Raw genomic sequence first — 72089 nt, 5'->3', positions numbered from 1 at the left:
TTGTTGTGCTCTTTACCTGATGGGGCCACATCATTTTGTGTAGCCTCAACCTCAACATGCTGAACACCACGTTCTTCAGGTTGTGTACCCAGATCATGCTCCACTTGCTCACCACCAACTACATGCTCTAAAATATTAACAAGAAAGGTTACATTAATTACTACTCTAATTACAAATTAAGATGTTTAATTGTATTAATAGCTAAATAAATAAATTTGAATAGCAAATGAATACCTCCAGTACTGGGATGCACATCCAGACCTTCATGTGCATGTGGTGTTTCACAATTAGCAGGCTGCATTCCAATGACATGCACATTATTATCATTGCTTGCTTATTTAAAACAAATATAGTCACTTTATGTTGGAACTCAACATCAATTAGATTATTGGTAAAGTATTCAATTTGAAACAACTTCCATTTACCATATTTACCTATGTGACGGATGCACTCGAATGTTGTGTATGGCCACTCAATTCTCGTAGCCAATCAGCCACGGTTGAATAGCCTTGCTGGTAGGCAATTCTCTTGTCATCTTCTGTGGGCGCTCTATTGAATTCAGAGCCCTGCATTTTTGCTTGGTACCATGAATTTTGCTTGCATTGTTTGATAAAAAAAAAACGTTTGCAATTTATTAATATTTTGAGACAATATGGGAGTTTACATGAGATACTTACAATTCGTGCAGCAAGTTTCATGTAACCACCAGAGCCGAGTTTGTGTTGCCTGTGCTTTTCTTGCCTTGCCTTGGTTGCCTTTGACGTGTCATTCAGTCTATAAAAAGTTTGAAATATGTTAGATTATATAAATATAAAGAGTAATTAATTAGTACATAATTACATTCTTAATAGTATCCCGTACCTTCCTCTGGTGTCTACTGGTGTATATCCTTTTTGCCTTTCAATTCTCTGCTTGGCATCCAAAATTAGGTCCTTCCACTCCCTCTTTGGAATCATGGGGGGACGCTCGTACTTTAGGTTCCTCTCCAAATGGGTCCTGTATTGGTCCCTCACATACTTTAGATATGTGCCAGCTTTTTCAAGGAGCTTGGTTTTGTCAAAGGTGTCATTTCAAAACCACTCAACCATTTGGTTTGTCAATTCATCTTTTAACCTTTTTTCTTGGTCATTCCACCTTTTAAAGCAAAAAAAAACCTGTTAGATTCAGAAATGAACTGAAGCTACATTTATTACACTTCAAGAAATGGATCAAAGGAAAAGTATTCTAGCAATGATATGAAATCAAAAGTGGATAAGGGTTAGTTCACATATAATGTACCACCTTTTATATATGGTGGGCCCAAATATCTACAATGCAATGTCACTAAGATGTTTATAGAAAATATCATTGCCAGCAAAAAATTCATGGGATCAATATTAGTCCAAAACGAGTGATCATAAAGTAAATTACAATTAGAGTATATATAATAATAATTTTAAAGTACCTGGAACCTTTTGTATCTTTAAGGGAAGCATTTCTTCGTCGCTCACCATGAATGTGGCCTGCAATGTTCTCGTACTAGCAATAAGAGAAGATCTAGGAAATGATGCTATGTTATCAGCAGTAGTCGCCTGTGGCACACCCTCATGTGCATCTCCTCCTACAAAAAATGAATCCACTATGAAATGGCATTAGAATTCAAGAAAGAACGCTTGAAGGGAAATAAACACATGACAGAAGATAGAGCAAAAGAGGGATCTACCAACAGTGGGCGGGACAATATGACGTGCACTAGAGGATGTTTGCATGCTACGTGTTACCGACATTGCAGTCAGCAATACAGGTGAGGGTGACCTCTGATGAGGCGGCATCGGCATTTGCACAGTAACATTGACAACACCTAAAGAATAATACATTAAATATATCAAACATTAAATATATGAAAAGTGCAAGAATTGTAAACAAGGATGAACCTTTATTTTGAAAATTGACAATATCAAGTATGATGTGTTTTGGGTACTCAGAGTGATAAGCCAAGCAAGTGTTAATACAAGAAAATCGTCATCACCTGATCCTGCAACACCCTGATCATAGGAACGACTTTCATGAGGGCGGATAAATTGCTATAAAAACAATACATACATATTTTAGTTAATGACATAAAAAGAGAATAAAATATAAACCATTATTGAACTTTTGTTATAATTAAAGCTTTCATTACTGCTTACTTGCAAGTTTTATGTTGTCTTATACAATAATTCCACCCTCTGTCGTATCTCATCAGTGGTAGGATGCACGACTGCTAAAGCAACAATCTCTTTTCTAATTTTTATAAGAGGCATTTTAAAGAATTTCACAAGGTCTGTGGGATCTTCAGGGTCATCATTTCTTAACCCTAATGATGAACCTCTGAGTAAAATACTTGCTCACATTGGCTTGGAAGAACATAGGGCTCATCCCCAACTGGTTCAAATGACCTTGTATTTAGCATTATAAAACCATTATCATGTTCAATAACAGTTCTATCAAGATCATTTTTATTCAATTGTAGCCTGTACCATTTGACGACAAACAAAACTAATTTGAAGGAATTAAAGTCACACTCAAGTATATCATTAAAAATGCCATAGTATCGATTTTGAGACTGTTGAGGATGAATGTCATTTCTCGATGAAATATATGTCACCTCAAAGACTGCAGTGATGCCAGAATCATTAGTTTTCTTTGTGTCATCCAACTTTTTTATGTGAAATTTATGACCATTGCAGCACATAGCGTTGTGGTGTTTGACCTGCGATATGTCAAACATGTAAAATTTATTGCACTGTGAGTTGACAAACATATGGGTGATTAATAAATTTATACGTACCTATTTATCTCTTAAACCATATGCTAAATCAATTTCCCTTTGCGTAACATTGGAATCTCCATTACAATGTGCTTCTTCAACCAATGAAGCCACACCTTCCCATGTTAACGTGCGTCCAAAATATTGACAACATTCAATCCATACCATCATCCAATCAAGATTGCTTGCAATATACAAATGTAGTGCATCCCACTCTCGACCAACTGTACAAAAAATAAATAGACGTCTTACAATCGATTTATTTTGAAGATTAAGAATTAATTAACTACAATAACATCTTATAATTACCTCTCACTTTCCTCAATCTACCTTTCCCCGTCAAGTACTCCCCTTCGAATTTGTTAATGGTGTTGGGATCCCAAATGTGATCCATGTGGATCTTTGCTGCAAACTTAGGAAGATACTCAGAAATGTACACCATAGTCTGGTAAACCATATATCCCTCCACCATAGAACCCTCAGGATGTGCTCTTTGTCGAACCAAAGCCTTCAAAAATTTCAAGTGCCTCTCAACCATCCACATTGACCTAGTGTGTACAGGTCCACACAATTCAATCTCCTCAACTTGGTGTATGAGGTAGTGTTCTTGTGCATTGAAAAAAGCTGGAGGTAGACACTTTTGCATTTCACACATTAAATGAGGAATTTTTCTCTTCCAATATTTTATATCGTCTTTATGGATTTCTTTACATGACAACCACCTACAAGGTATTCAAGACGCAAAAAAATATATTAAATAAGAAGTAAAACAAATCGCAAATATAATATCTATACAACGAACTAAACAAATATCACTACTCACCTTATGTATTTTCCAAGATCATATATGACTTGCTTGACTTATTGTCGAAATCATCTGGGAGAGATAGAGGTAGAACGTACTGCAACAATTATAAACTTATCTTTTCATTTTTTTGTAACATAATGAAAAGTACACGTACACTCAGTACTTAAATACATACTTAAAATACAAGAATATGAATTACCTTAATGAAGGTATGCCAATCATGCGTTTTCATCCCTGGCCCAAATTCACTTTTCTTTGATATGAGATTGTTTATGTTCACAGCAAATCCTGTGGGAAATCGAATTTTTCGTATGACTTCTTTTATAGCATTGCTTTGCTGGTCCATTAATAACCAAGGAAGCTCACTTATATTAATCTGGTCTCCATGGCTATTTGATTGAATGGCATTTATCATTGCATGATTGGAATCCTGAATGTCACTACATATGTTGACATTTTTTTCTTTGTCACGCCTTCCATCCAATATTTTCCATAATGTCTCTGTTATATTCTTTCCAATATGCATACTATCAAACAAATGAACAATTTGTAACCGCTCGTAGTAGGGCAACCTACTAAATTGTCAGGGATAACTTTTTATTCCCTTAGGAAGGTGGTCATTTATGTCGTCACGACCTTCATGATCATCAATCACATCATCAGTAAACAAAACAAAATAGAAAAGATGTTTTATGACAAACCAATAGATGGAATGGCATTACCTTGACGATTAATTCTATTATATTCCAACTTCCACAGGTGAGGTTTCATTCTTCGTGGCTTTGATGTATTCTCTTCTTTCCCATTGAAAAGATGTTTTTCAGTATTTTGATACTTATGATTTTTGTGGAGAAAGTGCCTATACTCATCAAACACCTGCTTTCCTAAACTTTTTGAATGACGAGATTTCATCTTTGGACCACAAACAGGACATGCAAATTTTCCCTTTTTTTGAAGACTTTACAAGATAATGTATAATTGGATTAAATATGATAATTTTTTGAATTATAATGTTCATGCACAACTTAAACACTATAACATACCACAAAAATGTGTTAGCCCCGAGGCATCATGTATTGTCCATAGAAGCATTGCACGGAATTGAAATTGTCTTTGTCCTATTGGTCTAGAGACATCATACATAGTGACACCATTCCATAACTCCAGCAACTCGTCGATAAGAGGCTCGATATATACATTCATATCTTTAACTTGGTACTTACCTAATTGAATGAACAAAAACATTACATAATTATTATGACCATTTTACTGCAATATTTATAATTAAATTTAAACGACTATATTTAAATGATAAAATACCTGGAACAATCATTGTCAACATTATGTGCTACCTCTTTATTGACATCCATGGAGGAATGTTATTGTTGATAACAAAAACAGGCCACACTAAGTAAACAGATCTCATCTCTCCAAATGGATTGACACCGTCCGCTGCCAATGAAAGCCTGAGATTACGAGGTTCTTCTTTAAAGTGTGGCCACTTTTCCTCTATGTCCATAAATGTTGAACCATCCATAGGCATTCGAATAATGTCATCTCGACTTCTATTGTGTGCATGGTAATCCATAAATTATGCCAAGCTAGTGCACTTTAATAATTGTTGCATATGTCGAATAATGGGAATATAGCGAAGAACCTTGCGAGGAACCCTTTTTGTTATTTGATCTGTTTGATATCTACTGATATGACATTCAGGGCATTCAGTTTGAAATTCATGTTGTTTGTGATATATAATATGATCATTGGGACAAGCATCTATAGCTTGATACTCCATTCCAATATCTTTCATAACGGAAGATAATTCTCGGTATGAGCGAGGTAGAATATTTGATGGTGGTAACAAAAACTCACCTATCAATCTACAGCAACAAAATATAATTTGTTATAATAAATAATATTAATGGTACAGCATGATTCATAGTTTATTATGACATATATGACATGCCTTAACATACGTGACATTGTTATGTTGGATAAACCATTCATAACCTTCAAGTTCACCAACAACAATATAGCAGAGAGAAGAGTTGCCTGCGAGCCTTCATAAAGGGCCTCAGATGCCTTCTCAAGTAGAGGGACATCATGAACAACATCATGGTCATCTTCATCATCATGATCAACTGTGCGAGTACTAAATGAGTCATGGATCAATGTATTTGTACCATCATCTTCAATTGTGTTTTCTAGCTCATGATCGTCATCTTCCATGGGATCATTATCTTCAGCTTCGATATTCACACCTCCATGCTCGTCCACTTCGAAAACCATATGCTCAAGGTTGTGTTGATCCATACCATGTGCTCTGGGATGCTCGACCTATATAAAATTGATATACATAAATAAACCATGATCATGATCTCATCATCACGTGATTTATTATGTATATAAATTGTCAAAATGATATAATGAAAAACTTACCAATGGATGATAATCATATCCACCTTCAATGTGACCATGCAGCCTACAATGTTTCTTCATTGTTTTGATTAGAAGTCTTCTAGTCTTTAACCCCTTACAAATTTTGCACAGACAATAACATTTTCCATCACCTTTTCTTGTCAAGTTAGACCACAATCTAGCAATTGTCTCCTTATTTTGTTGTTCGTTGATATTGTCTGACATGGCCTTTCTTCACAGGCAAGAAAATAGAAATTATTGTCTGACATGGTCTTTCCCTCAGGAGCTGGCAGATCCTGCTTCCATACTTTAATTCTATTTTCTCAAAGGACAATCCTAAAAATCCATGCATTGCAAACAACTTTTTGCACCTTTGTTGGTTGTGGTGGCGTCACAGAGAGTTTACATCAATAAATGAAGAACATGCCAATGCTTTTAATGCAGCAGTAGAAGTCTATCTCTTATTCAATATCTCTAGTGAAACCCCCTTGATCTTTTGTTGGATTAGAATTTGTTATATTCTAGAAAGGGTCTTGTCCTTTGTTGATGGGATATTCATCTACCTCAAGAAATAACTGTTCTTTTCTCCAACAAGAAGTGGAACTAAATGAAGATCTAGCACCATGAAATTAATCCTCAAAAGGATTACTATAGTTAGTTTTGGTAGATAATGATCTGGGTAAAATACTAATGTGGCTTTACAAAACATTATGTACTAGCTTAGCATACTCTAACAACTTTGGTGCGACATGCTACATCCAATTAAGTCTCCATCGGTATCTCTATTATGTTTATGGATTGGGATTCAATGTACTATTTTTATACATAGATTTTACTTTCAACTGAGGGGGTTTGTATGTACTTACTTGTCTTTCGATTGTATCCCTATTTCAAGAATTTCTTCTATCAACAAATCATTTGTTGTAAGTTGTACGAGTGGAAGCTTGAACATGCCTTCCATGCTAGCCTTGTTGATATGTTCAACACCATCTTGTGCAACAAATCTTTAGAACTCCATTTTTCCAAATTGAAGAGTGAGTAGTAGGGACAATCTAGGACACTTACAGAGGTTTTGCAAGAGAGATAAATAGACCTAAATATTATGGCTTAATAATGATCAATAGGTAAATAGATAAGAAACTCTCAATATCAAAATGACTTTCTCAATTGTCTTTACTAGAAATGGATGGCTTTATGACTGTATGTCAACTTTAGACTCAATCCAAGAAGAGCTATAACTAATATGCGATATCTAGATTTATGATCTCTATAATAAGACAATCCCATAATTATGTTTCCACGCATCTATACCACAACACAAACATCATGCTAGTGTTCAGCCATAGCAATTGATATCCTAATTATAGAATGTGAAATATGCACATAACTATGAATAAAGATTAACAAAAACAAAGAAAGATGCTTATTGCAAACATAAATGACTAATGGACAAGAATTGCATTCATTGTAGATAGTTTTGAATATCAAATTCACTTATTTGTGTGCATTTAGTAACTCATGTACTTGTGGCCAACCATTTATCTCTTTCATAAATTAAACACTTATTAATAACATTAAATAGCTGAGTAATTATGTTTTAGTTGAAATTGAAAATAAAATATTTTATTTCAGGACAACTCACACTATTCCCTATCATATTTTAGACTGTCGGTTTTGTTAGTAGTGGTTTGATGTCTTTGGAGCTGATCATTGCATTTCTTTAGTTACGTTTGCCAGCCTACTCCCAGCCTGTGCCAAAATGGGAGCTTTGGAATAGGGTATGGACATCCATCAAAGCATAAAAGATAGAGGAATTTTGTCAGATGTATTTGCAACTACACAAAATGGATTTTGTTGAGAAGGCTTTAGAAACTTTCAAGCAAATGCAATCGACAGGTGTAAAGACAAATTCCATGACCATTGCTACTATCCTCCCTACCTATGCCAAAATGGGAGATTTGGAACAGGGTATGGACATTCATCGAAGCATAAAGGATAGAGAAATTTTGTCAGATGTTGTAGTTGTAACTGCCTTGGTAGACATGTATGCAAAATGTGGAAGCATAGACAAGGCACGTGAACTATTTGATAGAATGCCTAAAAGAAATGTTGTCTTGTGGACTGCAACGATTGCTGGATATGCACAAAATGGATTTGTCGAAAAGGCTTTAGATCCACTTTCAAGCAAATGAAATTGGAAGGCATAAAGCCAAATTCCACAACCTTTGCCAGCATCCTCCCTGCCTGTGCAAAAATGGGAGCTTTGGAATAGGGTATGGACATCCATCAAAGCATAACGGATAGAGGAATTTTGTTAGGTGTTGTACTTGCAAATGCCCTGCTTGACATGAATGCAAAATGTGGAAACATGGACAAGGCTCGTGAATTGTTTGATACGATGTCGCAAAGAGATGTGATCTCATGTGAACAATCAACACGCGTGTATATGGGAGGAAAGGATTGCTGATACAAAATTGAACGCTCACTCCTCAATCACAATTCTATGGTTTTACGAGATTAAACTAGGACAATTAACCACCACATGTATATTTTTTGCAACATGAAATTAAAAACTAGGGCAATTTGAATCTACCTCTTACGAGGGATTGCCTTCGACGCGGGTTTGATGTTCTTGGGGGTTGAAGTCGCCACGGACGGCTACGTGGGATTGCAATTCACAAATGCATTCCCCACCTCTTTTTTATTTTGTAATGGTCGCTATCATCGGAATTACGACGAACTCGAGCACTTTTTTGAAAAAAAGAAAATTCTCATTGCTAATGCCTTCTTCGTCGAAACCAAATGGGTAATTTCCATCGGAATTACGACGAATGCGGGCATTTTTTCAAAAAAAATCAAATTTGGCCACAATATACCTTCTCTGTCGGAAACCTCAGTCGAAAATCTAGTCCAAATGTATTAGTGTGGGTTGCATTTTTAAGAGAAAAATCAAAGGCATTAGAAAAATTTAAGATATTCAAAGCTAGATTTGAGAATGAAGTTGATAGAAGGATTAAATGTTTGAGATCTAGCAAAGGAGGTAAGTATATTTCTGATGATTTTGATATTTTCTATGAGAAATATGGAATTAGAAGACATTTATCTGCTCCTATGACACCTCAACAAAATGGTGTAGTGGAAAGAATGAACAGGACTATTCAAGAGGCGGCAAGAACTATGATCAAAGAAGCAAATCTATTTGAGGTTTACTAGAGAGAAGCAATACACATTGCAGTGTATGCCCTCAACAAAGTTCTATTCAGGATGAAACATGGGAAGACATCATATGAGTTATGGCATGGAAGGATTCCATCTGTGAAGTATTTCAAAGTTTTTGGAAGTAAATGCTATATTTGGAGAGATGAAGGGAATCTTGGAAAGTTTGATAGAAGATCTGATGAAGGTATATTTATGGGTTATTCTACAAAGAGAAAGGCTTACAAATATTATAACTATAGGTTGAATAAATTTGTTGAAAGTGCAAATGTGAAGATTGATGAAAACATTTTAAAAGAATATAGTGCACAAGTAGGATATTAATCTGATGAGTCGACAAGTAAAGAAGAAGAGAAGAATGGAGATGAAGACAAGCAAAAAGAAACTCAGGTTGTTCTGGCAACTGCATCAAAAACCCATAGGTACATGCAGAAAAATCATTCTAAGAATTAAATTATAGGAGACAAGAACAAAGGTGTTATAACAAGAAGAAAATTTGTTGAAGAACAAGTTCTTTTATGTTTACTTTCTAAAACTGAACTTGAGATATTTGAAGAATCTTGTAGAGATCACAATTGGATGAAGGCTATGAAGGAAGAGCTGGATTAGATTGAGAAAAACCAAACTTGGGAACTAGTCCCTAGACCGGCAAATAAAAATGTTATTGGAACAAAATGGGTGCTCCATAATAAGTTGGATGAAGATGGTCATGTAGTAAGAAATAAAGCAAGATTGGTATGCAAAGGGTACACACAAGTTGAAGGAATAGATTTTGAAGAGACATATGCTCGTGTTGCCCGAATGGAAGCTTTTACAGTATATAAGGATTTCAAAGTCTATCAAATGGATGTGAAGTCAGCATTTCTGAATGGAGAGATAAAAGAAGAAGTTTACATTGACCAACCGGAAAGATTCAAGTTGTCAGATGATCTGGATATTGTTTGTAGATTGGAGAAGGAATTGTATGGGTTGAAGCAAGCTCCTAGAGATTGGTATGGAAGGTTAGACAAGTATCTACTGAATCAAGGTTTTTAAAAAGGGTCTCCTAATATTAATCTTTACTTCAAAGTTGAATCAAGTAAGATCCTAATTGTTGTTGTATATATGGATGACATAATTTTTGGAGGAGAAGATGGCATGTGCAATAATTTTGCTAATGAGATGAAAAAATAATTTGAAATGTCTAGGATTGGTGAGTTAAATTTCTTTCTTGCATTCCAAGTAAATCAAAACAATAAAGGTATTTCCATTTATGAGTTAAAATATGTTAGACTATTGTTGAAGAAGTTTGGATTGGAGAATTCCAAACCAGTATGTACTCATATGACTACTAAATGCAAGTTGACTAATGATGATAAATCTCCCCAGGCTGATGCAAGCAAGTGCAAATCAATGATTGGAGGATTGTTATACTTGACTGCTACCAGACCAAATATCATGTATGTTGTTTGTCTTGTAGCCAAATTTCAACAAGAACCAAAAGAATCACATGTTGTTGTAGTGAAGAGGATATTCAAATATTTGAAAGGAATGGAAGATTTTAGACTGTGGTATCATAAAGTATCATACTTTATTCTAAAAGCTTATACTGATGCAGATTGGGTAGGAAGTGTTGATGACAGAAAGAGTACTAGTGGAGGAGAATTTTTCCTTCACTCCTAGTTAGTTGCATGGTTAAGCAAGAAGAAAGATTGTGTATCTTTATCAACCGCAGAAGCTGAGTACATTTCAACTGCATCATGTTGCACTCAAGTACTTTGGATGAAACAGATATTGAAGGATATTGGTGTGATGTTTGATGAACTTATTTCAATCATGTGTGATAATACAAGTGCAAAAAAATCTCTAAGAACCCAATACTGCATTCCAAAACAAAACGCATTTCTATTTGGTATCATTTCTTAAGGGAGAAAGTGTTGGACAGTTAAGTAAAACTTGAATATGTATCTACAAAAGAGTAAGTTATAGATATCTTTACAAAGGCTTTGTGCAAAGATAATTTTGAGTATCTCCGACAGATGTTGGGGGTCATACCCCTTTCTAGTTTGAACTAAGTGCATTTGGCAGTGCATTAGTCCAAGGAACTTCATGCATATTTTAGTCTAGGCTAATGTTTTGGGGCTCCCTCTTAGGGGGAGTTGTGTGGATTATGAGATGAGTTGTTGCTTACCTTTTTCTTTGATGTCAAAGGGGGAGAAGTTTGGAAAATTTTGGAGTTGATTGGAGAGTTTGTGTTTGTCGTTGATGAATATTACCAGCAATGACAAAAGGGGAGATTGTTGCAAATGTGAAGATGTTTGATGTGTCAGTATGGTTTTCATTGATTGTCATTGATGTCAACGTAGTGATTTTGTGTTTCAGTGTTTGGTTTTAATCTGTATTTTTGATATGTTGAAGATGTGTTCATAATGTATTGTTATGTTATTAGATATTTCCTTGAGATGTTATTCTTGTGTTTTGGTGGTCTGAAAGTTGTGCTCTAGAAGTATATGCAGTGATGATGTTTTTTGGCATAGTTTGCAGAAGCTTCGCATTTCTAGTTCTATTGATAAGATTTTGAATTTTTGTTATTCATGTATTTATCTTTGTTATTCTAATTTGGCACATGATGGTGTTCTCTGGAGTTGTGGTTGTTCAAATACGTCCATTATGGGTTTGGTTGATCCTGAATGCTCCAAATTTTGCTCCAGCGATTGTGTCATTTTGATAACGTGTTGATTTGATCAATAATGTGTTGTGGTGTGGTGTAGTGCCCCTCTTCGATCAGACTCTTTTTGTATTTATGTTTGACTTCAGTTGACTATTCAGTGGAACATTATTGTATATTGATTCAGACTTTATGTGATGTTATTTCATGCTTTATCTGGATTTGTGGTGTATGATTTTATGCAGTATCTCAGTGCTTATGATTAATGTTATTTTTATGGATCATTATCATGGACTGACACTTTTACCTTATATGTGCGATGTGTTATTTATATGTTACGTGTTTGCATGTGTATAGGATGCGAGGGGATGATTTTCCTTCACTCGCTCCAGTGAGACAGGGAACGTCACGATTCTTCTTCATTGGTGTCTATGTCGTGTCTATTTATATATTTGTCTATATGCACGTGTGGTTCTTTGGTGCAGGACATTGTAGGTACTAGTATCGGGTAGGTATGGGGTATCGACTCCATCTAGTTTCACAGGTCTGAGTGTGCCCTATATTTCCAATGGGAGTGGAGGAGATAGTTGTTGGACCCTAACTTGACCTGCAATCACACTCATGTGAGTGTTGTCATTCAGTCATCTTTTCCATTTGACCGGTATGTGATTCAGAGTGCTTTAGTATTTCGTCTTGTGAGTCGTCATTTGAGCATTCCTCATTTTGTGTGTTTCCATTTATTTAAATTGTTATTTAATTGAGTGAATGATGCTATATTTATGTTGGAATAATTAGTTAATTATTATGCTCTTGAGATTATTGATTTAAAAATTAATGATTTGCTAGAATTAAATGGTTCAATGGCTTATTTTATTGTGTAAATTGTATTAATATATTGTGAAAAGAAATTAATATTTTCCTTGCCATTTAAAAGGAATGATTATGTTGAAAGAAATTATCATGTGGAAATAGAGATGAAATAAAAATAAAAGCTTTTTCCTTTTACCTATCCATTTGACTTTTGTATTTTATTTTATTGGAAAAGAAATTGTTTTTGGAAAAAGGGTAAATCTGATTACTTATTACTTTTTTAAATAATTTAATCTGATTGGTTGGAAAAAACTTTTAACCTAGAAAGTTTAGGTTGAAATATATTTTTTTCCCATATATTCTTGAGAGTTCATGGGAAGAGGGAGGGAATTTTGAAGGAGAAATTTGGAAAACCATTCTGGAAGAGGAGCTGGAATTGGATTTGGTTTGCAAGAATTGGGATTCTTCCATCATTTTGCTTCCTAGTTTTCTTGAAGGTTGGATAATCTCTTCTTGTTTTTCTATTTAATTTTTGAATGTTTTAGTTGCTTCCTGTATGTTGAAAAATGTAAATCTCTTTTTAAATTCTTGTTGAAAGATTGGAATGGAAGAAAGAGTGTCTGTTATTGATGATTTTGTTGAATTCATATCAAATGGTCGCATATGGGAAAGAAATGGTTCATCTTTCTATTTGTTGTTTGTTATTTGTTCTTGAAAATCAAGTTCTTGAATTATCTCTTCTATTTGGGATAGAAAGAATTAGATTTAGTTTGTTGTGTGCTTTCTAGTATCTATTTACCCAAGAATTGGGGCTTATGTTCGCAAAAATTGGTTATTGGTCTCTTGCAAGATAAAAGGAATTCTTCCTGTGTAATGGAAGTGACAAAATTTATCATAATTCTTCTCTTATCTTTTAAATTCTTCTATTGTTGCCTAAATTTTAATTAATTGAGGCTTTTGTGTGATTTTATTCACCATTTACCTTATTGGTAAAAATCCTTTCTTAGTTTTGGATTTTTGCACTGTGTGAGTGTGCCCGTGAAATGAACAGGGGAGGTTTTAATTTTACGATTTAATTGTCTTAGAGAAGAAATTTTATTATTAAATTAAATCTAACCTAACCCACGTGGCGGGCTAGTCCCACCACGTGGGACAGTAGTGTTTGGCTACCGGCAAGTAGAAGCACTACCGACAAGTAGTGCCTACTACTCCGGCAGCAGCACTATCGCGGGTAGTGCCTGCTGCTCCGGCAGCAGCACTACTGCGGGTAGGCTTTGGCCCCCGCATGCCTTTGTACCCTTCGTGGTACAATTTATTATGCGACGTTTATTTATTTTATAAACGCAATGAATTTTAAGTTGGTTTTATAGTTAAATTTTAAATGGTAATTTATAAAGTGATTTTTTTATCTTGAATTAATAAATTTATTATTGAAATCAAGGCTTGAATATTAACTCCAAATTGGTAATTTTGGATGTATTTTGGAAATAGATTATATGTTTATATAATTCATATTGTTATTTGGTTGAAAAATTAATATGGATTTTATTCTATATTGGTGTATTGCATTTGGAAATTAAATAGATGTGAATGTCGTATAAGGGTGTTTTATTTAATTTTCAATCAATGAAGTTGCAAGTGCTTGTGATGCTGATCTTCTCAAAGATTTTCTGAGTGCGGACTTAGTGAGATTAGCTTTTCTTGCAGAGAGTATTATTTGTGTTTATTTCTTGTTTGCAGTTCAGTTGTCCTGTTGTGGTGTAGTTGGTACCTATTGATCAAGTGATGTATGATTACCTTGTTGCCTTAACCATGTAGTCTCTTTTCCTTCTGGTTAACCAAGAGTCAGTATGTCCTTGTTTTGACCACTTGTATTTGGATAGTGGTGTTATAGTTGTTTGTTTCACCATAGGGTCCTCGTGGAGTGACCATGTTTGCTTAGTGTCCTTTGAGAGAGTGGATTTCGAGTGGGGGTCACGCCCAAAGTGGATGGCAGGATAATCCATCGAAAGTCAACTAATAAGTGATAATCTAATAGTTTGATTAGGAGATGGGTAGTGTATAACATTATAAAGATATTGTAGCTCGTGCATGGTTGAGTGCTCGTATAGGCTCAAGGTGTAGTGAGAAGGCCTGGAATGGAAAACTGACCACCTTGTCATCATGACAAGTTGGTAGGGTCCGCATGAGACTTGGTTGGAGTCAGAGGTTCAGGAAAGGTTACCAGGATAACCCAGGATGGGGGTCGGGACCTATGGAGGCATACCATGGTAACCATCATAAGCTATGCGATGACACTCTTTCTTTAGGGTCACTTGTGTATTGTGATGTTGAATAACTTGAGTATTGTGATGTTGAGTCACTTGGATTATTGTGGAGTCATATTGTGTTGTCATGGAGTCATATTGTTCTGTCGACCATGTCACGCTTTTGCTTGCTTGAGGGTCCTCTTCTATCTCCTAGCACGGTGGGGTGATTCCATTTTGGGAATTACATGGTCGGGTGGTAGTGCCACTTCCCATTAGATGTTCTTGTTCATACCTTCAGGCGAGGATTGGCTTCGCAGGTGTTCCTGTGGTTCGTGACTCATGCTTTATCTCATGTTGGAGATCATTATTCTTTGGAGACCTATGTGGTCATTTGTATCATGAATTTATGTAACCTTGTATTTGGTTAAGTTATAAACTCTAAATGTATTGAGAGCCATGTATTGGAAGATCAATGTAATCCTAAGTTTTGGATGTTATTTATCAGCTTTCTATATGATTAGTGTAAATACTTTATTGAAGAGATTTTATATTGTATCCTTTCAATCTTTCAATGGTGTAACTACTATTGCATGTGGCTTAATATGTTCTTTGAGTAATTGATGGTTAATTGGATTAATCTTAATTGTGGAATTTAACTTTTGGCTTTACTCTTCATTGGTAACCCTTTAAGAAATTCTTGTGTAAGTCTTCCGCTTGTGTTATTATAGTGCTATTGTAGTAACTAATGCACTTAATGTGGTTTATACTTTTAAAAAATATATATATTCCACCCTTTTGATGTGGTATTCCTTTGGGATTCCTGGCGGGGCATTACATGTGGTCTACTTCTCATTTCTCTCCACTGTGGGAATGTTTAGTGAAGACCTATTTTGAATTATGTGTCATTATCTCTTTGGTCAACTTGGAAAATTCTATTTCAGAGATCAATATAAATAAAGGATGCTTATTATGAATAATATATAGAAGGAAGTTGATTGAAAAGGAAGATCTATCCTTGTTGATGTGAAGTGGTTGATCGATATGGTTGTGAGTTGATGTTGTTTGGTACAGGTGGAAGTTAGCCTAAGGTTTCTTCCGGCATTAGAGTTGTGTGGTAATTGTGCCTCAGTGATGGATTATTTCTTCTTATGGGTAGTGAGCCCTCCTTTTCTGTCGGTTTTAGTTGGGGAGTGAGCCCACCTACGGTGAAATTTTGGCAGTGAGCCACCTTTGTAAAAATCACCTTAACCGGTGTCACCCTAACAAGTTAAAGTAAATATGAGAGATCTATTTTTGTGGGAAAAGTAAAATATTTTTAATTAGCAATTGATTCACCCCTCCCTCTCAGTTGTTTGGGATATTCAAGAGCTCATGGGGAGAAGAAAGGGGAAACATGGATATCACAGGCTAGAAAATTGTGTTATGCTAGGTGATCCATCAAAGGAAGAGAAAGAGAGGACATGGATACCATAGGCTAGTTGTGTTTTGCTAGGCGATCCATGTTGGGGAGGAGAGTCAATATAGTTTAGTTGTGTTTTTCTAGTTCCACTCATCTTGTTGCATATGTTGTTGTCTGGTTTCAATAGTTAATCATTTCATATAAGACTTTGTTTTATCTGGTTTCAAGCATGAAATAACCTTTATAAGTCATGAAATGAAAATGAAAATGTGTGTCTAGTTTTGAGAACATCTCGCGTAAGACTTTGTTTTGTTTGGTTTTGAGAATGTGTAACCCTGTATAAGACATATAAATTTGTTGCATCTGGTTTCAGGCATGAAGCATCTTGTGTAAGACTTTGTTTTGTCTGGTTTAAAAAATGAACACCTTGTATAAGACATGCAAAAATATAGTACAATATAATACAAAGAGGGTGATATACTGTGTACTTGACATCAAAGTTCGATAATGAGGCCTGAATTGACCTAGAGAGGAGATAAGGATAGGACATGCTAAAGTGGGAGCACAAAAATGAGGTGTAAATTGAACCGATAACAATTTATGAGGCTACAGGGAAAAGGCCAAAGATTTATGTTTCTACAATTTTCAGAAATCTTAATCCAGAAGAATTGATCGATTGGATCAATAATGTGGAGGATTACTTTGAGTGTGAAGAAATGAAAAATTTAGAGAGATTGAATTTTGCAAAGCCTAAGCTAAAAGTTCATGCTAATATCTGGTGGAAGGGAGTACAATTAAAAAGAAATAAAAGAAAAATAACATGGGATCAAATGGTAGAAAGGTTGAAGAGGTATTTCATTCCTAACAGTTATGAGTTGGATTTGTTGAAGAAGATACAAATTTCAAAGCAAGTAGGTATGTTTGTCAAGGAGTGCACCAAAATTTTATATAGGTTCTTATTCAGAATAGGCCATTCAGAGGCTAATAAGGAAAAGGTAGCTTGTTACATAAATAGTTTGAAACCTAGTATTCAAGAGGAGCTAAGTTTAGTTAGTGTGGCCATTATTAAGGATTCTTATCAATTTTCCTTGAAGGTAGAGGAGAAGTTAAATCGAAGATTTGAAAGAAAGCTGAGAGGAAGAGGTCATGGGAGAAATATTGGTGAATGATGATATGGAGGATGAAGTGAACACCAAAAGAAGAATAAAGAATCAAACAACAATCAAAACTAGGAAGGAGATAATACCTACCATCACTATGACCAAAATAATGGCATCAAAAAAGAAGAGGAGGTTCTAGAGGAGGACCTGGAAGAGGAGGTTTTCATGGAACCTATTCCTAGTGCGGAGAAGGACATTAAGCATATGAGTGTGTCCAACATCGAGGGAGGAAAAATAGAATGTCTAAGGGTAATGCACAAGTTGCACATGTAGATGAAGATGTTGAATCTGAGCATTCTAAATATGCAGAAAGAGTTATTGTCACAAGAAGAGCCTTGTTGAATATGATACCTAGAGCCAATTTTCCAAATAAGGCATCCCATACAATGACTCCAACAGAGAATGGGAATCTAAATAGACAAGCTCAAGAGATATTGAAGAAATGATTGATTCGAGAGTGTTTGAGCCCATGTGTCGTACCTATAGTACTAGCACAAAAGAAAGATGGAGAATAGAGGAAGTGTACATAATCTCGAGTCATCAACAAGATTGTGGTCAAGTATAGATTTTAATTGCCAAGGATGGATGACATAATGGATTTCTTGAGGGGAGACAAGTACTTCCCAAAGATAGATTTAAAGAGTGGATATCATCATATTTGGATTATAGAAGGAGATGAGTGGAAGAAAGCCTTCAAAATGAAGGAGGCATTGTACAAGTGGCTATTTATGCCATTTGAGCAAACCATTGCACCGAGCACATTCATGTGGTTGATCAACAAGGTATTCAAAGAATTTATGGGTAAATTTGTCATTATTTATTTGGATAACATTTTATTTTTAGTAAAAATTTGGAGGAGTACCTGATGCATATTCATAATTTTTTGGAGAAAAATAAGGGAGGAGAAGTTGATTAATCTGAAGAAATGTAGATTTGTGAAGTAGTTAGTATACCTAAGATTTGTCGTCTCATCTAAATGTCTTAGAATGGACCTAGAAAAGGTTAAGGTTGTCATTGAATGGCCTACATCAAGGAGTGCTATAGAGGTAAGATCTTTTCATGGTTTGGTAAGTTTTTATGGGAAGTTTTTTTAATAATTTTAGTGGTATTTGTGCACCCCTAACTAAAACAATAAGAGGGGATAGAAAGGAGTTTAAGTGGACAATAGGAGCAACCAAGATCTTTGATGTGTTGAAGAGAAAGTCATACAGCAACCTGTTTTGGCACTTCCATATTTTAACAAGGTATTTCAAGTAGATTGTGGTGCTAGTGGTAATTGTTACAACATTTTTTGCTATTAGTTTCTTTTTTACAACTGGTTATGCCTTTTTATTAAGTTCACTTACGAGTGCTTGCTTCTAGTTTAACTTTTTTGGATCTAGTTTAGCTAGAGTTGATCTTTTTTAGCTCCTCATACTTGCACTTTAGTTCTCCTAATTTTAGCTCATGACATCTATTTACTTTCTTTATAGGCACTTCATTGTACAATTGTAATTCATTCTACATTCTTTGCTTCTAAGTACTATAGCATTCATTTGTGTAGCTCTCGTTTGTGGAAGGTGTTTTTGTTTGTCATTTCATCTTGTAGGTGCTTGTGTTGTGAAATTCAATAGTGATGATATAGGAGCTATATCGAGTCAGGAAGGTAAACCCCTTGCATATTTCAATTAAGATTTAAATGACGCCAGCAAAAAGTATTCACTTTATTATTAGGATTTTTATGCTACAATTCAAGCTTTGAAGAAATGGGGACATTATTTGTTGCTAAAAGAGTCGTGTTTTATATATTGATCATGTTAGGCCTTGTAGTATCTTAATAGTAAAGGGAAATTATATCTAAGAAATTAAAATGGGTTGAGATTTTACAAAGTTACACTTTTGTTTTGAATCATAGGAGTGGAAGGTCAAATAGAGTTGCAAATGCCTTAAGGAGAAGGCAAAGCTTGTTGATAGAAATGAAGATAGAAGTTGTTGGGTTTGATGACCTCAAAATTTTGCATCCCGAAGATTCAAATTTTGAAGAGGCTTAGAGAGATTGATTGAAACCTATTAATTTGGATAGGACAAAATAGATAGATTTCTTAATCCAAGATGGGATGTTGTTTAGAAGAAGTCAATTGTGCATTTCAAGGAGTTATGTGAGGGAGAACTTGATCAAGGAGAAGCATAGTGGGGGATTGGTTGGACACTTTGGTTGAGAAAAGACCATTTCTCTTGTTAGTGAGAATTAACTAGTTGATTGCCTTCATAGCTCCCTCTTATCCTCACAAACTCAACTACCAATTTTCAAAGAGATCATTTAACCTAGAAGTAATCTCATAATTCATATTTTATGTCATATCTAATATGAGTATTAGATTTCACACTCCATGAGTTTAATTATTATATAAGTTTGTAGCAAAATAATTATATAAATTACTTTCAACTATAAATTATTGTCATAATTTGTAACTTTATGCTATATTTGTTATAAATATTAAATTTTGCATTTCAAACATAACAAAACCCACATTTGTAGTCTAATGATAATATGATAATGTAATGCATTGTCACCTATTAAATGTAATGTTGGTATGTGATGACTGATCATGCTACTAGGCTTAAATTTTGGTGACTTTGTCAGTCGTGTTTTCTCCCTATCAATCAACTAGGGAATACAAGGTGGGTATCATTGTCAAATGTCCATGGGGGATCATTATGGATAAACTTAAGAACATATTATGGTATACAAATACTAGACAACATATACACACACTCTACCATTGTCAAATGTCTTCAAATAGCCTCACTTTTACATGGTTTTCTATCTCTAATGTTACTCCTACACTTAAGTATTGTTGTGTCATTTCCTCATCTTTGTTTGGTTTTGCAACTACTTTATTATTTGTCTAAACAATTTAGCCATTTTCAAGTGTCTGACAAATGGCTTTCTTTCGGTAACTCCCTTTTTGTTTGTTCTACTTTTATTATTCACAACACTTAATGGCAATCTCCATGGAGCATTTTTTTCTACTAGTCATCTTGTTCTTTGACTTGGCTCATACCTTTTCTTTTCCTTGCAAAAACAAAAGAGGAAAAACTTCTTCCAACTATAGGAAGAGCACTAGTTACCACCCATGTTCCAATTATCGTTCACTCCTTGCTCACCCAACCTCCCAATTACTAACTTTAAAGAAATCAAATAAATGATAACTAAAAGCCCATTAATAAATTTCACATGTACCAATAGCCGCCCACTTTACCTCCAATAATTAGAAGTTTTGGACTTTTATGGGGGGAGTTGTGCAACTTTATTGGTACCCATAATGCATGACCACTAGAGGCATTTGTGCATAAGTATTGGCCATTTTTGAGGTGGTTGTAGTGCACGGTTATTGGGGCATCTTTAAGTAGGTATCGGGCGACACTTTAAAATGACCACTTTTTGACCCTTGCATGCATAACGGATCCCACAACATGCGTCATTACTACCCAAAATCTATAACAATAACTATAAGCAATTAAGTCACATACGGAGACAACAAAAAAATTATTGAGATCTATTGCACTGTTTAGGATCTGCGGGTGACCAAAGTTAGCTATAATGGCTATTGGTATGTTCCCCCTATGCTCTCCCTAAACGGTAATCCCTACCTTCTCTAGAATGAAATTACTCCCTTGTGACATGATTGTTTTTTCTCAAAAACATGTCAAAACTAAGACCATTTTCCCCATCGTGTTTTAGCAGTATTTGTAAATATTCCTTGTACCAATTGCAAACTAAAAAACACCTTCTTAACATGTAAAAGATTTTGTTTTTCTTTTAACTTCAAATTCTACAATTCTATCCCAAATTGCAAGGGAACTAGACTACAATTGTTTTTTTCTTAGAAAGCTAACAAACAAAAATAACAATAAGTCGCTTACACAACAAGAGCAACACCATATAGAAAAGAAAGAGGTTCCCTATCATCCAATTTTTCCCATACATTAGCAAGATCTAGGGGAACGCCAGGCATGGACCACCCCTCATCAGCAACAACTTCACCATGCTATTTATCCTTATTGTTAGCATGAACTAGGGAAATAACTAGAGCCAATTTGAGAAGCCATTTTGAATAGTTTGGCCAACCACCACCAACACCGGAAGCCAATTAATCACTACCACCACCAAAAGATGGCACTACACCCCCAGAAGTCCACCCAAAGGCAAAACCTCACATGAAGGGGAAGTAAAGCACTGCCTAGCCAAGCCACTCCCACAACCAAATTGGCAGTGAGGACCGTGGGACCTTAGGGTTCGAGAACACCAAGCTAAAGAACTTTGGCCACGTCGGCAGACACAAAGTGGGGACCAACCTCAGGTTGCAAAACTATCCAAAGGGACCCTTGTCACGGTACAAGGAGCATTGCCCTAGTATTCAAGAAGCTCTTGGAGATGAGCCACCTCCAATGCCACCTTGTTGGTCTGCACCTATATCTGAAGCATCACATTGTTACATATACATGCTTTAGTAAAAAATGAAACACCAATGTTAATAGAGTTGTGAGAAAATAAAGCATTCCTATCTTTTCATAAAGGAAAAAGAATCTCCACTCTAGAAGCATCCCAAATTTGGGTATTTTTTAGAGGGATGTGAGGCCAATCTCCCAAAGGAACCATATACCAAGAAAATGGTTCTAGTCAGGAGGGACGGAAAAAGTCATCAATTCAACTCCACAAATTTTGAGCATAGAGACAACCAAAAAATGTGTTTGAAAGACTTTAGTTGGCCACTGAATGGACGTTGAGGGCCCATGATGCCCATATGCCAAAGATGAGAACCCACAAACAAGCCTAGGAAAAGAATACAACACAAGGTGCAAAAATAGTCATGAATTCAACTCCACAAATTTTGAGCACAATGATAGAACGAAAAAATGTGTTTGAAAGACTCTAATTGGCCACATAATGGACAATGAGGACCCATGATGCCCATATGCCAAATGTGAGAGCCTTGGAAAGGAATACACTAGGTGAAATGGGCAAGTTAGGCTCAATGACAACAGAGAAGATGTTGTGAAACTATTATTGCCAAACAAACAAAGGCGAATACAAGTGCCACCAAAGATTCAAAGCAGGCACCATAGGAAGGTGCAAAGAAAGCCAACGGTGGCTCAAACGCAGCTTGTAATTGCAAAAAGCGATATTGGGATACTAGTGTCAGTCTTTCCACCAAGACTTTGTTGGAAATCTGAGGTATGTTGTCATTGATATCACTTGTTGGTTTCGATGTCTTGTTGGTCCGGATGTGGTCTAGTTTGGATATAGTCTTATATGTTGTCATTGATGTCAAACCTATTGGTCTAGATGTGGTTTGGTACAAATACAGTATTGGGTTGTGCAAACTACTGTTGTTTATAGATGGTGATAGGTGAATTGTTATTATGTTGTCATGCAAGTATATGAAGGTTTCTCTATTTTGTAATGTTGGTTGAGCGTTAGAAATTGGTGTTGTTGTTGTGTTTGATTGGTGCCTCAATTGAATTTTATTGTGGAATATGATCAGAGATGTATGATATCAATATGTGTTGCTTGGTGTTAAGTTTGATCGGTATCTTAGTTGAGGTTGTGCTATCATTGATGATACAGTAAGTTATATAAAGTTGGTAATAGATGTTTACACGTATATTTGGTCTAGTATTAAGCGTTCAAATGATGTCATATTGTCTAGTGAAGATGTTGTGCTTACATGAGGAGTTTATGGAAGATCAGTGTAACAAAAGCTTCAATATGAAAGAAAGAGTATTTAATGTCCCGATGAAAGAATGTTCTATTTCAGATTGTGAAGAGTATGGTGTGTAAACTTGGATATAATGTTGATGTTTTGTGAATGGTGTACTATCAATGATAAGATTAGTTGTTGTTGTTCTCTGACAGTGAGAGTGTCTATTAGATTGGTCTGGAATTTTCTTAGTGGCTTTCAGATATGTGAATTCAAGTGTTGCAATTTGGAGGACATGCTTATTTGGCTTGTATACTGTTATGATTTGAATATCCAATGTTGTTTTTGTTTAGTATGAGTTATGCTACTTTGTGCTTGGTATGGTCAGTTGTGTTGGGTCTCAATGTGCCTGGATGGATTATCTTGTTTGGATCATGGTTTTTCGTTCAAATATGCATTGAAAATTGAGTTGGAATATTGTTTTGGGTCTCACCATGGTGTGTGAAGATCTGCATTAGGTAATTTGCATTGGAAGATGCTTTTGGGCCGACTGGTTGTTGAGTTTTATTGTTTATCTACACATTTCATTTGGAACCGGATTTGGAAGATGTGAGGGTATGCGACTTGTTGGAATCAACTTAGAGGGATGTGTGGTGTTGCTTTTGGGTCCCCTCTTTCTCCTGGAGTGGACCGCATTGGATATTATTGGTCTGGATGATCTAGTTTATGTAATTTTATATACTATGCTTTGGGCCAACCTAGTTGATAGTTTTAATGAATATCATTGCATATAAGGATGAGTAATTGTGTGTGTTGAGAAGTATAGAAGTATGGGATGTGTCTAAAATGATGGGCTACAGATATGATTAATATGCAGACAGATTTGGTTGAAAAGGTGTGCGACGGTTAGTTGAGAAGAGCTTTGATAGTATTCGGTAATAGAATTTGAGGTCAAATGTATTTGCCATGATATTGGACACATGACACATTGATTCAAAGTCAATTTCATGATCAAAAGATCCTATTCATTTCCAATTCAGCTCTTCCTATCGAAAGACGGTATGTCTCTTGGCAACTCTTTGTATCTTGCCCTAAAGCAATGAGTTTCAATTGAACAAGTCCTTTGTATCTTGCCCTAAAGTTGTGCACCTTAGCTTGCAAGTCCAAAGCAGTGAGCTCCCTAACATGTGGCCTACTTATTGTAATCATTTATGTCTATATTGTGAGAGTGATTCTCACCGTGGTATTTCCCATCTTGGGTTTTCCAATCTAGAGGTGTTCATGAGTTGATTGTGTTTTGTGCTTTCATGATTTCATTAAAGTAATATGTTAGCAATGGTTTGAAATTTAATAGATCATAAATAAAGTTGTGTTAGAGATCCAAATTGATTCACCCTTCTCCCCCAACCCCCCCCTCTCAATCCTATTCTATTCAACAGGCTTCACAGTGTGAATGTCAATCTTGTGTAGCATATTCAGAGGCAAGGTTGACATGACAATGTCAAATGTCACTCGATCTAGTCGAGAGCCAAAATTGGGCTTTCATATCTTCTCAAGAGTGAAGACTCGTTGAAGCTCTAGGAAACAAATCATGAGGTGTGCAAATGCATTGTTTGTGAAACCGCAAGGCATGAACTCAAGGTAGACAGGGAAGAGGAAGCCCTTGAATCTAAAGAAGTGGAGACTTGTGCCAATTGAAAGAAATACCATCTTGAAAGCTTGAACCTACCCACCAAAGCCAGGGCTTAACGGCTTCTCAGGAACACCAAATACTTTTGGCCACAAAAGTGTCTTCGATGTGAATAGCGTCTTTCATAACCAAAAGGGTTTGAAAACCAAATTTGTTTTATTTTTGAATAATGCAGAATGTTGAAGAACCAAAGATGCATCAAAATCAGAACCATTTTGAATGCTCCTCCATTAGAATCGAATCATTTCCTTTAATTTAAAGCAACCATTTTGAATGCTCTTGCATCAGAATTGGATCCTTTGCTTTAATTTACAACAACCATTTTGAAGTAACCCTTGCATTCATAAAAATCGATGTACCCAGGATTGCATCCCCTCAACTCAGCCATACACTAGTCATGTGTTTCATGTACCTTAAGGCTGGGACAAAACTTGCCCATGTTGTTCTCACCCAACAAGAAAGCTGCTTTGGACATTCACTACTTTTGCTCAATTAAGAGCAACCACAAATACCCTAGAAACTACAAGTTACTTAGAATTGTTAGGCTAGAACTCTTTAGTAGACGCCCTGTAGAAAAACAAGTCCAAATATAAATGAAGAAACACATATCTAAGCAGGTGCATATTAAGAAGAAACACCAAAAAAAAAACTGAGAAATGCTTATATTAAGCATAACCTTTAACTGACAATATTAAATCATAAAAATAGGGAAAAATCAACAGACCTATATATATATATATACACAATGTATAATATGTATATCCTGCACAACATTTAGCTGTTTACACAGTTTATGACATGTAAGCCAAAGAATAATCAGAGATCTGTTTTATAAATATCGTTGACATATGTTGCACAGCCAGAATTCCACATTGCATTTACTTTTTACCAGTTTTATGTGAAGCAGCAATAAAAATTCCAAAAGTCCACTGCCAATATCAATAGCAACTTTCTAGAATAGGAAAGCAGGGACCTACAAACTGATTATCATTCAGCAATAGATTTTTAGAGATTCAACATTCACCTCATAACCAAGCAATAGAATTAAAAAAGATGCATTAAAAATAATAATTAATAGTTTAGCAATGGCAAATATTTGTAACATGATTAGCTTTAAAAATTAAGATTTGCTAGGTCTGCAATATAATACCAAAATCATTTACCTCATAACCGACAAACTCGTATCATTATCTCAAGGTTAATACAAAATCCATTATTACCTTGATTGTCTTCCAACAGAGAATAATTTTCGCAATTCTGAAATTTCCAGGTACATAAGTACACAAATATCTTTTCAATTAATATGGGACTTCCAAAAAATCATGTTTCCAAAGTATAATACATTTCGCCTGGGACATGATTGAGATAACAATAAAATAAGTAAACCTTCTGAACCAAAATCAGAGGACCAAGCTTTCTGTGGGAAAATGAGAGGTATTCATCACCTCTTAACATATTATAAAAGGCATTGAAATTATGCCAACAAAAGTGAACCTACACAAAGGATAGGTGCAACCACTCTTGCACTACCAACCTTAACTGGGAGGGCTGAAGCTAATTATAGTCATTGAGAGTCAAAACTTAACAGCAGTGCATGCCAACTTCTGCGCTTTCCTTCGCATTTTCCATAAATCATCCTTGTCTGAAGCATGGCAATGACTAGAATCCCGTAGATTGTTCCAGTCGGAACACGGAGCAGGAACATCACATACATAACAGTAGCACTGCAACATTGATGTCAGGTAACACATTTATTGCTATTTCAAAGAGGCCAAAACAGCCAACCACTTTATATTGGAGAACAAAAAACAGCAATTCAACACACCACCTAAATTTGAAACCTATTTAACTTACCAATTCGCAATGCTTGTGATGTGACGTACTTTTGAAATGAAATTTCATACAGAGATGCCTTGCATGAGGATAATCTCTGCATGCAACCTGCATATTTCCAAAAAATTGAATGTCAATAAATATGAACTATTAACTCCAAAAGGACAATTCTACTACTAGACGAGTTATTTAGCTTAATATCACTGGACTTATTGTAAAGTTGGATAGATGGGTAGATCAAATCTTGCTATCACAATTTAATGTGCAGGAAGATTAATCCATCAAAAGACACAAATGTGGGCATATCAAACAAATGATCTTAATGCAGTAAGTGAAAATCAGACTCACATTAACAAGGAATTGTATTTATTAAATAAAGAAGAATAAATTGTAATCTATTTTAAAATTTGCATAATCAAATTCTTTTTTATTTCTTGTTTTCATAATTAAGCATTGGTCTAAAAAAATTGTTACATATATGAGCCTTCAAGCAGTTAAATTGATTATTACAATGAAAAGTTTATTGCAATATATTGCAAAAAATTATAATTTTATGAAGGAAATATGTCGGGACTACTTTTTTTCTGTAGGTTTTGTGTAGGCACCTATTTGCAGTCTAAATTTTCAATTCACCATTCAAATTGATAGAACTCTAAGCTTCTCTATGTATCTATGTATAGGCCTCCACAACAAATGATATTGCATTTTACTAAATGGCAAAAACAAATTTACACAATGTGGAAACATGTGTGTGGTATGTAAATGTGTCCAAAAGGAAGAAAAAAAAACAGTTAACTTTTAATGTTGAATATTCCTTTACATATCTCACAAATATTCTTTTCAAGCTGTAAACATAAAAGTATTTTGTTATATCTCATATTTATTTGACAAACTAAAAGAAGACATTATAGGTACCATCAAGACATTTATTTGGAAAATCAAAAGAATTGTTAACAATTTGACTGCTTAATTGTACCTTATAGAATTAAAGAATCCAAATTCGGCTTCAACAAATACAAAATTCTAGTTTGCATCTATGGAAGGTAAATACTTAGAAATTTTCATCTAAAGATTGTGTGAAATGCAAAGAATGTCCTCTTCGGCAATACTATAGTTTTTCCCAACCTCAATAGCACTATCATTTTGATGAGAGAACCAAAAACTACAGTGTGCTTCACAAGGTTTGAAACTAGAACCCTTATGTAAAAAGGATAAAATCCTAGGTAGCCTCTATGGATAGCAACTTGACACGAACTCCTCTAGAAATTGAGTAAAATGTAAACGGTACACATTTTGTGCACAACAAATTTTAGCAATATCATAGTTTGTCCAAAACCTCAATTAGATTATGGCCTTTTTGTCATGTCTCCGTTGTTGGCAGGTCTTAATTCCACTCCAAGCTCTTTGAAATAAATCTGCACACTCCACGTTGAGAATTTGAGTATAATAAGAACCTTAAGTCAGAGCATGACAAGAGGGCAGCAAATACATTAACGAGAATTAAAATGCTGTGAAAAAGTTTAAGCAAGGACAATACATATGCATTACTAAAATTAATTTGTAATGGTACAAAGGATGGAGAGGGAGAGATTATTAATCCTGGTTGGCTACTGTGAGGGGGCATTACATTTGAGTGCAATGCAATCGGCAAATGGAAGGAAGGACAAAATTAATGGGGGAGTTGTAAAGAGTCATTGTTGCCATTAAGGTGTCTCAGCAGGAGTTGGAAACAAACAGGATACATTTGGGTATTGCTGCATGGAGAGATGGATGATTTATTATCTTATTCTTCTAATGTCCCCTTTTGGGGATTACCATAAATTTTGCCCCAAAATCACGTCCAATAATAACAAGAAATGCAATATAGTTAAGAGATATAACTTTATCCAAAAATGTTTAAGCAAGATAGATATTTGGTTGAGATCCTACAATCATGTTAACAATTATTGAAAAATATAATTCATAGAATTCAATTAATCATTTCTACTAGGGTCAAAGAAATAGATAACATATATTCATAATCATCTTAATTTAAATAAATCAAGCAATATCTATAATTAATTATTGGGGTTCAACCATAACAGGGCTTGCATGAGGAGAAATGATAGAGTGCCCAAAGAAATCCTCACACTAAGCCCAAGAGCGGATATACCATCCCTCTTAGCCTCAGGTAGCATTCCACCATCTATCCCTCATGAGGCGGTGTGCTTAGTGGTAATACTTGTATCTACTCTCCCTATTTGTGCCACCTTATTCACCCTTCTATGATTGAGACTTCTTTGAATCCATTCCAATAATCAACCATTGTCAAAGTTAGAGGGGAAACCACAATAGGGTGTCTGGAGCATCCTTCCCATCTAAGCCCAGGGGCGAGATACACCTTGCCCCCCTTAGCCTCATGTAGCTGGCCGCCATCCATCCACCATGAGGTGCTGTACATAGAAGAGGACCTCATATCAGTTTCTCCCTCATTATATTCTCTAATTAGCCTCATCATGATTAATTGCAGTAATTTGATGAATAGGCTAGGAATCTAGATATTCTGCCTTATTGTTTATATCCAATATATGAGATGTTATGTATCAAATATACTATTTGTTGCATACATGTTATTGCCTATATTATATGTGAGGAATTATGCATTAAAACATTACCATGCTGCATACCTCAAAGACGAATAATATTGCTATTGTCTGCTATATATAGCAAACCTTTGATCTCATCAATTATATGCCTGATTGTTGTCTTTTTGCTTGGATTGATCCCTTGATATGATTGTCTGATTGGTTCGATCTGCTTCTAGATCTGTTCTTGTTCAAGTAATATTCATTTCACTTGCTTCATTTCTCATAAATCATCCCTAAATCTGATCATAAAACATTCATAAATCTGCTCATATTCTATTCTATTCCGTCTCCTTAAAATCTTCCTATGTTTGGATGATAGAGCTGCTTGTTCAACATACTCACTTCCTTCCACATTGTTTCTCTTTATTCATGCTTCTGCATCAAGTCAGTTTATAAATTATTACTGATCTGCTTGCAAAACTTCCTTACATCTGCTTTCTCAGCAAATGATATTCCATTTTCTTTTTTTCTTTATTCAACCTCCTTGCATCGCCCTTTTATATCACTACAGTATGCCTCTTCACCAAAAGAGGTGACACTCCAAGAAGGGTCGGCCTAAATTAAAACACAAATAATATATTCTTTAACTCTCTCAAATGAGGCACTGCTCAAAGTAGGGTTGGCCTGTACTCTATTCAATTTAATTATTAGTCAACCTTTGTGTAATTGTAATTTGACTTAGTTTATCTCTTCTAATTATAATCACTGCCTTCTGTCTATTAAACGTTGTCTTGTAATAATGAGGAATCACCAACATGAACTTAAAAGCGAGTCAGCCATTTATTAAAAATAACTATATTTTATATTTTCATGATATGGTCAGCCAAGAATGTGTTTTATACATTATAAAGAAAAGCTCCAAAATATGGAAGGTCAGCAGCATTTTACATATTTTTATCAAACTCAAGTGTTAAATAAAGGAGTCAGCTAAATATCAGAAAATTCTGATCAGACAATTTTCTGATGTATATCAGATTTAAGGAGGTATCAGGGCGGCGGCATGACAGTCCACCCTCCCAAGATTGCTTGTCCTCAAGCAACGTTAATTTTATCCAAATTCTTTCAATGTGAGGGTCCCTAAACTAACCCTTGTAAATTTGTCATCCTTAGATCCTCCATGGGATATAATTAGCTTCTGCTGTGCAACTCTGATATTAACTCAACTTGCAATCTTGACTTATATTAGTAAGGAACATATTAGATTTGATCCAATGTATGATTATCTCTTTAAGTCAAAGCAAGGGTGAGCTTTCCATATATTAAGATGAGGATTAGAAGCATGACGCATATATATTACCTCAATTGTGAAATGATCATGCTAACTATACATTATAAAATGGAGACCTTATGATGCTAGAAGTTCATAAGTTATACATATATTCATTATGACAACAAACTTTTACTTTTTCAACTTCATAAGTATATAACTTAATCTTATAAACATATCCATTGCATATTATCATTCACATAAGATCTAACTATCATGCAACACAAATGGAACACAAGATATATGTAGAAACCCTTATGGGAGAAAACCATGGCAAATTAATGATTTATATAAATTCTTCTTTTACAAAATTCGTAGGCTCCAGCCTACTAGAGGCACCAACCCCTCATTCAATTCGAGAAAACTTTCCCACTAGAGGCACCAACCCCTCATTCAATTCGTGAAAACTTTCCCGCTAGAGGTACCAACCCCTCATTCAAATTTTCACCTTATCAATGTTGCTTCTACAACGGATGATGGATTATCTTATTCTTGTAATGTCCCCTTTTGGGGATTTTGCCCTCAAATCACAACTCAAATAAAAATAAGAAATGCAATATACTTAGAGATATAACTTTACCCAAAAATGTTTAAGCAAGATAGATTTTTGGTTGAGATCCTACAATCATGTTAGCAATTATTAAAAAATATAATTCATAGAATTAATCATTCCTACTGAGGTTAAAGAATTAAATAACATATATTCATTATCAAATTAGTTTAAATAATCAAGCAATATCTATAATTTATTATTGGGGTTCAACCATTACAGGGCTTGGATGAGGCGACATGATAGGGTGCCCGAAGCAATCCTCACACTAAGCTCAAGGGCAGATATACCATCCCTCTTGGCCTCATGTGGCATTTTGCCATCCATCCCTCATGAGGTGGTGTACTGGCATGACCAAATCACACATCGCGCCATCACAAATGGGGAATAAGTGTCGAATAAGTGTCGAAGTCTTCTCGTGAGATGGTCCAGCATGAAGTGAGCTGAGCGATTCACCTTTAGAATTTGAAAAGCATCAAAATTTGGCTAAGGCATGAAAATGATTTAGTTGTTATTGCTCTCGGGACCCTATGTTTGACTACGATAAAGTGAGAAGGTGCAATGAGCAAAGAAAATGATGTGTGCTAACTATGAGCATTCAATGATGTTGCCTCAACATTTGAACTTTTACAACGTAATCCCTATGCTATATTCAATGTCGATTTTAAAGTTCGAAGATGGACTTGAACAATAAATGCAAAGCATTTCATGAGAATAGTCGCACAGATGAAAACATTTAAAAGTTGGTGTCTGCAATGTCGTGAAGGCTGATGTGGATTATTTAGCTAGGCGATCAATGATTTGAATGCAAAATTCAATGTATTTCACTAATGATTGATCAAGAGATATTTAGTGAATTGGGCAAGCTGCAATGAATACAAAGGGATTGCATTCAATAACGGCTAGAGTTGCAAAAATCGAAGCCTTACATAAAGGCATCATTGGATCGCATTTAATCCTAAGTCTTCAACTTTATGAATTGATTGCCTATGGGTTAGAAAAAAAAAACTAAAATGCTAAATTCGAATTTGGATGTCAATAATAAACTTGCATTCAATAAAGGATCGCTGAAGAACATGATGCATTTAAAATAATGACATTCAATTATGCAATTGATGTGCTTGGTTGATTACATTCAATGACTTATACAAAGTTTGAAGCCCTTCTAATAAGCATCAAAGGCAATTATTTAATGCATGTTGCAAAGCATTTACAAATGCACCTTGATACATTTGATGAAGGCAGCGATCAAAGGACATTTACATTGAAGCAATGTAACGTGATTATCTTAAGAGTCGCCCATATTTGCAAATCGATTAAACCATTAAATGAAGGCAGCAAAGGTTACAATTTAAAATGCAATTTAAATCGCCTAAAGCGTGTGATGAGGTAACAATCTCTTGAGCGATTATAATTTTGAGATTGATCATTTCATTTGATCAATCTGAAATCGATATTGCCTTATTATCACCACAATGAGTTGACAATGAATACATCCTCAAGATCAGCGATGCGATTTTAGATATTCGCAATTTTGTTCAAATTATGAATGCCCAAACAATTTTGGAGATGCAGCGACAGATGTTTGAATAGCAATGATTTTAGCAAGGTGAGGCGATTCTCATTTTTTGATATAAGCTACAGCGAATTTCACCGTTTGGTTGACAGCAATTTCCATACAGGCGAGGTCACTAGTAACGTCAAACTTGATCATCTTGGACAGCGAACTTATCTCTTGTCACAGTAAAGTGGTTACATTTTCATCATCAGCATCTTTATTTTTACCAGCATCGAATTGTGAATGAGGCGATTTTGGATTGATGCTATCTCCATTTGCTAATATGTGAAAGGTGCGATTTTGACACAGCAAGTGAAGGCAATTCAAATTCTGACTGTAACCTGAGTCTAAATGAGAAATACAGTAAACAACACCAAGTGCAATCAGCAACTTTGACAGTGATTTTGACTTCGAATTAATCAACAATCAAGTTTGGAAGCGAGATTATTGTTTAGCGAACTTGGAAGGAGGACAATTTGGTCCATTCATTTGATCACCAATTTGTTTTAGGACATTCGCAGGTCTGAGATCAGGTTATTCAATCATTCTGACAGAAAATCAGACTATGTTTTATGCTGATCTGATTTTGCCTTATTCGATTATTGTTTGATCTTGATTATAGTAGTCTTCTTTGTTTCATTTTAATCATCTTAAAGAGCTTTTGAAGGGATTACTGTTGGCTTAAGATGCTTATGTTCAATCAAGGGCTGGAGGAGTAGCCCACGGTTTCAAGATTGTCATTAGAATTATGTTCCCTAGCTTAGATGATCGATGCATATTTGCAAGCAGATGCTGTTACATGAAACTAACTTAGCCAATTCTCACAGGTGCAAGATGGCTGGAACAAGACAAGCACTCATCAAGGAAGATTCAAAAAACATCAAGGTGGAATCAAAGATCACATCATATTGGGGCAGTGTAGGCGATCCTAATCTAGGCTAGATTGATATGAAGAAGTTTCAAGGCTCGCTTTTGGATTGATGCTATCTCCATTTGCTAATATGTGAAAGGTGCGATTTTGACACAGCAAGTGAAGGCAATTCAAATTCTGACTGTAACCTGAGTCTAAATGAGAAATACAGTAAACAACACCAAGTGCAATCAGCAACTTTGACGGTGATTTTGACTTCGAATTAATCAACAATCAAGTTTGGAAGCGAGATTATTGTTTAGCGAACTTGGAAGGAGGACAATTTGGTCCATTCATTTGATCACCAATTTGTTTTAGGACATTCGCAGGTCTGAGATCAGGTTATTCAATCATTCTGACAGAAAATCAGACTATGTTTTATGCTGATCTGATTTTGCCTTATTCGATTATTGTTTGATCTTGATTATAGTAGTCTTCTTTGTTTCATTTTAATCATCTTAAAGAGCTTTTGAAGGGATTACTGTTGGCTTAAGATGCTTATGTTCAATCAAGGGCTGGAGGAGTAGCCTACGGTTTCAAGATTGTCATTAGAATTATGTTCCCTAGCTTAGATGATCGATGCATATTTGCAAGCAGATGCTGTTACATGAAACTAACTTAGCCAATTCTCACAGGTGCAAGATGGCTGGAACAAGACAAGCACTCATCAAAGAAGATTCAAAAAACATCAAGGTGGAATCAAAGATCACATCATATTGGGGCAATGTAGGCGATCCTAATCTAGGCTAGATTGATATGAAGAAGTTTCAAGGCTCGCTTTACACCACCAAACCAACGGGATATGCCAAGGCGATGATGGATAGTGGCATTGTGAAGGTGGCAGGCTTCCCTTTGGTAGTGCAATGCAACAAACTCATCATCGAATGTGCCAGACACTACGATCCAAATAGGAGAGTGATTGTGACACATGATGGAAGAGAGATTGCCTACCTTTCTAAAGAAGCAACCGACGAAGCCTTTCATATACCTCAATACAAGAACATTGACAGTGCGAAGATAGTTTATGATGATGATCCAAACAAATGTCAAGAGATAGTTAACAAGTGTTCGCTATTGAAGAGCAAGCCACGATCCAAGCTTCCAAGCAAGTTTCACAGGATTGATTTCAAGGAGGAATTTGGTGATCTAATCACACTTCTTAGCTGAGTCTTCGAGATCTCGCAAGCCTTCCACTTCAAGGTCTAGATGTTCTATTTCATGGAGATCGTGTCACTAAGAAAGGAAAGGATTAATTGGGCAAGAATCATCGGCAACAACATTGATTTACAACTGAGGAGGCTTGAGTGAACGAAGGCATTCTACATGGGATCATACATCATATACTCAATCACCTGGGCTTATCAGTATGTGGGACTAACATACAGAGCACCGATTGGTATCAAATCAGGACAACTAAGAGCATGCGATTCATACCCACAATTGTATTACCTCAATCAGACACATTACAGGAGGGCGAATGATGCCTTCACTATGCACATCACAATAACACTACAAGGTGGTATTCATTAGAGGCTATCCCCAAAAGGAAAAGAATTAGTGGAGAAGTTCGATGCATGGTTCATTTGGTTTCCTAAATTCACTTATATAAGAGTTCAAGGATGCTCTTGTCCACCTCTCATGCTACCGAGATATCCCACGGACAAATTGATACTGCTTGAATTGGTGAGACAGTTGGTAGCATACAACAAAGCACAAAAGAACAAATTGAAAGCAAAGACTCCTTTTCCTATTTCATTAGGAAAGTCTTTGGACGTTTGTCCATCCTGGCAAGCAGCTGAGAAAACAAATGAAGAGTTGATGACTTTCTCCCTCCAACCATACACTCCAAGAGATAACTTCGATCCCCATGGTGTCATCCGAAAGACAAGTGGAAAGAAGCATGGGCATCGGTTGCAGTTAGAAGATCATTTCATGAATGCACCAGATGATTTGGAGATTAGAAGGAAGACGTGTTCAAGGCTACCTATTGAGATTATCAAAGCAACTAAGGTTTTCGATGTTGTTGATCAAGCACACGATAGTGGAAGACACCTCTTGCCAGTTTATGAGAAAGAAAAGGACAAGGAAGTGAAGATTAGCTGGGTTGATGTTGAGATTACAGATTTGAAAGAACTCATGAGGCCAGTTTTGATCTACACCAAGCAATGGGTAGAAGCACAAACGCATATATTGCAAGATAAAGGCATCCAAGTGACATTTCAAATGATGGGAGAAGTTGAATCTTCTAACAATGAAAAGGAAAGTGAAAGTCATAATGAGAATGCAGCTCAATCATCTCATTCCAAAGGATCTCGGCAAAAGGAAGTTAATGAAGAGCAACATCCAAAGAAGAAAAACAAGTCAAGTCAAGCACCTCGTCCTTCATTTGTACATCAAGTAGAAATGAATCGAGCAGATGGAACAAGTATTGATCACGGAATGAGTGATAAGGGAAAGAAGCGAGTGGTCCATGACAAGGTATCTTCACCCAAGCTAGTCAATGATGAAGCAGGCAGTGATACATATGTGAACATTGAAGATGATGACGAACAAGAAGTTACATCTCCACAAGAGCAGCAGTTGAATGAGATACAAGTTAAAGAGGACGAATCAGCTATACCTACATGGCTAAGGGAAACATTGTCAAAGAAGGTGATTGTAGAAGAGGAACAAGATCCATTCGATCTAGGAAGCTACCTGGATAGAAATCAAGAACATGAGGAGAGGGCAGCCACTAGGATGTCAAAGATGACAAGAGATGAAGAAGGATCCAGGATCATACAAGTTACCATTCCTAGAGTAGACAAGCCAGAAGATGAGATTACAGCAAAAGAGTTTGATTTGGAGACCATCAATCTAGGTCCTCCAACCACTGATCAAGCAATAGAAGATATGAATGATACGGTGAAAACAGTTCATGATATGCTCAAGTTGGAAGTTGAGAAGACTATCAAGTTAGAAAAGGAGATAGCATATTGAGAAGCTACCCCCAACAACTTAGGGTTCCACTAAGGCAACGTGCTCCATCAACTTCACTATCATTGCTACCTCCTTCAGATACAGTTGACGATTTTGAAAGGATGAAGGCCTCAAGCATAATTGTTGGATGCTTAGATCACCAAGACATTTAGAAAGGCGAAGGCATTTGTAAGGGAGTTAGCAAGGATATTTGATAAGGTTATGATGATTCTTGAAAGGACTTAAACACTCAAGGTAGCATATGACGCCTTTGTCTACACAAGAGAATTCACCATCCCTATATTGTAAGCAACAAAGCCTACACCGAGACAAATATTGATAAGTGAAGGGATAGTGAAGGATGGGCAATCACCTGATTTCCAGCTATGGTACAACTTGCTTCGCATGAGGAGACTTATATTTGAAGACATCAATAGTGGGTGCACTCAAGTTGATCAAGCAATCAATGCAATACATGATAATATCTTGGAGGTAGCTGAGATTATTCTTGAGAAAAGAAAGAATGAAGGAGTTGACATTGTTGCGAAAGATTTGATAGATAAAATGAAAATTCTCTTCTATGAACCAAATGGAATGCCTTCCGAGAAGCAGCTAGATGTTATCCATTCATTCACCGTACTTGCCAGCAAGACTAGAGACTTTGGACCAGATTGGGAGAAAACCTTCACCACCAGCTTGGATGAAATCAGCTACCTAGAAGAGCAAGTGAAGAATTTACCTACAATCCCAATAACCGAGATAGAATCTATGACATCCAGATTCATTGTATTTGCAAAAAGAGAAAAAGATAAGGGCAACAAGATTCTAGAAGAAAGTTTGTTACGATCCTATATGCAATCATTTTTCCTATTGGAAGATTTGTCCTCGTATTTTGTGCCAAATGGATGTCACATTCCCATTGGTTGTCATTTAATGCTTTGAAATAAGTTAGGTATTTTGTAACAACAAACCCTAATTACGGCTTAGGTGGCAAAATTTGGGCCCATGATTCTAGTTCAATTTTGGCCATCCATTGTAATTGGGAGCTCTATATAAGCTCAACTCATTTCATTTGTAACTCACTAGAAACTATTGTGACTTATTGAGTTTTGGAGCATTTGCTGGTTTCTTCATACCTTTTGTGAGAGCTTATAATCAAAAAGACAAAAAAAAATTAGAATAGAATTTTCTTTGAAGTTTTAGATGAGTAGAAGATATATGTGCATGATTGAAAGTGAAGCTCCATTATCCATACTACTAGCAGTTTGTTGATTGCAAACTTGCCTTGCGTGGTCAACTAGAATCATTCAGCTTAAGCTTAAGCTCAATTACTATTCATCATTGATATGCTTTATTTTGAAGGTGTCTATGTTTGAGTTAATAATTTGAAAATCATTGAGCTACCCTTAGAAGATTGCACTAGTGTTGTGGAGATGTTCATTAGATGTCAAAGCGAAGCTTAGTTGAGCTCACTTGAAATTGTCCATTGTCTTGCATCCTTAGTTTAGAATAGCATTCCTACACCCTATTCCTTTTTTCACTTTTTTTTATTCAAGCAATCAATAGAAGTAGAAAAAAGCGAAATTGCAACATCATTTGAAGAACATCATAACCATTGAGATTGAATCAAGATAGTATGTAAGTCCCCTCACAGGTACATCAAATCACATCATACCATTGAAGTTATCCAACACGTTAAGACCTAACATTGAGAACCTTGAAGTCATCTCGAGTGATCCTTTGCAAATCTTCAGCATTTGAGAGTCTTTATTCAAGAGAGGATAGAGTGCCTTTGGTATTTTGTTCTACATTGCATAGTGCGTGAAAACACCATCAACATGTACTTAGTGGGAAAACTTGTATCTACCATCCGTATTCATACCACCTTATTTACCCTTCTATGATTGAGACTTCTTTGAATCCATTCCAACAATCAACCATTGTAGAGGTTGGAGGGGAAACCACAATAGGGTGCCCAAAGCATCCTTCCCATCTAAGCCCAAGGGCGGGACACACCTTGCCCCACTTGGCCTCATGTGGCAGGTTGCCAACCATCCACCATGAGGTGGCATGAGGTGGTGTACTTGGAAGGGGACTTCATATCAGTTTCTCCCTCATTGTACTCCCTAACTAACCTCATCATGATTGATTGCAGTAATTTGATGAATAGACAAGGAATCTACATATTCCAGCTTATTGCTTATATCCAATATATGAGATGTTATGTATCAAATAAACTATTTATTGCATACATATTATTGCCTATATTAACATGTGAGGAATTATGCATTAAAATATTATCATGCTGCATACCACAAAGATGTATAATAATTAATATTGCTATTGTCTGCGACTCTGCTATATATAGAAAACCTTTGATCTGATCGATTTTATGCCCGATTGTTGATGTCTTTTTACTTGGATTGATCCCTTGATATGATTGTCTAGTTGGTTCGATCTGCTTCTGTTGTTGTGTAGCTAAGTTGGATCCCTTCTAGGGCCGACCTAGTGCACAAAATGCCAAGTGGCCTGTCGGCCTTGGCATTTGGATATCTCAGTTGTATGAGTCTAATTTGGGGCAGGCCCTAATTGGGCAGACCACTTGTGTGTAACTTGTGATTAAATTAAATGTAACTTGCAACTAAGGGAGACTCATATGTAACTTGTAATATATAGTTCTGACCCTACCCATGGCGCCAAAAGTATATGGCCAACTTGAGGTCTATTAAGAGGTATTGATTCATATATATACAAGGTCATGATTGCATCAATAGATATGAATTCAACAACATGAAGGACATGCAGTGTGCTTGGGGGTGACGATAAGAGCTTATCATCTATGGTTGGCAAGGCAACAGATCTGATGTTTGCCTGTGGTTAACGAGCACTACCATTAAATCAACAGCTTCTAGATCTGTTCTTCTTCAAACAATATTCATTGTAATACTTGCATCATTGCTTATAAATCCTCCCTAAATTTGATCATAAAACATTCATAAATCTGCTCATATTCTATCCTATTTTGTCTCCATAAAATCTTCCTGTGTTTGGATGTTAGAGCTGCTTGTTCACCATACTCACTTCTTTCCACATTGTTTCTCTTTATTCATGCTTATGCTTCAAGTCTGTTTATAAATTACTATTGATCTGCTTGCAAAAATTCCTTACATCTGCTTTGTCATCCAATGATATTCCATTTTCTTTTTTCTTTATTTAACCTCCTTGCATTGCCCTTTTATATCACTCAGTGTAACTCTTCACCAAAAGAGGTGACACTCCAAGAAGTGTCGGCCTAATTAAAACACAAATAATTTATTCTTTAACTCTCTCAAAAGAGGCGCTGCTCAAGGTAGGATCGGCTTGCACTCTATTCAATTTAATTATCAGTCAGCCTTTGTGTAAGTGTAATTTGACTTAGTTTATCTCTTCTAATTATAATCGCTGCCTTCTATTTATTAATCGCTGTCTTGTAATAATGGAGAGTCGGCCACATGAACTTATAAGCAACTCAGCCATTTATTAAGCATAACTATATTATATATTTTCATGATATGGTCGGCCAGGAATGTATTTTCTACATTATAAAGAGGGGCTCCAGAATATGGAAAGTCGGCAGCATTTTAATTATTTTTATCAAACTCAAGTGTTACATAAGGGAGTCGGTTAGATATCAGAAAATTGTGATTTCTTACAAACAAGACAATTTTCAGATGCATATCATATTTAAGGAGGTATCAGGGTGGGAGCATGACAGTCGGCCCTCCCGAGATTGATTGTCCTCAAGCAATGTCAATTTTAGCCAAATTATTTCAATGTGAGGGTCCCTAAACTAACCCTTGAAAAAGCTTCATCCTTAGATCCTCCATGGGATATAATTAGCTTCTGCTGTGCAACTCTAACATTAACTCAACTTGCAATTGTGACTTTTATTGGTAAGGAACGCGTTAGATTGATCCAACGTATGATTATCTCATTGAGTCGAAGCAAGGGTGAGCTTTGCATTTATTAAGATGATGATTAGAAGCATGACACACATCTACAACCTAAGTTGTGAAACGGTCATGCTAACTATTCATTATAAAATGGAGACATTACAATGCTAGGAGTTCATGACATAAGTTACACATATAGAAGTGCAATGTTGTGAGTTTGACTGTTTAATATTCATAAAGTAACTTGACATAGTGACAGATCAATGCATACAATCTGGGTCCATATTTTATTTAAAAACTTGTTTCAATTTTGAACATGATCCTTTGTATGTTTCACTATGCGGATAAGTACTGTTTAGAGTTAGAAGATGGAAGAGCTTTCAGAACAAAGAGTATCATGTAATATACATAAATACACGCAAGACATGAAGCACACACGTAAATAAACGCAAGACATGAAGCGTACATGTAAATACACATAAGACACGAAGCATATGAGAAAAGCACACAAATGTTAGCCATAAGGCAAAAAATTCCCAGTCACCTAGGTGAAGAGTTCTCAACGTGGGGATTGTCTCAATTACTAAATACTTAATTGATGACTGCCCAAGATTTACAGAGGGTTAGGTGATTATATTTTGATGCATGGTGATTGTCATAAGCTTGATGTTTATAGGCTATAGAACTGTCCTTTTGTGAGGGTTGTCCTTTTTAATGTTGATTGTGCTTGACAACGACATTTGTGAGTGTATAAAAACACTTTCTATTCACTGCCTTTCATGGTGACCCATAAGGGATCACATCCTATACTTATCTACACACTCAATACCACTGTCCTAACACTTTTATCCTCCTTTCATCACTTTATGCACTCCCTATTAGACCTAAATATCACTGTCCTCTTCAACCATAAACATTACTACCATGTCAAGAAATCTTTTGCCTCTTTTTGGTTTTCAATTTACCTTTTGTCACTTAAAAACATAACACTATTGTTTGTAGGCCTTTACTATCTTTAAGTACCAAGTTCCTTCATATCTTGCCATTCTTACTTGGTCACTGTCATCTACACTACCATATCATGTGATCATGATAGCCTTTGAACTATGAGTTGATCATTATTTATTTCCCTGCAGGCTGGCTCTAATACCAATTGTAATGTCCTCTATTGAGGGAGTACCTGATTTTTGCCCAAAAATAACAAATCCAATAATACAATTTATTAACAAGAGTATTCTTTCACTAAATTACACAATAGCAATTAAATTTAGGAAAAATAATCAATTAACATCAAACAAAATGATAATGAAAATTCCTATTGTAAACATGCACACTATAGCTTATTCCTAATAACCAACCATAGTAGAAACTTGAGGGGAAAGCACAATTGGGCGTCAGGAGACTATCCTCCACAACTAAGCCCAAGAGCACCAAACAACCAACCAAGACAATCCAACCCCTTGGCTCACAAGCAATCAAACTCAATGGGTGGTCTACTTAACTAAGGGAACTCGTACTCTTACATCTCCCTATTATATTTCCTTGCCAATTCCTAATATGATTGCTTTATGAAAATCAAATGAATAATCATTAATCCTAAGATTCTTGATGGATTGGCAAGTTAAATATATAAATAAATTATATTCCTAACCAGATTCACCAATTAACAAATATTAGATTCAGCATGTGGTATACCAATCACTTCAGAAATATAACAGTCTTCTGCAACTTACTGCTTTTTATATCTCTTACTGTTATAACTCAAATATTGTGATGTCTTATCATTTCAATCAGATCTCTATCCATCGATGCCCCTCCAAAAGAGGCTTTAACTCCTTTTGTATCTCCCTTAAATTGGGAAGGGTTACATCTTTTGAAGGGATAACCCTCTTCTTTGTGCACCCACTGCCTTCTCACTAACACCCGCTGCCTTTTCATTACACCTGCAGCCTTTTCATTACACCCGGTGCCGATTGATGATCATTACTTACAGTTGGGGGCATGATACTTTCTTAATATGTTTCCCTTCTTATTCTTTTGTCTACTAATATATTTTGTCTTCTAGCATATTTTGCCTTCTAGTGCCTTTTGTCTTCTAGTGTCTTTAGTCTCCTAGTGTGGCTGATGCGATTTGTCTTATTTGGCAAAAACATTTAATCTCTGTTTCCTTTAAGATTCTACGGGAGATGTGCGAGAGGTGTTCACTAAGGGGTGTTGATTAATTTCTTTCAAATTTCAGGGACATCACATCCTACTTTGACCCATGTAATTATGGTGCCACTCCATAAACTCCTGATGCTTGTTGTTGCCTTGAACAAGGTCAAAACTACCCCCTAAATCTGCTCAAACACATGAACAGTCACTAAACTGCCCTATATGCTCTCCATAATGTCTCCACTCCTGTTCCACCTCATCCAACTGTTCAACCATCTCTCCTAAAAGCTTGTACAATGCCCTTAACTGTCTTGGGTCGGATGGGATTGAATTTGGCCAAAAGTCCTTCTCAAACTGCTTCAAAAGGTGTCATAATGACCTGAAACAGCTGTCCTCATGTGTTTATTTCCTTGAGAGGTCTTTGCTCATCTTAAAAATGTCATTTGTGAGTTATAAACCTGTTCTTTTCACTGCACTTAATCCCTTCATTTGTTATAACTGTCATTTGACTGTTCATTTTCTTCAGCAAATCTGTCACGTAAGCCTTTGGAATGCCTACGTCCTTTTGAATCTTTAAAACACTGTCACCACTCACTTAAGGATGGAGCTTTCTGCCACTAATGACTGCCTTCTTTCTTAATGAATGACTATCTCTATGCTTTTGTTAGGGACTGTCAATGCTCACTCTATAAGGTACTATCACTGTGCCTTCTTATGCCCCTAAATTTTGCCATAAGTACCCTTGGATTGTCATTTAGAAGACTCCTTAATATGGCATGCATTTTCTTAGTGCCATCTTATGCTAAAACTGTGGCATTCCCAAGGATTGTGACTGTCCTTGGATAGCTAGCAGATCTGCTATGTAGTACATACCTTTTCATTTGCCATTCCTTTTATAAGATCCCACCATATGTATTATTCAATGTCCCTTATTCCGAACCATTTTATTTTGTCATGATTACAGTTCATTAGACTATCACTATACCTTCTTCCATGAGGATGTCAGTTGCTTCCCTACCCTGCCATTCACAGATCTCTGACTTTCTTTATGATGCATGGACTATAACCACCATCTCCATTTACTAGCTTTCTCGTTTCTAGGCAGTGATGCTTGTCAACTCATGGAACTGTACTTACATGTTGTCTCTTCATCTCAGTCCACTATTCTTAAACTGTTTCCCACCTTGGACAATGATGGTATGCATTGAACAAGAAAAATTGGTTCTTGTGAGCTTTTCCTGCTCTTTAGCATTGTGTCTATCATTTCAGTTTGTGTGCCCTCTTCATAAAACAAACATTCTATCATCCCCTCACAAACATTTCTTTTGCAAAAATGGCAAAAGATCATCATCTCTAACACAACCTGGAGCTTTCTTGTGATAGTAAAAGAATTTTAACAAAGAGGACAGACTTATCTTTCCACTTTAGTCACTTTGACCTTTTTCATCTGCAGTGCTCAGTCTTAATATATACTTTATTAGCATGATTGTTGATTTGAATGTGCTCAATTGTCATATGGCTGTCCCTTCTTCATTGTTTGGACTCCTTAACACCCAGGCTTTGATTGTCATCATTTCAATATCCTCATGCTCTATTTCTGCTGCCTTTTGTTGTATTTTTAATGAAGCACTTGACTGAGAATGATGTGCAATCACTTGACTGTGAAATATTTATATTCTCCTCATAACCAGCTGTCTTCCTTTTAGACCATTGTCATCTTCATCTTGTTTCTTTGCTTTATTCCTATGCCCTTTCACAAGTCCTTTCTCTTTGGCTAAGAACTGTCACTTAAAGCTTAGATCTGCTTCTTTATCTCCCATACCACTGTCTTCTGTCTTCTTTGATCTTTTGGGTTGTCTTCTCATTTTGTCACTGTTCTAGGTGACTCTAGCATCTCATGATTTCTTTGGACAGTCATTATGTGACTGTGATAGCACTGTTTCCCTTGGAATTTAGGAATCCTAGAGCATTGTGACAGTCAAAACTCTCAAGGATTGTCTTTTCTGTCCTCTATCACTGTAGTTGGTCCATGCATCTGTCATGCTTTTGTTGCCCATGACTATGACTGAGCTCTTTGCTGTCTACTATCTTTGTGTGGAGTTTCCCCTCCCAACAATGACTTTCCTCTTGACCTAATATCATCACATCTTCTTTACCTGTCGATCGAGGATGAGAAGAATCCTATGTCAATCCCAATGCTTGGAATCATGAAGAGGAGGTATATCTCTTTGTTCATGCAAAGGCATTGTGGAATATGCAATGTATAGCTGTGCTACAGTTTATAACCTCCATATGGCCTTTTCATTGTGCTCTTCATCATGTTGTTATCATTGTGACTATCACTAATTACACATGAATGATCTATCATGGACTGCCATTTTTATGGCACCACTGCTAATGAAGGCTAGGTGTTTGTATTTTTTCTCACTTATCTCCTCTAATTCTACACATTTACTCATCATAACCTAGCAAAGACCAAAAAATAAAATACCATACATCAAGCACAACAGGGCATATTTTCCACAATAAGACGGGCTTTAATGTAAAATCATAGGCCTAGCGCGAAAGGAATGTCGCAAGGCATCAGGAGACTCCTTCTACCTTCTCCTATGCATGCTCAAACTCCTCAACTGCCTCTTCATGCTTTTTGACCACTTTTGAAGGGAAAAAACATGCTGCAATGAAGCTAGGGGAAACCCTAGCCCACCCTTTCCTCTTGATCTTCCCTCCTCTTTTGGAGATCACAATTTGGAAGTGTTGTTGGCCTTCTTTTAGACATGGGATGTGGATTTAGTCCACTCCAACTAGATCCCTACCATGTGACCAAGTGTTGATGCTTAGGTAAATGGTCATATCATTTGGCAATCCCTAAGTAAAACCATTAATCTTGCTTGGAAAAACAATAAACCCGCTAGTATTCAATAGAACCTGTAGTATAAAAGGACGGATGACACCAATGAAAGGAATAAACCAAAATAACCATAAAAATGCACAAGATGGATAGCAAGTACTTAATCAAAGTTTGTCCAATGAACCTCTTTACCCTTTCTTGAAGTTGATGTTGAGGGAGAAGATCCAAAGTGTTGGTTCCCAAAATCATTACTACACTTCCTAGAACCAAATCTCAAGCACAAGGCTAGGTTTGTCGTCATGCAAGTTAAATCAGCTCATCAACAAACCATGGAGGGTTACAAACCAACTCTATGAGAGAAATTGAAGTTGATGTTGAGGGAGAAGATCCAAAGTGTTGGTTCCCAAAATCACTACTACACGTCCTAGAACCAAATCTCAAGCACAAGGCCAAGATTGTTGTCATGCAAGTTAAATCAGCTCATAAACAGACCATGGAGGGTTACAATCCAACTCTATGAGAGCAAGTTATATCTCCTACGCTTCGAGCTAAGCTTACACTCACAAGGTATTCCCAAGGGTATACCTTAACAAGTATTGAAATAACATCAAATGAAAAAAATAAAATAATGACAACCGAACCCAACTAGATGTCTTGGTCCCAAAGACTATCACAGAACCAAGAAAACTTGTCACCTAAAACCTCTATATAGCTGATAACAATATACAATCATAACCCACACAAAATAAATTCACTTAAAGGCTTACCAAAGATAGTTACCAGTTTTTATCGCAAGGCTATGAATGTATAGAAACTACTCCTACTCCTACACTATTGGTTTACGTTTTGTTTGCTATGAATAATTTGAGATTGGTCAAGTGGATTGGAGACCGATGCCCATCAAATGGGCTATAGAGTCACTGTAATGGTGCAAAAGTGACCCTGCAAAGGGAAGAACTATGTTCCCTTGAGAGCCAATTTCACAACATATATTCCAATATCTCCAACTAGTGAAACTGGTGAAGATATCTAATTATAGAGATGGAAAGAGAATACAACAGAGAGTCTTCAGTTTGAATCTAAGCGTCTTAGTCAAGGACGCCAGCACGGCGCTCAAACATTTGCACAACACACTGTAGTCTCGTACAAACCACGAACAGGAAAGCCTTAGAAACTCAAAAACCCAACTTTGTTCTTTCAAATAACCTGCAAAGCCTAGAAGTTAGAAATGTGACATCGAATACTAGATAATAAATATAAAAATAAATGAATACAAATGAAATAAGTAAAACACAAGCAAACCCTCGTGCATTCAAATGCTTCTAATAAACCTGCACACATGAAGAAGAGGAAAAATGTTTGGGGCTGTTTGGAGACTTGCCTCAATTAAGTCCCTGTGTTGGTGTTTCCACCTCCACAATAGCCAAATAGATAGATAGATCAAAAGATAAATAGATAGAATGATAAAATGATCAAATAGATAGGGGATGTGATAAATCCCAAGATGCTCAAAGACAAGATGAATAGATAGATATTACCAACAAGGCTTGAGAAAGCCAAGGGAGATGCAAAGACCATTGTGCGAGGTTGAGAGTGCTCCAGCAAATTAGAGATATTGTAGCAAGAAAGAGAAAGAGAACAAGAGAAAGTTGTGAGAGCCCAAAGAATGAGAGATCTTTCTTCAGAGAACCAAGAGAGATTGAATTGAGAGAATAGATGGATTTAAAAGAGAGAAAAGGAAGGAAAAAGATTCTGAGCCATTTCAAAAGATTCTGAGTCGTTTCTACCGACCAAGATAGGTGACAAGTGTCGAAATGCGTAGAATTGACATTTGAACGTTAAGATGTTGCAAGACAAATGCGCGGCGTGCGGACGTCCACACGGCACGCTAGTGTCCAGAAGAGTCACACTACAAAACAATAGGTGGCACAAGAAACATGTGGTTTATGCAAAACTAAAGCTGAAAGGTAGCTGCTAAAAAGGGTTTCCTGAGCATCCTAAGAAGGAAAAGGCTGATGCAAGGGCTGAAATGAGCCTACTCAAATGCTAGGGGAATGGACACTAAAGTGGCTACAAAAGCGTAGGTGGAATTGCAAAGGGGTATGCAATTTTCTAGAATAGAGTCACAAATAGCAAGAAAGAAAACAATGGAAGGAAACATAGAAGAGCCAATCTGGACACATATTGCATCAAATCACAAGCATTACATAGAGAAAATACTTAGTAATCCAAACTGAACTGCATGAGTCCATATGCAATAAACAAATGATTATTACAATGCCTATAATATCTTAGAATGTCGTCACATTATCAAGTCTTCATTACATTAATGCCAGCAAGTGTCTCAAGAGAAAACCTTTACAAACAATAAAGATCTCATTGGAGAAATAAAACAATGATGGAGACATTCCCTACATAATACTAATACACTTTATTGTTCACATGCCTCACAGATTCATTATCTTTTTTCAATTAAAGAACCAACCCTTTGAAAATGATCAATAAACATGTCTAGTGATTGTGATATTTGAGTTTTTTTATCTATAGTGGATGATTGTACATTTGTGATATAGAGCTACTAGCTTTGATATGGTTTGGTAAGGTTATGTAACTAGCACTTCTAAAATTGGGAAGAAATTGCTTGGTTGATTCAGATGGTACTGAAGGTGTATTGAAATTGGTTTTGAAAAACATTGGTAGTAACAAAGGGTAGTTGTTACTTTCATTAAGCTTGAACATGATTTTGGAAGTAATCATGTAGAGATTTTTAGAATCATGTTCAAGCATTATCATTTAGTGTGGAATGACAATAAGTCGAGTCAAGAATATAGTATTGCTCAACAGGTCAAAGAAATTAACATGCTTCAAAAATGGCATTCCTACAATTAACATAAATGCTTCTAAGCATTATCTGAAATGTAAGAAGCAAAATTAATTGGAGCGCAACTATTGTTTGAGTTTGTCTCAATCCTAATAAGCCTATTTTATATCATTAAGTTCCTAAATGGAAATGAGAATAGTATTACAGGTACAGTATTGCTCATCAAGACAAAAAATAGGCAGTGATTCTATAGGCCAAAAACTAGGACTCTAATGGAAAGGGGACAATTTAAGCAAGGGAACTTCTATACTTGATATTAAGTCCTCTACAACCTAATTTTTTTAAATAAAACTATTCTCAATACACAACCATTTTGAACTAATATTGTAGTTTGTGGCAATTCATCAGGCCTCTAAATAACAATACGAAGAGGGTCAACAAATAAATTAGAATACATTATTATACTTGTAACTAAAACTGAATACAAAAGGAATCTATAGAATGCATAGATGTGTCCAAAACATGTCGAATACAATCAACCAATTCGCTCTAATTCATTCTTGCGAAAAAAGCACATTGAATACATTCAACCAATATAGACACCACATATTTCTTTCTATTTCTTTATTTACTACCATAAAAAGAAATTAACCACCTTAAACAAGACATTTCATGAAAATGTCTAAAAACAATGTTTATATGATTCTATTGAATACGAATAAAATAAAAGCATACATGGGACCTATTGAATCTATATGAACATGGGCATACAATATCTATTGAATTCATTAAATTGTGTGTTAGTTCCTCAAATGGAGAATTACTACACATAAGGGAACTTCCTCTACGGCATACCCAACTTAAGCCAAACTCCAAAGCTCATGTGATCATGACCTTTAATTGAGCTTGTAAATGACAAGAGGATCAAAGAATATAGTGTAGTGCATATGACTTGAGCTTTATGATTGGACAATAAATCACTTGCTTAAAAGCACATTGAAAAAATTTAACCAAAAGTGAACCTCATTGTTTGTTCTAATCCTTTTTTGTCACCGTGTCATGTATAGTCAACTCATACCGGTCATCCTAGAAGAGTGTATATGGGATTTACTAAATTTATCTAATAATGAGGTTTATATATGATGTATTTCATTAATAAAGTAACGATGCATAGAGGATCCTACTAAATTTATAAGAATTCTTAAGTTGGTCATGAGGTTCAAAATCAATATCTAAGACAATGGGCAAAAATTTGCTAGTGAGCAAAATTCCACAAGTGTCATACACCAAATTAGAATTATCTTGAATGTGACCTAAAAGCCAAACCTTTGTTGGGAATTAAAGTGTCTCAATCTTAATCTTTGCAAGTACATGATATAATTTTTTGATTATTTAGCATTTTTTACATAATCATGACAAATTTTATATTTGTATTACTATATAATTGCGCTCCACCTCAAATGGAGCATGAGAACTTGTGCAAGGCATTTGATGTCAAGTTGTCATAAGGTGGGTATGTTTAGAGGATTCAGAGCCACCCTCTATTGGGGGATTCTATGACAAGTTATGACGATATCTTATGAGGTTACATATGATTTACCGACTTGCTATTTTTTTCAAGTTGGAAGGAATCTTCATGGGCACCCTCTTTGGGGTTTGTAACATGGTTTTGCAATACATTTGTGGTTTCCAGCTTGTTCAATTGTCTATAAATTGGTACATGAGGAAGTGGTTCCATATGAGAATTGAACGTACATAGGTGCTATTAGAATCCTGCCAAAATTCTTCCAAGTTTATTGCTAGTGAAATAGTCATGAGTATTCTAATCCTCTTTCAAAATTTGATAATACATTGTGCAAGTTTTGGAGTGGTTCCGTGACTCCCCATGACTCACCAAAACTCGGCGAGTCAAGGGTCGAGTGACCCTCGGCGAGTCCTGTGTGGCTCAGACCCGGACTCAGCGAGTTTTGGCCGAGTCATGGCAAGTCACATGACTCGGTGACTCAGCTCGGACCCGGCGAGTCCCGATGCCAGGACTCGGTCGGCGTAAAATACTGAAAAAGTAAAATTAAAACATGTTAAGCAATGGTTTTACTTGCTTTTTTTTCAATTTATATTTGATTCTAAGTTGTAAAAGGCATCTCATTTCATTCTATTGAAAAAATAGGAGGAGAAGAGTGAGTTGTGAGGAAAAAGAAGAGAGCATAGTAGGGCAACCAGCAAGGAGGAGTAAAATTTCTTCAACAAATCACGTTGGGCCAGTGTAATACTTGCATTTGGTGCATCAAAAGCTTGCTAGAGAGGATTGGAAAGAGGTTGCATTTCATTTCAACCTTCTTATAAGAGGTAAGATTTATTTATTTTTGTTTTTTTGGTGTTTTATAAGCAAAATTTACATTTATTTTTTAAACATTTGTAATATGTATTCATTTCTTTCAAATAAATCAGCAAACTCTACCATGTAGATTGTTTTTTGTTTTCTCAAAATTTAAAGAAATCAGCAAACCCTATAATGTACATTTTTTTTGTTTAAAAATGTACATTGTAGGGTTTGCTGATTTCTTTATGTTTTGAAATGAAAAAAACAGTCTACATGGTGGGTTTGCTAATTTCTTTGAAAAAAATGAATACAAATTCTATTACATTGATTTTTGTATCAAAATCAAAACATTGCTATTATTTTTTTTTGTATTAATTTATAATTTAAAAATGGACAAATATTCATTTTTTTTGTAATTGTGTCTTATTCCAGCAACCTTCAACTTTTGAAAACAATGTCTAGTTCCAATCCTCCTCGTAGAGCAATCCCGGGTAGAAAAGATCCAGCTTGGAAATATACAGAACCTTTTCCTTGGCAAAAAAGAGGAGAGGCAAAATGTAAATTTTGCAAAACAATCTTTCATGGAGGCATAAATAGATTGAAATACCACCTTGTCGGCATATGTGGCCACGATGCAGAGCCTTGCACACTAGCACTTCCTGAGGCTATTCGTGAGTGCCAAGTGCTATTAGACACATTTGAGACTCGAAAAGAAATAAAGAAGAGGCTCAGGCTAGCATTGGTTGTGTTGGAGAGGCCTCTTCCATGCCTCCATATTGTCCTAGTGGGAGTGCTAATGCTTCTGTTGCCGGTAGTGCCAATGCTAGTGGGAGTATCAATGCAACTCCAACCATTGGTCCTAGAGTTCGTAAATCTAGGATGGATTCATATTTTGAGCCACGCACTACTCCCAATGCCCAACCTTCACTTGAGAGCATGGCTTGGAACAAAGAGGTACACAATAAGGCTAAAGGTGCAATTGGAAGATTTTGGTTTTATTGCAATATTCCATTCTTCGCAGCCAGGTAATTCCTTTTAGTTTTTATTTGATTGTTTTAAGTTTTTAAGTTGTTAATATTTTTAGTTTGTTTTGTCTAATATTTATAATTTTATACTTATCCTATTTAATTTATTTGTGATAGGTCTCCTTATTGGCAGAGCATGGTCGATGCCATCACTATTTGTGGGGCGGGTTTCAAAGCCCCTTCTGATTCCGAGTTAAGTGGGCCAATTTTGATAGAATCGATGGCTGATGTAAAAGCCACATTAGAGGATCAGCGAGAGATATGGAAGAAGGGTTGCACCATCATGACTGATGGTTGGACTAATAGGAGAAATCGGACGCTCCTAAATTTTCTTGTTTCTTCTGCAGGTGATTGAATAACTTGAATTTTATTTAATGATTCGTATTTTATTTTTGAGTTGAGATTTATTGGATGATCATTGATCACTGATTTTGCTTTGTTTTCAAATTTCAAGTGGCACCATGTTCATGAAGTCCATTGATGCTTCTGCACATTCTAAAAATGCCACTTACCTATGTGAGGTTATAGAGGAGGTCATATATGAAGTGGGTGAGGAGAATGTAGTACAAGTGGTGACCGATAATGCAGCAAATTATGTTGTTGCAAGTAAACTTTTGATGGAGAGGCACCCATCTATATTTTGGTCTCCATGTGCCGCCCATTACATTGACCTCATGTTGGAGGACATTGGTAAGATTGCATGGATCAGGACATGTGTAGAGAAGGCAAAAAATATTTGCAAATTTGTATACAATCATGCATGGGTCCTTAACTTAATGAGGCAATACACAGGGCAGAAGGAGTTGGCTCGTCCTAGAATCACTAGATTTGCCACTAACTTCATCACACTGCAATCCTTGATTCGGAGTAAGGCAACTTTGAGACGTATGTTTGTTGGTGAGGAGCGGACTTCCTCATCCTATGCTACGAGTGCTGCAGGAGTTGATGTCGCAGATTACATTTTTGATGAGCCAAGCTTTTGGACCCCTTGTGTTGAGATTGTGAAGGTAAAATTTTTAAGCATTCTACCTTATGTTTTAAGTTTTTCTTTTTATTTTTATTCATATTTTTCTTTTATTTGCTTATTTTCATTCACAATTTCACACTTACATTAATTGATATTACATATTGTTTCACAATATTTGCAGTTCATTGAGCCCTTGGTAATTCTCCTACGTGTTGCTGACGGGGAGAAGCCCACAATGGGCAACATATATGAGGGCATGGATATAGGGCCACGGAGGGCATCAGATCTGCCTATGAAGGGGATGAGAGTAAGTATCGTCCCATTTGGGATATCATTGACAGGAGATGGCAGGCCCAGCTTCACAGGCCCCTTCATGCAGCTGCTTATTACCTCAATCCGGCATTCCATTTCCGCCCTAATTTCAAGGCGGATGAGGAGGTTCTTAGTGGGCTCTACTCAGTGATAGAGCGAATGTCGCCTAGTCATAGCAGTAGTATAATCCAGGAGCTAGAGGCTTATTCTAATGCAAAAGGGGAGGTCTTCTCTCGTCAGCTTTGCAAAGAAAATCGGACAAAAATGCAACCAAGTAAAATGTATATTTTAATAAATTAAGAGCATAATTTTAATTATATGTTATTCAATTTATTATTAATTATTAAATGAGGCTGATTTTTTTTTCCTTTTTCTCATCTCAAATAGGTGGTGGCAGATGTTTGATCCTAAAACACCAAATCTTCAACAAGTAGCCATTCGTATTTTGAGCCAGCCATGCAGTGCTTCCGATTGTGAGCGCAATTGAAGTATGTTTGAGCATATACACTCCAAGAGGCGCAATAGACTGTCTGTGGAGAGGTTGAATGATCTAGTCTTTGTTCATTACAACCTCTGTCTTAGACACAAACAGGTTATGGACCATGACAGCACCCCGATCACGCTAGAGGAGGTTGATCCAGAATCTAAGTGGATCAGTGAGGCTATAGATCCTATCTTTGGTGTTGAGGACTTAGATTGGATCGACCAAGTAGATAGAGAGGTTGAGGTTGTAGCCATGGCAAAGGAGGAGGTTAGAGCGCGAGCAGAGCCAAAGCCAGAGCTAGAGCTAGAGCCAGACACAGCTGATGTTGCTGAGGGTAGAATGGAGTCACGGGCAGAGAGTATGGTTGCTGACGCATCCAGGACCTACCTTAGGATTAGACGCCTTCATAGGAAGGACCCAGGCTCCTTTGAGCCATAGACTTGTAGTTGTTTTACTTTTGATATATGTGTGGAACTAGAACATTTGAATTTTGATGTCATGGATTTCATATTCCATGAGTTTTGTAATATTTTTACATTTGACACTATTTATATATCTATGTTTATTGGTTGCTATTTCCTTCAGCTACAATTTGCGTTTATACTAATGTGATCGATGTATACTTGACACTTGTGTATGTGATCAAATTAACTTCTATTTGATGATGTTATTGTGTATTTAAGGTTTGTTTAATAAAGGGTGCATGAAACAAGTTTTAAATCCTTAAAAATCGCTAAATTTCTTGGGTTTTTCACTTTGCCGAGTCCTGTCGGGTCCTAGCCGATCCGAGTCCCGAGTCCCGAGTCGAGTCACCCTTGCCAAGTCCGCGCCGAGTCCGAGTCCCATTTCTATGGGTTATTCTCCAGAAAGGGTTTTCCCCACATAAATCATTGTGTTATAATATCATTGTTTATATGCTTAAGAATGTATTTCTCTACTTTTTGTAATTAGTTTGTATTAATTTTTAAGCCTTTTCTACAACACTACCTTCAAGATTAGCATAGGAAGTTGTTTCCCCACACCTTGCTTCCTTACACCCTTACCTATATGGTATCTATTGAGTTCATCTAATTACTATATGTATGTGGGATCTACAATGAAATGTGTATGAAATCTCAAATCTCTGTTGTTGTGGAATTTATTAAAATCGTCTAAGCATGGTATGTGAATATGGTGTAATTAATTTATTTTAAAATATGAGATACATCAAATTTATATAAACTCCCAAACACAAACAACAAGTCTACAGCAACCATAATCTTGTTAAAGAGCACTTAAAACAATCAACCTATATGGAAACCACAGTCTATCCTAATTCTTTCTTTAATACCCATACAAAAATAATTACCTTGTATGAAGCACCTAATGAATTTATCCAATAACATATTGTATATGTGATTCTATTTAAAATATCTAATAGCAGATCCTATATGGGGTCTACATATAGGATATATTGAGTTTGTCTTATAGTGTATATGGTCATGCTGAATTAATCTAATAATTGAGAGTCAAAGAGCCCTACTAAATTCACGCAAGTTGTCATATAGAGTGTAAAAGGTCAAGGTGACTTACTAGGTCACAACTTAACCACTATGTCTCTTGGGACAACTTAAACCTTTTTACAACAAATGGGATTTTTCATTTTGCTCTATATATAATATTAAAATTGTACTCTATACACTTGATTTAGTTGAGAGATAGTGTTTCTAACATCACTTTTAGGAAAGGCTGTTTTCTATATTTTAGTGCTACCAACAAATATATATATTTGTGAGATTTGGGGATTCAATCTTTGCAGCGCAAATAAGGGTCAGGTTAACAGAGATTTTATTTACATACTATCTGAAAACCTGCAAGAAAAACTTAGTTCCACATGCAATTGTTTTAGCTAAATTTGGCATTCATCCTCTTCATATTTCAGCTGTATTCTATGTAGTGATACTACTTCATAGATTAAGATCTATGGCTGATACAACAAATAGATGAAATAAACATCCATTCAAGGCTCTTCAGTCATCTATGAATTATGTGAACAAGGGATAAGAAACTTAGCATGCCCAATGTTTGAGTTTGCAAGGCATCAGTATTGATATTAATCATCTTCCTCTTGGTATCTTTGCTATCAATACTCCCCACATGTTGAAACAGATATTTATAAAAGTGCAAGGGATGAAATCTATAGAGCCTATATAGAACTAACTTCAACAAAACCTGCAGAACCATTGTCAACAAAAATTGCAGCACTACTGATAGCTCAATATTCATATACAAGATGGATGCATTACTCCTCCTAAGTACACTAGACTTGGTTCTAGTTTGAGATGTCTTTTGGTCCAACTGCAGTTATGATCTCATTAACTTTGCATGGACTCAAAGCATTTTAGCCTGAGAAATCAGCACATTTGTAGATTTTACAACACTGAACCAGAATCAAATGAGCATTTTCTAATAAAATGTCTACCATATTGTGAGATTCATAACAAGCTTTACTATCTCTTTAAAGTAAATCATGGCTCTCTATCCTATAAATTATGAGGATCAAATATATGTAGCTCTGTTCATTAGAGAGATAATCCAATATAGAGTCCGCATTCTTAAAAATCATCAGCTCAACTCCTTTATCTCAATGTTCACCTTCAAATTTATTTTTATAATTTTAACTTCAGAAACACAACAAACTCATTGTAATGATGATTTATTCTTTATTTTTCTATAAATAAAAAATATTTTTTTGACAATCCTATTAAGTTATTAACCTAAATTGATTACTAGCATACAATAATATAAATTTCAAATTTCTATGATTTTACCAAGTTCTATGTTAAAATTATTTTCTTACAATCCTATTAACCTTATTTAATTACTGATAAAAATAATATAAATTTCAAATTTCTATAATTTCAAACTTTACCAAACATAAAAAATAAACCAGACCTTACCAATCGACCTACATCCAGAGTACCTAACCCTAATACAACAGGAACTTGAACCCGGTTGTCTCTTTTCCAAGTGTTTTCAAGTTGGTTCTCAATCTTAGAAGTGTCCTCCCTTACCATTACAACTTACTTATTTAATAACAGAGATTATATGGGTCCTATTGGATTCATCAAACAGCAGTATAAATATGTTTTCAAAATTCATCAAATAACAGAATGTACATGGGATCTCCTTAATACATCCAATAACAGCTTATGAATGGAAATCTATTAAATCCACAGAATATGTAAGCACACCCATTATACATACCTGTCCACGCTCTGCCACAACAAGCAAATCCTTTGGTGATCCGTTTAACTGTACATTCAATCCGAAATCCCTCTTGTCTGGGTCAGAATCCAAAATAATGCAGTCATCATCAAATTGTACGATGTCCCGTTTCTTCTTTTTATACTTCTTAGAAGAAGACGTCCTTATGACAGAAACCCTCTTCTCACCAGAAGGGCGTTTGTAATGAAAGGTTTTCTTGGTCTTGCAATTGGGACTTATATCTTCATCCGACGATGAGCTAATTTCAATAACAATTCGCCGGGGGCCCATTCTTTTTATCCCAATGAAAATCCAATTCAAAATTATAAAACAAAACCCTTGAACTGCCCAGTCCAGATTACTCCAATAAACCCCTTCAACTGTAGCAAATGATATCAATCCTAATTATACCCTGTGACCTACATTGTGAACCCAACATAGTTCCAACAAAAATCCAGTCATGATGTGGTAAAATGACCTGGTTTTTTGGCCTTTACATTTCATCAAAGCTGCGTTAAGTTCATCTGTAAGAAATGGAAATTTGAAAAGGCAACGGACCAACTGAAAGGCTCCCAAGGCTGGGAGTAAAGAATCCAGTCTGTCTCCTGAGAAATGGAAATCAGACTTGTAAATTCAAATCTTGCCCAAAATAACTACTCGCATTTGTTGCTATAAATTTCAAATCCAATCAAGATTACTTTCTTCACTGCTTGGTCAAAATCTAACGGTTACACCAACAATTATTTTAAAGCTGCTTTTTATTTATATTTATACATATTTGTGCTTATTATACATCGGCCATAATAAATCATTTTTCGTGGGAACTCCGGTTATATTATATATTTGTAGAGGTGTTTTTTATTAGTTTTAGGAAAAAAAAATTGTTTTTAAAGTGAGAGTCGTTTTTCATTTCTTCTTTTTCAATCGCTCAATTTCATTATGATGATTTCGAAACTATCACAATATTCATTATGGATTGTGAAATATGATGAGTTTAATAATCTTGTGACATTAAAAGGCATTATATGACTCTAGATTCAAGCATCCAAAAATCACATATCGAACATCTAAGGATCATTAAAAGTTTATTCAAAGCAACTAATAAGACACACACATCATTCATTTGATAGATACTACACTTTAGGCTTTCTCCATTATGTGTATCTTTTATATTTTCAACCTTGTGAAATCAATTATAATTTTGTGTTTTTTAATTATCTTGTGGTACTTTTGACCTATTTTGGGTCGCATTTGACAGATAATATTGCACTTCCATTGATGACTTTTGTTGTGCTTTTGATCAATCTCATGTCACTTTTGACTAAGCATTAGTATCCCTTGACACTTTCAAAGAAAATCATAACAAAAATCAAAATCTTTTCGAATACGATCTTTTGGAGATTGTCATATCATTATCAAAATCTATTAAATTATCTTATCTTTTATCTCTAGCTTTCCTTGTTGCTTGGAAACTTGTCTATTCCAAGCAAAAATTTAAGTTAGGTCATATCATTTGTGGATATACTTAAGAGTTGTCATCTACTCTTAAGTTGGTAAACTCCACTTTATATATGTTTTTGTGGCCTTACAAGGCTAGTTCAAGTGAAACAATCTTTGTATCTATTTGCTTGGGCTTGTAAGGCTAGTCAAGTAAAACAATCTAGCTATCTATTTACTTAGGCTCATGAGGCTAGTTCAAGTAAAAACAATATCAATTTCAATCTTAATCATTTGGAGTTCTAGCTTAACTTTTATATATTTGGCTTTATCTAACAAACATATATTATCAACAAATGTATCCAATCTTGTCCAAGGTTTTACACTTACATATGCCAATCACAAGGCCGCAACACAAAAAAAAACATGGAGGCTTGATAAACTAATTTAAACATGCAAACAACCATAGGGGAGAGCCAATATGAGTCTAGAATGCCCTCACATTTACCTTCCCTAGAGGGGTTTCAATATCCTAACTTGTCATATTTAGGGATTATTACAATTGAAGAAGATGACTCCCCACAAACCATTGGACAACCAATAATAGAAGAACTAGAGGAATTTAAGTGAGATCCTAGAGCAATGCAAGTTATAGACAATCTCCTCAATTTAGATCCAAATCACTATTTTTTATTGTTAGCTCAAAGAGATGCCAAGTTTCCTTTTGATTTTAACACCACCACTCATAAAGAACAAGATCTTATAACCTTCAAAATAACTAGTCAAACAATTCCAATTAATATACCCATCACAAGCATTTCATTATCGCAATCAAATATATTGAACCCATCACAAACTATGTCACAAAAGCCCATTAGATAAATTTACTCCCACCATCCAACACACACCATCATCCAAACCTCCTACATATAAGGCTTAATGGCATCCATTTCATGAGACTCGTGATCATTTTTCACCCAAATCATTCCATACAATTGCACATTCTATTCCAAACACTACTAGTTCCAGCACCCAAAACACATCTCTTGTGTCAAACCCCCTTCAAATAAGATCTTTATATATAGCATCATTGCTCAAATCTTTATCTTTTGTATCTATGCCACAACAAATGCATTCCCAACATATCACAACCTCACCTTCTACATCTCAACATTCCAATTATCGACAAACACAATAGATGTCATCTCAAACATATATACCTAATCAAAATTACATCCCATCCAATCAAGTCAATACCTTTGTTCCCAAAACTAACCCTCTAGGTTATTCTTCCACCTCATATACTTCTCAACCACAAATCCATGTACTTGCAAGAACATACATATCACATAGCCAATCACTTTCGTCTACACACATCCCCACTAAAGGACATCTTTTGATACCTACAAATAACTTGGCAACACAAAAATCGAAGCTCACAAAAAAAAGATAACACGTATTGGGATGGGACATGTTGTCACAAAATTTTGCACCCTTGGTGATCAAGCTTGATCACCAACCTTGTGAAACATGGAAACAACCTCTCAAGTGCAGGACCTTGTGTTGTTGTGAGGTTGAGTCTCCAGAGAAGGTCATCTTCCTCTCCAATCAGATGCAAGTGTTGGACCAACCCAACACCAATAATCTAACACTACTGATCTCTGAGGGAAAAGGGGAAGAAAGATTGCTTGAAAAGGGAAAAGGTTTGCACCTATATTGAAAGTTTGACCTTCCTACCTATGTCTGCACAGAACATCAATAGAATTGCTCTGAGTATGCATAAATTCTTATCCTAGTTAGTCACCTATCTATGAGTGAAGGTTGGGATCTGGTGAAATGAAGAGAGGAACTGAGTTCAGTTCACAGTCAACATCCACAGGGGGGTCAACTCAGACACTTACAACTAAGGAAATCAAAGAAGAATACATTCATACAAAGAGGCAAAATATTACACAAGTTGTAAGAACTGAAAGAGACAAATTAAGCATAATCTATTAATGTAAAGGCAAGGAAACTTTTACAAATCATGAAAACAAGTATTCAATTGAAAATGAAAAGGAAGAAGATCCTTTGGAAATATACAAAAATTGCCTTTATAGTTCAGGCATAACTCAGATGGTTAAAATCAAGAAACCCTAACCCTAATCAAGGTTGGGTTACAAAAATTTGAGAGGGGAGAAGAAGATCAGATCAAGGATGACCTGATGGCATGTTGAACCTAGCCTTTGAAGTCATCCTCTGCTTCTAGAAGAGTGAAAATCACCCCTTGGTGAAGTAATCCTTGTCAACAAGCATGGCCAAGCACACTTGTAGAGACAAAAGTTTATGTTCTACATTGAAGAAGGCATGGGTGGTGCCTGAAATTGGTTGCATGCATCATGTATGGAGTTATGGCGAGCAAATATGATGGTTGGAGTGAGATCGGGTCCAAAATTGGGCGTCGACTGAGCAGAGAACGTCCTCGACCATCGAGTCAACAACCACCTTCCTGTAGAGCATTCAAAACTCAACAAGCACTGCAAAATTAAAAGTCCATCAATCTGAGAGATTCGCGCAAAGATGGACGCACGAGATCTCTTCATGTAGGCATCCAGCAGGCCCAATCTGAGATTAAAACATGGTCATCAGATCGGGCCTTTATGAAGATCCGACGGTCATAATTGGTTGTCGTGGCACCCCTGGGTCCACGTTCCACTCACTATGTTTAACCACTAAGCTGCATTGAGTTCTTATCTCACAGCATCTCTCTGTGTCTATTTTTACCCCATGGGATAAGCTTTTGCTTATTTTGCCTTAGTTTTTTATCCCGCGGCCCCTTTTCACTCTCTATTGTACCTCGCGGGATAAGCCATCTTGATTTTTCCCTGTTTTCTTATCCCACAGCATCTCCCTTGTCATTGTTTTCCTCTGCGAGATAAGGGTCTCTTTTATTTACCCTTATTTTCTTATCCTGTGGGGCCTTTGATGCCTTTGTTTTACCTCGCAGGATAAGAGAGGTTGAACCTCTTCTTATTTGGATCTTATCCCGCACGACTTCCCTTGTTGCTCTTTGATATCTTGAATGTTGTTGCTACATAGGATAATCCTGTTGGCTTATTTCTCCTATTCTCTTTATCCCGTAGCCCTTTCTTGTTGACCTTTTCACCCTGCGAGATAAGGGGAAACGCACATCTGCCTTTATGTTTCTTATCCTACGACATCATTCTTCTCTCGACTTCACCTCGCAGGATAAGGCTTTCTTCTTTTCTTTTCTACATTACTTATCTTGTGCATTGTCGCTACACCCTTCTTGCCCTCGCGGGATAAGCCTTTCGTTGGTATCCTTCGACCATCCTTATCCCTGCGGGAACACGCGGGATAAGGAAAACCCTTTCCCTCATTGTGTTGCCTTGTGAGCCTTATCTAGCAAACCTTGGTGATGCTTCTCTTTGCTCTACAAGATAACATTTCTTTGGTAAATAGGCCTTTCAGCTTATCCCATGCGAGTAGGACCCACTGTGAATATACTCGTGAGATAACACCCGCTCACACATCCATATGATTCGCTTATCCCACACAACTAGGATATTTAGGTCGACACTTAAGTGAATAATTCAAGCACGTGGGACTCATAATGGGTAAGGTGATCGTGCGATGGGGCCATCCCTAGTAAATTTCTTATCCCGCGGCCTTCAGCTGAAGTCTTTGAAACTTCACGGGATAAGCAAAAAATCCCCTTTGGATTCTTGTGTGCTTATCTCACGCTACGTCATTGTGCTCTTTGTAACTCTGCGAGATAAACAAAATGCCCCTTGTTGTTATTTCATCTCAAGTGTCATTGTTTTACCTTCATTTTCTTATCCCGTGGGAACGCGTGAGATAAGAAAGTCATTGTTTTCTCTTGTTCTCTTATACCGCGAGAACATTTTTTCTTTCTCCCTGCTAAGGTTGGCACAAAATTTGCCAACAGGACATAATAGGAATAACTATACACTAGAAGACATGTGTCCTTATCCTTTCGATAGATATATCCCTATAATTACCTTTCCCTCTAACTTTGAGATACCTATGTTCGACAAATAAGGGAAAATGTGATCCACGTGAGTTCATATAAGTGAATTTTATCTAGCTTGTTTTAAGGTTTCTTATCATGATACCTATCTAATGTGCCTATTTCCTTATAATTTAGGAGGTCAAGCCATTGAATGGTTCACATACTTACCCCAAGGGATCAAATCCTTTCATGAATTAGCACAAAATTTCATTGCCCATTTCTCATATAATGATTTGAAAATAAAATTCTATGACTGACCTATATAACAAAAAAATAAGAAATGGAGAATCATTCGTTGTCTTTCTACATTAATGGAGAAATATAACAAGAAAAACAAAAAATAACTTGTCCACATACTAGTGCCCAGAGTTTAAATCAAGAAATTTATTTCCACTTGCAACTCTAATGTGCCAACATATTTGATGAGATCATAGAAAAGGGAATAATTATTGAAAAAAATATCATTGCTAAAGGTATTGTGAAAATATATATGAAAATAAGGATAATCCCTCTACATCTAATGATAAACCTAGTCTTTGGGGAAAAAAAAAAAAAGAACATTGTCAATGACTATAGTAGATGCAAATTTATCCAAAACATACAATCCCAATCCAATGTACACCATTAGCAAACACAAAACAAAATATTCAAGGTGTTACCATTCCTAGAGCACCTACACAAAACAACACTCCAAGTAAAAATATACTCCTATAGGGGAACCTATTGAATCTGTGTATGTTGAATTGTTACCTATTTATAAACCCTAAAGATCCAACGACTAACCCTAGATCTACAAACACATTCAAAAAACAACCAATAGATAACTACAAATGAATGAAAATAACATAAAATAAAAAAATATATACCTTCACATGCAAGAGAGGCGTGTCTAAATTGTTCTCCTATCCTCCATGATCTTATATATGATGATAATTGCTCTTCGATTTGTATGCACTTGCACAAAATCTCAAAGAGAAATGGATGGTAGTTGTGATGATGTAAGGCTATGATTGTGACAGTGTATGCTCTAAGATGATTTTGGTAGAGTATGGGTATGCTCAAGCTATGTGTGTTGTAGAGTGAGAGGAGGAAGCCTATTTTATAGAGATTATACTAAAAATGGAGGGTTTAGATTAAGAGGTTAAATTGTGAATGGCTAGGATCTCATAGATGAAACAGAATCAATAAGCTAAAGATGAAGGGAGGAGATTAAGAGGTGGAAAGGTAAAAGATAAGGGTGAATAGGATTAAGAGGTTAATTTGAAATGAAGGGATAAGATTAAGCGGTGGGTTGATTTTAGAGAAAACACAAAGTGAATGAAGAGACATTTGACACTTGTCACGTGCCTACGAATTTAGATTATGATCCATGTAAATAAGTTGAAGGGCTAGGATTAAAGAGGGAAAAATAAGTGAACTAAATTAAATAAATATAATTATTTATTTAATTAATAGAGGAGAGGGCTAGATAAATTAAATAAATAAAGTATTTAATTGATTTAGGAGATGAGGTGAGATCTAAATAAATAATATATATTTATTTAAATTAGAAAGAAGAGTCTTAGTGAATTAATTAAATAAATAAAAATATTTGTTTAATTAATATAAGACATTGGGATAAAATAATTAAATATTTATTTAATTAAAGGATAATTTTAGGTGTCTACACAATCCACTTTACAAAAAATGGTCCAATCTAAGCTTATCACATTATTAGAAATCAAATACTAAGAACCTCAATTCAAACCCTCACGGTACAAAGATAATGAGTTTTGTGAATACCATAGGATCAAAGGTTGTAAAACTCTAATTGTACAAAATTGAAAAATCGTATCCAAGACCTTATATATTGGGGTGATATTGTTGTTGAAGATTGTCTCCCTTCATCCAATACTAATCTCAAGATATTGCAAGATTCAATCCCTAGCCATGGGAAACAGAACACCTCCAACAAGTGTTTACAAGTCCAAGGATGCTAATTATACCTCTATTTCACATGAGTACACCATATCTCACATAGGAGGAACCAATACTTATGTTTCTACCATATTCATTAAAGACCAAAATCTAGAGTGTGTAATCACTACACATAGGGGTAAGGAACACTTCAATGGGCCCAACCCACATCTCATCCTATATTTGATGATATTCTCTTAAATCAAATAAGAAAAATGTTGGAGTGATTAGGACATTATCTAATTAGGTCATTTAATTACTTTATTCACTTAAGCTAAACTTAGGTGCTTTCCTTTTATTTAATTAGGCTAATGATGGCTTGCGTTGTCTCATTCATTATGATTGTGGCACTTGGCATTGGCTGATTTAATCTTCCTCTACTAGGGTTTGCATAGAGGGTTTTATCATTATGCTTTTATAAGCATTCATTGTATTCATTGCAATCTATCCAATTCATTTGCAAGTTATTCTCAATATCAGATTCCTCTTTGGATCAGTCTCTCTCAAGGTTGTATAACATTAATCATTGCTTCTTCTCTTCGTATGTGATAGGCATTTTTCTTGTAGGTAATTCATGGGCTTGTGGGGTTGAACAAATAACTCTGACATGGTATATGACCTCTAGATCTGCTAAGTTCTTGTGCAATTTATAAGAGATCTAGCCTTGAGAAAAATTGACTCATCTTGAAGAAAAACAATTTATGGGCTTTCTTAATAGCCACAAAACTATCTGGGTTGCACTTAATTCTATAAAATTCATCAAATTTCATGTGAAAATTTTAAAAAAGAAAAAAAAAAAAAGGAAATCAAGATACGACCATAACTTTTTCTGAAAAAAGAAAATTTAGAAAAAAAGATTTGTGGATTCTTTTCTTTGCCCCAAAAAACCATTTGGGTATTTGTTGGATTATGTGTGAAGTGAGTAAATATTCTATAAATTAAATTGCAAGGATTGTGTTGTTGGTTGTCAGCTAGATAAATTAAACCTTTCTTCTTTTTGTCATAACTTTTGCATATGACGTCCAATTTTTTAAAAAAATCTATCATCAGAAAGGTAGTTTTGAACCTGACCTAGTGGTGTTAGAAGTTTTTGTAGATTTTTCTCCATGTAGATTATATGGGCATATAAATTTGGATCTAGTTGTTTATACTTGGAGGGCTATAACTTTTATGTCGAGACTTTGTTTGCATGATTCTTGCGACATAAAAAAATAAGTTCAGTCCTCTACATAGATCTTAGGCCTATTTCTAGAATATTCATTGGGTACTATTTCAATCACATCTTAGATTCTATATTTTTATTTCTTTTCTGAAAAATGTGCAAATCACATTTCTATTTGTATTGAGGGTTTCTATTTTTTTAATCACTTTGGAGATTATCTTGAGAAGTAAATCATGTATAAGGCTTGTAAATAAAAATATTATGGGAGTAATCAACATGGGTATGAATGATGTCATAATTTCTCACATGAAGGTTTTCAAATCTTTCCTGAGAGTGCATTTGTTTCATCAAATGATACAACTTCAAAATCTCAAGTTGTTCTTTCTCCACCTGTAGAGATAATTGTTGCACCTTCATTGATTGAGACTCTTATTCCTATTAAGAATGATAACTCATCTCTTGTTGTTGATTTGTTGAGTCTTACCAATGAGTCATTACAATAGGTTTCTAATTGTCTTCTTGATTAGGATTCCTATTTGACAAACATTGCTTCATTGTTTGTGGAGTCTCACATTTCAGATTTGGAAGACACATTTGAGGGTTTATCTCTCTTATTTGACGATAGTCTTGGCACAACTATTATGACATCATGTTTGTGATGAATACTAAGAGGGGGGGGGGGTGAATTAGTATGCCTAAAAATACAATCAGATTCTTAAACAATTTTCCAGCAGACCGGTGTAGTAGTTTAAACAACAAACCGGTTAAAACATAAACAAGCCAAATAGAAAATAGAGCATTCACCCACAGAAGCACAATCACCATAACACAAGATATTTTGACGTGGAAACCCAAATGGGAAAAACCATGGTGAGTAAAACCCACAAGTCAACTATCTACAGAATAGTAACCAAACCGGTTAAGGTCAGACCGATTAAGGCCTTACAATGTTCTTCACCAGAACATTCCTATTAGGAATCCAGATCTCTGTTAGGAGATAAGTCTTGTTAAAGACTACCCTGTTAAAGGATTTTAGATCCACAATTGTGAACCACCTTGTTAGAGGATTTACAATAGGCTTGGTTGGGCCTACCCGGTTAAGGGTTTTAGACTTGTCAAAGAGATTAGTAATCAACAAGTGAATGATCTAGAAAGTAGGATAGAATGCTTGATTAGATCCTTGATAGTTCTCTGTTAATGCATTGCAACATTACTTCAGTATTCTAACCTTTGCACTCACAATCTTTGTAGTGAGATACCTTTTTCGCATAGACCTAATCTTCTCTACAACACTCGCACACATCAACTCTTCAAAACCCTAGACATGATGTCCTCATATAGGAATATAATTTCATGTCGTCCATAAGATTAGACTACAATTTCATAGTTACAGTGCATCTAAACACATTTGATAACATGGCACAGAATCACCGCTAAAGTGTCGATGGATGATAACTTATCACACTTTACAATTATACCGGTTTACCACAGTATATCGATTACTGATAAACAAAGATTGGTAAATTGGAACATAGTGTTCTGATCAAAAATTAACTGTCGCTAGGGGTCCTCGTACTGCTTGGTGTCTTCATACCACTTGAGGTCTTCATACCGCTTGAGGTCTTCGATCATGCTTTAACTGGTAAGCATCTTTTGCAAAACACCGATAATCTTCTACAAATAAAGACTATACATTTAATAGCATATAGTAACGGTGTGAACAACACAACACATATTACCGGTTGAGAATAATTCATACATAAAATAAGTGTATGTCCATCAATGACAATCACAACTAAACATCATCAAAATACCAATAGTTTGTCTTTGGATTTTATTCAAAATCAATTTCAATTGGTTCTTTATTTGTTGCCTTCTATTGTGATTGGGTATGTATTTGATTGGTTTGTGGCATTTTCATCATCCAAGGGCTTGGCGTCATATGAGTAGTTTCCAGAAACATCATCACATATTTGAATTCCACTTCCTATCAATTCATATTGACAATAAGAAGCATTCCTGCATTTGTACTATCTTTATTTTTTTCCAAAGGGGAGAAATGTTGTTTGTAGGCATTGGAATATCTTTTATCTTAAAGCATTCATCATTTTTGTAGGACACTATACATTATGACGGGAGCCCTATGTAGTCTCTTTTTCCTTCATATGGGGGGATACATGATTGTATATACATGATATATGTAGTCCTTGGGGGGTATCATTGAGTCCTCCACACTGTTAATATTTTGGTATGGTTTTGTCATTGATGTCAACACCTACTAAAAGCACTTTGGAGAACCAGCAAACATTCACCGGCAAGCAAGTAACTATTGCACAGTTACTGGTATATGGTACACCGGTAGGCTATAATGATCACCGACACTTGGAATGGCATGAAAGACACTTGGTGATGTTGAAAACATCGTGTGGACATCTTATCTTGAAGATTTGATCATTGGTATATTCATATTTGCATATTTTCTTTTACCGGCAAATAGGTCGAGGGTTATCCAGGGTTACACTGGCAGGATTATCTTTTCCAGATCAGCATGGCACGCTATGGAGATGATTAATTAATGTTGTAAATGCATTAAGCTGACATGTTCAATCGGTTATTGCATCGAATATTATATTGATTGTAAAATGTTTTTATTGTAATATCTTGTAGAGCCGACCTACTATAATTGGTCTTAGGTTATGGTATAAATATAAGATCTTAATTGTAAGATCAAGTGTGGAATGCGAAAAAGGTATATTGTGAAGGGATATGCGAGATTAAGCAGAGCTATACATGAAGACATCATTTGAAGGTGAAGCTAGGTTTTTGTGAAGGCATATTTGCATTACACTAGTACTGAATCTAGCATATGAAGATGCTATTTTAAGCAGTACATTTTATTGGATTTAACCATCCAACTGTAGTCAGTGTGACTCCTATTTGTGTTTGAGCAGTGAGCTCTAAGCGCTTGGCCTTTCTGCATGTGCAGACCCCATTTATGTACACTTACTATCTGAAGTAGTATCATCTGATTGTGGGTAAGGTTTCCCACCGTGGTTTTTCCCCTTACAGGGTTTCCACGTACAAATATTGGTGTCATGTGTTGTGGATGATTTTATGTTTTGATTTCATGCATTAATCTTTACCGGTATTGTATTTATCTGTTAAATTTGTCCACCGGTATAACAGACTGTCTCATCAATATTAAAGCAATAATTGATTAAGTTGTTTTTGGTTTAAATTTTTAGACAACTGATCCACCCCCCCCCCCCTCAGTTGTCCTCGGGACCTAACAATTGGTATCAGAGCTAAGACCTCTTTTACAAAAGTTTAACAACTTGAGGAGATCCAATGTCTACTAACTATTTCAGGAAGGACAGTCCTAAACTTGATGGAACCAATTATGGGATATGGAAGATCAGAATGGAGACACATCTGAATTGCATTGGAAAGGACATCTGGAATGTTACAAAGAATGGTTATATTGCTCCTACTCAAAGTCAGCCTAATCCACCCAACTTGACAAAAGATGAAGAAAATGATTGCAAAGCAAGAGAAGCACTTTTGAGTGCATTATCAGATCAGCAAATCATGGGACTATCAGATGGGTCTACTGCTAAAGCTATTTGGGATCATTTGGAAACACTGAATGAAGGAGATTCCATAGTCAAAATTGCAAAACTTGAAAGCTTCTGAGTCAGGTATGAACATTTGAAAATGGAAGAAGATGAAAGAATGTCTGCTTTTATGGAAAGAGTAAATGAAATTGTTTTTGGTATTAAATGTTGTGGAGGAACCTTAAGTGAAGATGAAATTATTTCAAAAGTTTTAAGAGGAGTGCCACCGACATACAAAATGAAGGTTACTACAATAAATGAATTAAGAACAATGCCTAATACATCAGTAACTAGGGATACATTGATTGGAAAACTTTCAGCCTTTGAAATTGAGGAATTTGGTCCTGTTGCTACTATAAAGACAGATTTAGCTTTCAAAGCATCAACATCATCTGCATCATCATCTGACAAATCTGATTGGAAAGCCCTTTATGCAAGAGAACTTGAAGAAAGTAGGAAAGAACTTGAAGAAATTGAAGAACTTGAAGCACTATTTGCAAGAAAAATGCCTAAAGGTCCAGTTGGATGTAAGTATGAAGGTAAAGCACCTTTCAAATGTTTTAACTGCAATAAGATTGGTTATATGGCTTCAAGATGCCCTGATAGACATGCTAGACTAAGAGAAGAAGCTAGAAGGACATACAAACCTAACCCTGAATATCAGAGATACAGATTCAAGAAAAATAAGGACAAATCTTGTTATGTAGTTGATGAAGGAGTGAGTGATGATTCTGATGAAGATCCGGCAGACAATGGATGGGTTTTTGTTGCTATAATAGAAGATCCACCGAAACCTATAGTGCAACCGGTAGAACATGCCTTGGCAGCTAAAATTGAGGTAAAAGATGAATGGATAATTGATTCTAGATGCTCACATCATATGACAGGTGACAAAGGAAAATTCTTGAACTTTCAAGAATACAATGGCGGTTTAGTAAGATTTGGAGATGACAAAGCTTGTTAGATCAGATGTAAGGGTTCAATATCTCTTGATGGTAAGCACAACACTGATAATGTCTACTATGTTGAAGGTTTAAAGCATAATCTTTTGAGTGTTGGTCAATTAGTTGAGAAAGGATTTTAGTTACAATTTAAGAATGGAAAATGCAAAATCATGAATAGAACTGGTTTAGAAATTGCAATCGGTAACCAGACTAGGGGTAATATCTTTCATTTGAATAATAGTGAAAAGACATGTTTAATTGCACATATAGATGAAAGTTGGTTATGGCATAAGAGACTCTATCATGTAAACTTTGATTGCATGGTAAATATCAGTACTACTAAGGTAGTTAGAGATTTACCTAAAATTGTCAAACCTCATAGCACAATTTGTAAGGAATGTCAATTTGGAAAACAAGCTAGAGCTAGTTTCAGAATTATTCCTGAAAAATCAAATAATGCTCTTCATTTAATTCACACTGATTTATGTGATCCAGCTAGAACTAAAAGCCTACAAGGTGATAGATATTTCATGCTAATCATTGATGACTATTCTAGAATGTGCTGGGTTACTTTTCTCAGAGAAAAATCAGAAGCACTTGGAAAGTTCAAACTGTTCAAAGCAATGGTTGAAAATGAAACCGGTAAGAAAATCAAATGTTTAAGATCAGATCAAGGAGAAGAATTCACATCTAAGGAGTTTAATGCATTCTGTGAAGTGAATGGAATTAGAAGACAACTATCAGCACCTCGGACACCACAGCAAAATGGAGTTGTTGAAAGGAAAGATAGAACCATCTTGGATGCAGCTAGAAGTATGTTATTTGAAGCAAACTTGCCTCATGTATATTGGAGAGAAGCAGTAAGCACATCGGTCTATACATTTAACAAAGTTCACATCAAAGGTGAAACCTGTAAGACCCCTCATGAACTATGGTTTGGTATTACTCCCACTCTTAAGTATTTCAGAATATTTGGAAGTAAATGTTATATTAGAAGAGATGAGTACATTGGAAAATTTGATCCTAGAAGTGATGAAGGAATATTTTTAGGTTATTCATCTAAGAGTAAAGCATATAGATGTTTTAACAAGAGATTGCAGAAAATTGTTGAGAGTACAAATGTAAAGATTGATGAACAATTCAGAGGAACTTCAAGGTACATAGATTCTGAACCGGCAATAGAAATTCTAATAAATGAACCTACACTGAATCCACCGGTATAGAGTGAAGATCCAGTTACACCGGTATCATCTGAAAATTCCACTATGACTGAAGAACAACAACAAACAAAGACACCCCGGTATGTAAGACTGAATCATTTTGTAGATCAGATAATTGGAAACAAACATAAAGGAGTTATGACTAGAGGAAGATTGGCAAATGAAGAGGTATGTCTTATTTCTCAAATTGAACCATCATCAATTAATGAGGCATGTGAAGATAAGCATTGGACTAAAGCTATGGAAGAAGAATTACAACAAATTGAGAAAAACAACACTTGGACATTAGTTCCCCGACTTAAAGATAAAAATGTAATTGGAACCAAATGGGTATTCAGAAACAAACTTAACGAAGATGGTAAGGTTATCAGAAATAAAGCAAGACTAGTGTGTAAGGGATATTCTCAGAAAGAAGGAATTGACTATAATGAAACCTTTGCACCGGTAGCTAGAATTGAGGCAGTTAGATTATTTTTGGCTTTTGTAGGACATAAGAACTACAAAGTATATCAGATGGATATTAAATGTGCATTTTTGAATGGTGATCTTGAAGAAGAAGTTTACATTGAACAACCTAATGGATTTTCTTTGACAGATGACAAAGATATGGTTTGTAGGCTAAAGAAAGCTTTATATGGATTGAAGCAAGCTCCAAGAGCTTGGTATGCAAGATTGGATAAGTATCTTTTGAAGATTGGTTTTTCTAAAGGTAATGCTGACAGTAACTTATACTATAAAATGACTAATGATGACATCTTGGCTATTGAAGTTTTTGTTGATGATATAGTATTTGGAGGAGAAGATGGATTGTGTAAAGACTTTTTTTTATCAAAATGCAGCAAGAATTTGAAATGTCTATGATTGGTGAAGTAAGATTCTTTTTAGGATTGCAGATTTCCCAGACTGAAAAAGGTATATTTTTGAGTCAATCAAAATACTTAAAAGAGTTGCTTAAGAAATTTGGAATGGAGAACTCTAAACCGGTAAGCACACCTATGACAACAAATGACAAATTATCACAAAGGGATGAATCTACACC

General features: G+C 35.7%; 1 protein-coding gene across 1 annotated transcript; it reads right to left on the bottom strand.

Moving 5' to 3' along the window:
- Positions 1-26006: 26006 nt before the first annotated feature.
- On the bottom strand, positions 26007-57436 carry LOC131039747 (RPM1 interacting protein 13). Its single transcript, XM_057972583.2, has 3 exons — positions 56685-57436; positions 26724-26810; positions 26007-26593 (listed from the first exon to the last, which is right to left on the bottom strand). Exons 1-3 carry the CDS (start codon positions 56973-56975, stop codon positions 26444-26446), a joined length of 528 nt encoding a protein of 175 aa, XP_057828566.1. The 5' UTR covers positions 56976-57436; the 3' UTR covers positions 26007-26443.
- Between the last annotated feature and the right edge of the window lie 14653 nt (positions 57437-72089).

Source organism: Cryptomeria japonica, chromosome 6, assembly GCF_030272615.1.
Source record: "Cryptomeria japonica chromosome 6, Sugi_1.0, whole genome shotgun sequence".
NCBI classification, from domain to species: domain Eukaryota; kingdom Viridiplantae; phylum Streptophyta; class Pinopsida; order Cupressales; family Cupressaceae; genus Cryptomeria; species Cryptomeria japonica.
Note: the sequence above shows the minus strand (reverse complement) of the source record. Positions and strands in the feature narration are given on the sequence as shown.

What these genes read in the sequence shown, in the direction of transcription:
- LOC131039747 (XM_057972583.2), bottom strand. Translation starts at nt 56,975, where the DNA reads ATGGGCCCCCGGCGAATTGTTATTGAAATTAGCTCATCGTCGGATGAA. An exon ending in TTGTGGCAGAGCGTGGACAG is followed by an intron (nt 26,811 to 56,684) that starts GTATGTATAATG and finishes GGAAATATGCAG; the next exon opens with GTTGCATGCAGAGATTATCC. An exon ending in ATCACAAGCATTGCGAATTG is followed by an intron (nt 26,594 to 26,723) that starts GTAAGTTAAATA and finishes TCAATGTTGCAG; the next exon opens with TGCTACTGTTATGTATGTGA.